This window comes from Rhinoderma darwinii, unplaced genomic scaffold (genome assembly GCF_050947455.1).
Source record: "Rhinoderma darwinii isolate aRhiDar2 unplaced genomic scaffold, aRhiDar2.hap1 Scaffold_103, whole genome shotgun sequence".
Classification (NCBI taxonomy): Eukaryota; Metazoa; Chordata; class Amphibia; order Anura; family Rhinodermatidae; genus Rhinoderma; species Rhinoderma darwinii.
Genome location: NW_027461912.1, coordinates 291,798 through 363,886, shown reverse-complemented (window position 1 = coordinate 363,886; position 72,089 = coordinate 291,798).

Sequence of the window (72,089 nt, the reverse complement as noted above, 5' to 3'; positions counted from 1 at the left end):
ATTATACAATATGTACAAGACAGGATACGAGGCACCAGGTAAATCATCCAGAAACCACTCTCACCTTCTTGTTCATCTCAAGGAGCGGAGCTGGAGGTGCTCGCTGAGGCTTGTAACCTGGCAAAAGGTAAGATGGCCGACATATACACTGACTCTAGGTACGCTTTTGGCATCACCCACAATTATGGGCCCATTGGTAGTAGGAACTTTATTGGATCATCGGGTAAGCCATATGAGAGAGCGAGAGAGGACAGAACTGACAACAAGGATATGTGCAGCCAGGTATCAGTAAATTGGCTTGTCCCTGGATACAATAATGCCACCACTAGGTTTGTAGCAGCCGGCATGATGTGCGCACGGCATGACATAGGTAAAACAGCAAAGGTACCTGTGAAAAGTGCAGCCCGGCCAGATTACCCGTCCCAGCGACTGCAGAACATACAACTACCCGAGGTAGAAGTGTATGACAATGTGCTCGTGTGTGTAGATCTGTTCTCAGGGGGGCCTGAAGCCCGGCCGGTATCTTCCCCAATGCAGACGTTGTGTGTAAGTGACAAGGGAACAGTGTTATCCCAAGTATTGACCTGATGTTTGTACAATGATAAGATGTTAGCAGTTCTCTAAACGTTGTCCCAAAGTTAGTTTGTTTAATAACTGTATTTAAGAAGTGTTGTTGGAATATTAAATTCTGAAGTTAAGTTTTATGTAAAGTTCTAGACCAGCCTTAGCATTGGACTATTAGAGTCATGCGTCAGATAAAAGGTACAGAAGCGGAATATTCCCATTAGAAAACATTTTTATTTGTTTATTTTTATTTTTGTTGTGAAAGAAAAATTTTAGAGCAGAGAATTCTGTGCAGTGTATATGTGTAAGTATAGATATGTATATAAAGAAGAAGAATCAGTTTGTAGGTATCAGTTTTAGTTACTGACCAGTGTGAACGTTTAACATAAATCTGTCATTATTAATGTTCAAGTTAATTATCTGATTAAGATCAATTACTGATTAGGCTATGAAAAGCTTGTTCTCCACAGGAAGAGTCCAACTGGGAGCGGAAGGCGTGAGAACCAGATTCTGACAGAATGTGGACGGATAAAGGAAGGTAAACCGGTAACACCCAAGGCACTCTTAATGGCACTTGCATTGATGGTGTATGACCTCACATATGCCCCAATACTGCAAGGATCGATTTGGTAAGATCTAATTGGTATGTCCCAGGTTTTACAGCTGTCGCTGCTAAATTCTGTTAGAGCTGTTTGATTTGCCTACAGAACAGTCCTGGCAGACCGGTGCCAACCTTATCATACCCGCCTCCCATGAAGAGAACCGACCTTGAGAGGCCTTCCCAGGTAGAACGAACCAGATCAGAGTAAGAAAAATTGGTTTGAGACACTTGCCAAATAAACATGTGGGATCTGTGTATGTTTCTGTGAGGTGGAGATGTTCTAGGCAATCAGCTGAGATCAAGGTACAAATCCTGCTGAAAGAGTATCACCAAGTGCAAATTAAGTACCCAATAATTACACATCTTCTAGGTGCACTGTCCACTGTAACAGAGAAGTTTTTCCTTTTATATATATATATATATATATATATATATATATATATATATATATATATATAAAGGTGTTTGATGTTATTTAAGGGCCTGACATTATTGTATGTACATAGAACAACGTTTATAGTGTATGCGGATGATGTTATCACCAGATTAGTATTTATTTTAACAATTGACAAAGAGTTGGGGGTCCCCAGCAAGTGGCAGTAAATATGAACTAAAAGACTTTTAACACGATGAACTCCATCACTGAGATGCGGCAGGCGCAGCCTGAGCCACTACAACGCGTTTATCATGAACTGACGGCAGTGTCACAATTCTAAGCGGCCGCCCAGACAAGTAACTTGCCAGAGGAAGAGTACAGATGCGGAGGGTTTGATAGTCACAATACAACTCCACTAATCCGCCTACATGGGATCTCACCCCAGGCTCACAGCATGAGGTGCTATGTACAGCCTGATGACGTAAACTAAAGGAGACGGTGTCGGACAGATGAGAAGGACCAAACCGAGTCTTGATGACATCAGCAAAGATTAAAGTAAAGACCAAAGACCTGAGTGAATCCGTCAGCAGGATCAAGTGTTTTGATAAGTAAGTGGCTAGGAGGGGGTAATAATAACTCCCCCACTGGACACCAACGTAGTCTGACTCCACAATTGTGTGGGTTACCCTGAGGGTGACAGTCAGTGAAGAGCAGAAGACAGGAGAAGAAGAAGACGATGGTGTACAGGACTGGAAATGAACTGATGGGACCCGAAACCTGAGGGTGATAGCATTATGATTATTAGTTGAGGCCCTATTGTTTATAATGTATGAGGTTTATAATTATAATGTGTGTAAATATGCCACGGTGCTGCAAATTACAATCTGAGGAGTTTTATGTGGAGGTGTGAGGTGAAGGTCACTGTGCTGCCCATGACCTGTTATATCTGCAGGGGTAAAAGTCCCATTAGGACAGTAAGTGAAAGTGCGACAGTTGTTACCATTAATAAAATATAGACCGGATTAATTATATATATATATATATTACAACCAGCAGCGGTTTGTAGATTATATCAAGACAACCATCCTGTATCCAGAGGAGAATAGGGAAAGTTAGGACAACTCCGACACCTTGGAAGTCCAGGTACAAAGGGGGGTTACACATCAGGAGTAGCTCGTCTCAAGCTGGTGAAGAAATCCAAAACCCCTACCCGCCTGGTTCGAGTGGTCAGTGGTAGGTTGCTAGGCAAGACTCAGGGATAGAGTAATAATATTTTTAGGGGGGACTGTCAGGGATCAATACTATGTATATTGTTTGAAAAATATTATCCTCACACATATGTATATACATTTCAGTTCTTTGTATAATATACTGATATATATAACAAGTTCTTTGTTCATGTCGGACACACCTATGGAAGACACCGCCCCCTGGAATGCAAGAAGAGTGAGTCTGAGAAAATGGTGGGGGCTTGGGCACTCCCACATCTCTGGGGAGGAGGCATGTGTCTCTTTCTGTGTTTCTTTGTTCTGAATAAAAAGTTTTCAGTCTTCCTCCTGACAGAGAGGGAAGCTGTACCAAACATCTGTGTGGTGTACTTCTCTCCAGGCATGCCTTCAGCTTTCAGTTTACCGAGGTGGTTATTCGGTATGAAATACGGACCTGACAGGAGGAGCAGTCCTGTGATTATAATGTGCAGGCAGATTATGGAGGGCATCAGTGGTGAGACAGGTGTAGACTCCAAAGGGAGTTTATTGCCCCCTCCTTGCTGCTGGTGGGAAAGACCGTTGTCATAGGATATGGACGAAGACTGCCTCCTATTGCATCATTGGGATCTGCAGCTGACCACGGTCAAGAGACTGGTCATCCAGCTGCTGGAACAATCTTGGAGGCACCTTGGGTGATGCCGGGATTCCTGTGAGTGGTGAGTCGCCTTCATGTTTGGCTGCATAGTCAAGCACAAATGTGTTGACGGATGAGGATTTGTTCTCTGTTTTAAAGGACAACTTGGGCTTGTTTGGGTGGCAAAGGGTGGAGTATAAGCTCTGCCAGTAAAGCCAGTAGGTTAATACCCCACCTGACTAGATGGTTTTGTACAGATTAACCTTTTGTGGCTTATTATTCTGTGGTGTGGCTCCTCTGGGAATTTACCTGTCCACCAATATAGGGGACAAGATCCACAGACGAGAATTTGTGATATTTGGTTTCAGTGTATCACGTAATGGTGGACAAAGAGCGTATTGTGGACAAGAAGCTTAGTTTTGAGAGAGGGTCTGAGAAAAATTTCAAAGTGGTAAAGACCTGTACGATGTAACCTGTCATTTAAACGAGATTACGCTTGCCTTGCTGTAAATATTACAGAGACGCTACATAAGTGTCAGGATTGTGAATAGACATGACGTCCTGGCTGGAGGTAATGTATATTCACTGTCAGGACACTTGAGTAACGTTATAGTGTGTTTATGTGGCTGCACATAGCGATATAGCTATATCGCTATGTGCTGTGTAAATGAATGGGGAGAAGTGTATGACGCTGATTGGTCACTGATTGGTCAGCGTCATACACTTCTCTCCACAACGCCCACTTGGTCAAAAAGTAAAACACGCCCAGTTGTCCATTAAGAAACTCATTAGCATGAAGCTAAAATAGGTCATAACTCCGTCAAAAATGATCGTTTTTCTAAACAAAAAAACACTGCTGTAATCTACATTACAGCGCCGATCATATTATGTAGAAGATAGGCCACTTATAATGTGGTGACAGAGCCTCTTTAAAGGTTCACGGTTTTGGCTCATTTTTTTTGTAAGCGCTTCCCTGAAAAGGCCGCTGTACTCTTTGCATGCTCAGATAATGTAGAATATTTAGTGCACACAAGCTGCATGGAGGTGCAGCTTGGTGGTGCTATGATGAGAAATGTAGGCGTCGTTTGTCATTATGTCCGGAGATTGGCTGGGCATCCAAGGCAATCAGTGTTTGGAATCAGCTCATCCTGTATCAGCGACATCCTTAATCCTCTCTAGAAGTAGTCGTTTCTTCTGGATCGTATCCTGGGGCAGCGGCTAGAGCGCCCAAACAGGAGTCTCCACGCAGATGATTGCTGTGATAGAGACAGCATTGAATATAACAGGTGGAAGTTGACTGAGGCCTCCATACGATTGAGTTTCTGAGGCAGTGGGTGGAAGTTGCCTGGGCCTCCCCATTAAAGCGATAAGGGATGTTGAAGGGTAAGAAAGAGGAAAAGCCCTGATTTGAAGTGGATGTTAGTACTGTATCAGTGAGGAGCCCAAGCTCCGTCCAAAGATAGGCAAGCTGGTTGTAATGACGGAATAGGAAGACGTACAAGTGAGCCCTAATCTACCCGCAACCCAGTCCCTGCCTACTTGCATGGCCCCTCCCAGGCCACGGCGTACAACTGGGCGATGGTCCCGACACTCAATATGTGCATGACAGACAACACAAGACAGGGTACACAGAATAGAGGGAAGTGGGACAGTTGCCAACGGCAACACTGTGAGCAACAGAGTAGTGAACGAGCCGAGTAAAACCAGGAGAGTATGTGGTAACAAAAGCAGAGCAGAAGAATAGTCAGTCAATCAAGCCAGGGTCGATATGAAGCAGGTCAATTGCAAGTAGCAGGAACAGCAGAGCCAGGAACCAGAGAGAATCACAGGCACAGGACAAGCAGCAAATGCAGGTATACAAAGACCAAGGGCGGGAGCTAGCTCCATCTGGCCAGGCTGTGATAGGTTCTCCCACTCCTCAGCCTCCCAGCCTGAGTGGTAGCAGAACGAGTCATTCTAGCAGAGCTAGGCACAGATGCAGACTAATTAACCACGGGCGTCGACACAGAAGCTGTGTCAGGCAAATCCTTTAGGGTATGTTCACACGGCCAAATTTCAGACGTATACGAGGCGTATTATGCCTCGTTTTACGTCTGAAAATAGGGCTGCAATACGTCGGCAAACATCTGCCCATTCATTTGAATGGGTTTGCCGACGTACTGTGCAGACGACCTGTTATTTACGAGTCGTCGTTTGACAGCTGTCAAACGACGACCCGTAAATTTACTGCCTCGGCAAAGAAGTGCAGGGCACTTCTTTGCCACGTAATTTGAGCCGTTCTTCATTGAAATCAATGAAGCACGGCTCAAGGTTTACGAGCGTCTCAGACGCCTCGTAAATTACGAGGAGGAGCTTTTACGTGTGAAACGAGGCAGCTGTTAACAGTCTGTCTTTTCACACGTAACTGCCTCTCAGCGTGTGAACATACCCTTACACTGGTGAGCCACCAATGCCTGCATTGCCTGAAATTGTCACCATTTTGAATAACATTTTTAAATTGACTGTGCCTCTCTGCTGAGATTAGTTTATTGTTTTCCCTGTTGGAAGTTTTGCCAAGATTCTAGCCTACTAAAAGGATTTGCATCAAACCTGATATTCTTGTCATCATTTCATGACTAACCCTGCGAGCACTTAACTGATACCCGGTCCTAAACTTTTTGGCATAGTTGGGAGGATAGTCGCAGCCCAGGAAAGATGGCATGTCGTATGGAGTGCCCAAGGAGTGAGCAAAGGGCACGGCAGGAAGGTTTACATGATGTATTTCACAGAGAGTATAGTCGGAGCTCTATTGGAGGGTAAGCTAGTGCCGGAGTTGCAGTCATGAGTACGCTCTTGCCAAGTGCACCTTTCCCTCAAGAAAGATGACTAGATCCAGTAAGAGGTTGTGGAGCCAGGAAAGGCTGCATTTCAGTAGCTTTAATGCGCCACAAGGAAGCGTTCAAGAGGCGGGTAGAGAGGAGTCTCCCAGCAAGAGAAAGACAAGAGGCTGTGCATGAGACTGAGACAAAGAAGGGAGTCCTGGGACCTTGAGTATGAGACTGCAATTGTTAAGTATGTGCCTCACCTGTGAGAGACTGTAACCACTAAGCTTTGAGCCTGAGGCCCAAGTAATTTTGAAGAGGGCCTGAACTGAGTCTAACAGGGCCTTCAGAGACTGTCGGAAGAAGGCCCAATTTGTGTGAAAGGAATCTGTGTTTTTGTTTCAGTTATTTTAGTTGCTTATTTTTCCTGGTGCCTGGAATGGCACCAAATAAGGCAAGGGGGCAATGAACGGTATGGAAGGGAGTCTCCCCTATTCACGAGAGGAGCCGTATGGAGTAATGTAGAGATAGATTTTGCTGTCTCTTTCAATGCTTTTGTGTTATGCATGTTTAACACTTTATTTCCTTTAAAGGTCCAGGACTAGAGGAGATGAGCGGTCACTATATGCATATATACTTCCATTGCGATGCTGCCACCTAGTGGCCAGGAAGCATTTTTATGTGTTGTTTTAGTCACAGAACCCGTGCTTACATGTTCTGAGCTGTGCAGATGCTCACGTCAGCAAAGCTCACTGCTATGTAACACTGTTCAGACAATGGTGGCTGACCCTGTTTATTGCAGGCATCGGGAAAACAGGCTCGGGCACTGTCTTTAATATTTACTTTAGTGTGCAAAAACAGTATAGTATGGGCAAGTAATCAGTGTCGGGACATTGAATAACTCACAAAGGGGCTCTTTTTAAATTTGATAAAAGGCGACTGTTCCCACCTAATGGGTTCAGGTGCAAGGGCTGCGACCCATAAATCAGCAACTATTGTGCCTGCAGGGCTGAGTAGGCCCTGAAGCCAGAGAGGGCCCATTGCTGTGGCGGTGGAGTGCAGGAACCTCCCCACAGATGATTGCTGTGAAAGAGGCAGCATTGGATGTAACAAGTGGAAGTTGCGTGAAGCCTCCCTGTTATTTAATTGCTGAGACGATGGGTTACCCCTGTATCAGGGAAGAGTCCGAGCTCTGTCCCAAGGAAACCAAGCTGGAAAAACCCGCTTACTGCATTGCCTGAAATTGCCGCCATTTTGTGTACTATTTTAAGTGACTGTGCCTCTCTGCTAAGAACAGTTTTTTGTATTTCCTTTTGGTCGATTTGCAAACATTACCGGCCTACTAAAAGAAACCTGCATCAAAGCTGGGTTTCTTGTCATCATACTGACAGTAACAATACAAGGTCAAATACATTACTCGCCCTCACTAGCCTCCCCTCATGCCAAATTCTATGGCCAAAAGGACCATAACAATTATATTCTATTGGAAATAAAAGGTGGATTTCTGACTTTAGAGAACAGAGGGTAAAATAATAGTCATGTTCCTCACCTCTGTACCTGAGATTGGTACCATTTGTAATGTAAAAATTAAGCCCTCATATGGCTGTGTCAATGAAAAAATAAAAGAGTTATGACTTTTGGAAGGTGTGGAAGAAAAAAACAAAAACATAAAAATGAAACTTAGCCTTGTCCTGAAAGGGTTAATCGAAGACTGAATAGCTATTAAAAATTATATTAAAAATAAAAGGGGAGTTCTGACTACAAAACAGCGGGTAAAGTACAGAGATGTTCCTCACCTCTGTACCTGATATATGGTTGTGTTATACTAGATATTGTCTATAGAAGATATACATGTTAAAAACACATATATTCTGATGTATCAGGAAGATACTATCACACCTCTGCGGGTCTAGAACTCATATCTAGCCTGAGTGTTATCAGTAATTAATATAAATATTAATTACCTGTCTTGTGATTCCTTTCTTGCTGCTGACAGGATTATATGTTACGTTCCTTCTTCTCACTGGGATCCGTCATCTGTAAAGAATCAAAGGTGTGATAATATGTTCCTGATACATGTTATAGACACTTATATGTATAACACACTAGGGCCATAATTATTTATCTGAGGTATAATGTACAAATAGAAAATAAAGAAAAAGACGACACTAAGGACCTGTTCACATCACCGCTGCCGTTCCGTTGAGGGATTCCGTCTGAGGTTTCCGTCGGGTTAACCCTTCAAAAATGAAACAAAATAACATGCCCCCCCTTTCCTGTGCTGTATGGCTAAACCCCGTTGTCATAGGATACGGACAAAGACTGCCTCCTATTGCATCATTGGGATCTGCAGCTGACCACGGTCAAGAGACTGGTCGTCCAGCTGCTGAAACAATCTTGGAGGCACCCTTGGGTGATGCCAGGATTCCTGTGAGTGGTGAGTCACATTCATGTTTGGTTGCGTAGTCAAGCACAAATGTGTTGACGGATGTGGATTTGTTCTCTGTTATAAAGGACAACTTGGGCTTGTTTGGGTGGCAAAGGGTGGAGTATAAGCTCTGCCAGTAAAGCCAGTAGGTAAATACCCCGCCTGACTAGATGGTTTGTACAGATTAACCTTTTGTGGCTTATTATTCTGTGGTGTGGCTCCTCTGGGAATTTACCTGTCCACCAATATAGGGTAAATAAAGTGGTAAAGTGGTAAAGACCTGTACGATGTAACCTGTCATTTAAAACGAGATAGCCTTGCTGTAAATATCACAGAGACGCTACATAAGTGTCAGGATTGTGAATAGACATGATGTCCTGGCTGGAGGTAATGTATATTCACTTTCAGGACACTTGAGTAACGTTATAATGTGTTTATGTGGCTGCACATAGCGATATAGCTATATCACTATGTGCTGTGTAAATGAATGGGGAGAAGTGTATGACGCTGATTGGTCAATGATTGGTCAGCGCCATACACTTCTCTCCACAACGCCCACTTGGTCAAAAAGTAAAACACGCCCAGTTGTCCATTAAGAAACTCATTAGCATGAAGCTAAAATAGGTCATAACTCCGTCAAAAATGATCGTTTTTCTAAATAAAAAACACTGCTGTAATCTACATTACAGCGCCGATCATATTATGTAGACGATAGGCCACTTATAATGTGAGCCCAGAGCTAAGCAGAGCTGGGCAGAGGGCGGTCATGACGGGTCTGGACCTGCAAGGGGTCATTTAGAGGGGTATTTTGGTTATAGGTTGGTGGGTGGGTTTGAGTCAGGAATTGTGCTAGGGGGTTGTGAGCATTGGGGGTGGAGTTAATGGGATGTATATATAGTGGCATTAGCAGGGAAGCCATGTTATGTCTTGAAATTTTTTGTCAAGAATAGAGGTGTGCAGCCAGTGTCAGGGTAGCTGTTTTCTGGTCAGTTTTAGGGCCTAGAGTTATGGAGGGTTTAGAGCAGTTAATTGCTAGGGTTAGGTAGGCAGGCAGGCAGCTGATAAGGGGCTGGAGTGGGTCCAGGAGCAGCTAGGGGCTTTAGCAGGCTCCCCGGCGGGGCGTCCCCCCAGAGCCCGGCGTTCACGGCCTCTTGAACGCTTGAGCCCCCTGGCGCAGACGGAGGAGTGTGAGTCCCCCCTTACCTGGTCCCCGGTGGCTGGCGACGGTGGCGTTGTTCCGGTGTCGGGGACTGGAGCCATGGAGGTGTCGGGAGCGGCGGCAGCAGTGGAGAGGCCTGGAGTGAGAGGCCAAGGTGCGGTTCGCCTCGCCGGGTGTCCAGTCGGGGTCAGCGCAGCACAGTCCATGTGCCTGAGGAGCGACGTGGAGATGGACGTTGAGGGAAGCGGTGGTGCAGAGGCGGGAGCAGACCCCCTCCTTTCCAGTGCGGTGGGCTCGTTCAGGGAGCCTGTCACGAGTTCTTCTGTGGGGCCGGAGGCAAGCCAGGACTCTGCGGCTGTCACGGTAAGTGCCTTCAGCGCTGCTAGAGCGCCATCTGCTGGGTCAGGGGCAAGTGTGCATAGTACACCCGTTAGCATGGGTGATTTGGCGCCATCTAGTCGCCGTTCGGAACATTGCAGTGTCGGTGGTAGGCCGGCGCCACCTGCTGTTCAGGAAAATTATTACATCGTGGTGGCAGGCCTGCGCCACCTCCTGGCCATTTTCTTTATAGCAGCAGTAGTGGTAGGTCTGCACTGACTGCTGAATATGTACAAAATTTGCATCATCCAGTGCCTCCTGAGGGAGACGTTGGCCAGGTGGTAGGTGTTTCGTCTGTTTATTTGCCGTTCCAGGTGTCGTCAGGACGGGAGTCCGGTGTAGAAGCAGCCGATGCATTGCGGCGGGCACTCGGGGTGCCTAGGATGCTCGGACAGGAGACGGCTTCGGTGGACTCAGGACCGGCGGCCCCGTTAGTGTCTGGCGACGGGCAGCCTTCTGGTGAGTCACAGCGTTTACACACCATACACGTGGACAGTAATTTTAGTAATGAGAGTAGTCTAGTGGGGCAAGTACCTGTAGGTTGCGGTTCTACGGGGGATTTGTCAGTCACGAGTGGAGTTTGGGGAAATTTGTTAGAAGGGTTACGTCACTTGTTAGCTTCAGTTGATACTTCTCGTGGGTCACAGCTAGCAGGTCCCGTTGGAGCTTGGTCAGCGCAGGGACAGTTAGAGGGGGGTTCTTGTAGGGAGAGTACTGCGAGTGCTGAGGCAGGCTCTTCGTCATTTAACGCCTTAGATGCCGGGGTCCAGAAGGAGAATGTAGATGGGGCTAATAAGCCCTTGCCAGTTTCGGATACTGCAAAGGGGAGCATGTACATTTGCTTTGAAGGACCATTAGGGGCCCACTTAAAGCCAGAGCTCCGTGAAAAGATTTGTAAAAGGGAGAATTTGGATATTTTTACTTTATTGCCGTTGGAGCGATTTAGTGTGGAACGGTGGGAAAAGGGCAAGGAACATCGTAAGGAGGAGGATGATGAGAGAAGACGGTATAGGCTGATTCCGCGCACATTTGGGAATTGGCTACAAGCTTTTTCCATCATGGCTAGCGTTATAGGGGAGAAATGGCCAGAACATTGTTCCGGTTTATTTTGTTACTTGGATTCCATTTGGGAGGCTTATAGAATGTATGAGGGTACTGCTTGGCTTAAATATGACGAGCAGTTTCGTCAGCATATGGCGGTTCAGTCATCCCTGTGGTGGGATAATAAGGACATAAGCTTTTGGATGCACCTTATGACTATACCAAAGGGGGCTGGTCAGGGGGTCATGTTGAAGTTGCGAGTTTGCATAACCCCTTTCAGTCCTCACCCGGCGGGTCTAGATCAGCGGGTTCATCGGGGAGTTTTAAGAAAGGGGTCTGCTGACTCTACAACGAGAGCACCTGTAAATGGGGAACTAATTGTGTCTATAGACACGAATGTGCCGGGTGTGGGGGTGGTAACCACCCCGTCTTCAAGTGTTTTAAGCGGGCACGAGGAGGCACGACGAAGCCAGGGGATGGTTCTGCTAAAGGAGGTGAGTCCAGTAAACCTCAACGCTATGACGCCTTGGCTAAAGAGGTACCCCAACAATGAGAGGGCGCAGCTGTTATTGAAAGGTTTTGGGGACGGATTTAGGATTCCGTTCTCCGCGGGGGTGGGTGTTTTGATGGCTAATAATCTGCGTTCGGTGCGGGATCATCCATAAGTGGTACGAGACAAGTTGCGGAAGGAAGTTTTGTTGGGTAGAATGTTAGGCCCCTTTTCTGATGTTCCTATTTCCAATTTGCGTGTCTCCCCGCTGGGGGTTGTCCCCAAGAAGGAGGCGGGCAAATTTCGGCTTATACATCATTTATCTTATCCGAAGGGTTCTTCGGTAAATGATGATATTGATGAGTCTTTGTCCTATACGTCATTTGATGAGGCGGTTCGTTTGGTTAGGACGGCGGGGCAAGGGGCGCTTATGGCTAAGGTGGATGTGGAGTCTGCATTTCGCCTTTTGCCGGTGCACCCAGAATCCATGCACTTGCTGTGGTGCTCGTTTGATGGCCTTTTTTATATTGATAGGTGCCTTCCTATGGGGTGCTCTATTTCTTGTGCCTATTTCGAAGCCTTCAGCACATTTTTGGAGTGGGTGGTCCATGAACGAGCCGGCTCTAAATCAGTTATTCATTATTTGGATGATTTCTTTTGTGTGGGACCTGCGGCTCGGCCATCGTGTGCAATATTGTTATGGGCAGTGATGGATGTTTTTGTTGACTTTGGGGTTCCGTTGGCGTTTGAAAAAACCGAAGGACCAACCACTACGATCTGTTTTTTGGGAATTGAAATTGATTCCCAGGCAATGGAATGTAGGTTGCCAAGGCAAAACTTATTCATCTGCGAGCAACGGTGCAGGAAGCTCTGGTGAGAACAAAAATCACCCTGCGGCTCCTGCAATCTTTATTGGGGAAACTCAATTTTGGCTGTAGAATTATGCCCATGGCCCGTGTTTTTTGTAGGCGCTTAGCACAAGCAACTGCTGGTGTTAGATGTCCCCACCATTTTATTCGCCTTGGCAAGGAGCATAAGGCGGATTTGAGGGTTTGGGATTCCTTTTTGGTAGAATATAACGGCAGATCATTACGGATTGCAGAGGAAATTCGAATGTGGAGATGCAATTGTGTACTGATGCTTCCGCTTCTATCGGTTTCGGGGCGTATTTTCAGGGAAAATGGTTTGTTGGTACTTGCCCACTAGAGTGGAGGGAGTGTGGTTTGACGGGTAATCTTTGTTTTCTGGAGTTTTTTCCCATTCTTGTTGCGGTGGAAATTTGGGGACAGCTTTTGTCCAATCGGTCAGTGGTTTTTCACTGTGATAACATGGTGGTCGTGTGCGCTATTAATAGTTTGTCCGCCAATTCCCCCCCCCGGTGATCACAGTGCTACGCCAGTTGGTCCTGCTGTGTTTGAGATGGAACATTCTATTTAGGGCTCATCATGTTCCTGGAGTTTCCAATGACATTGCAGATGCTTTATCTCGATTGCAGTGGGATAGTTTCCGTTGGCTAGCTCCAGAGGCGGAGAGGGATCCGATTTATTGCCCCAAGCACCTTTGGAGGGTGGTGTCGCTCGTCTGATATGGTGGGCGAAGCGTTCGCTGGCCCCTGCTACGTGGGATGATTATACCACGATCTGGGTGAGATGGTTCCAGCTGGAGGATTTGTGGTGTAGTAAAGGGAGTCCTTTTAGTGCCTTAGAGGGGATGTTTTGTTTTTTGTTATCTCTTATGGAGAGTGGATCTTCAGCTTCCTCTGTTGTTAAGTCGGTAGCGGCAGTTTCCTTTTTCTTTAAGTTAATTGGTTGTACGGATGTTACTAAGCATTTTTTGATACAGCGGGCTCTGCAGGGTTTTCAAAAAGGGCATGTCGGGCAGGATAAGCGTGGGCCCGTGTATTTTGCAATGTTGGAGGGACATTTTCTCAGTTGCACAGGATATCCCATTCAGATTATGAGAGGTTGTTGTTTCAATTGGCTTTCTCTTGGGCTTTCTATGGGGCTTTTAGGGTTGGCAAATTGGTTAGTCCCTCAAAACGGGTGCAGGGCGGTATTCAAGTAACCAATGTGTTTTTTTCAGGATAGTGTGTTGAGAATAATGTTGTATCATTCAAAAACTGACAGGAATGGAAAAGGTTTTGAGATTTGTTTGACTAAAATTCATGAGGGGGAATCGTGCCCAGTGGGGTGTTTTCTGCGTTTCATGGCTGTGTGTCCTCAGGGATTTTCCTCTTTGCTGGTGCATGCGGATGGTTCAGCGTTGTCCAGATATCAATTTATTACTGTCTTTAAGAAGTGCGTACAAGGGTTGGGCCTTTCACATCTGGATTACAGCTCTCGTTCTTTTAGGATTGGAGCTGCTACAGAGGCTTCTCGTTTTGGGCTCGACACTGCTTCAGTTAAGAGGATTGGCCGCTGGGAGTCCAGCCGCTTTCATTCCTATGTTAGGCTGCATTTGCTGGAATGTTGATTTCTTTATCTTGGGTTTATTTTGTGTGGGGGGGATGTCATTCTTTTTCTGTGTGACTAATTTTCTGTTGCTTTCAGGTTCTGCCAAATGTGTGGTTTGGCTTCTTGGCCATTCCTATATTTACTGGGCTGAAAGGAGTGCCCGTGTGCGTCCGAATGGTAGGTATTTGGGTTTAGATCCGGATGAGGTGGAGGTACACTGGTTCGAAGTTTGTAGCCTGACCAGGGATCAGGTAAGGCCTTTGTTTCAGGATGCGGTTAGGTCCTGGGGTCTACCTGACATCTTGATAATTCATGTAGGGGGTAATTACATCGGGAGTTATCCCATGCGGAACCTCATTAAGAACATTAAGAGGGACTTCTTATGTTTTGTAGACACCCATCCTGGGCTTTTGATTATCTGGTCCGAAATTGTACAGCAGGTAAAATGGCGCAATGCGCAGTCAGTCTCAGCGCTGAATAGGACCAGAGTTAAGATTAATAAGACAGTGGCCAAGTTTATTCGCCTAAATGGTGGTTCATCACCGACTGTTGGAGGATCGGGGCGCGTACATTGGAAAGGATGGGGTTCACTTAACGGATGTGGGCCTGAATGTTTTTAATTTTGGCCTCCAAGAAGGCCTGGAGTTGGGTTTTCAAGTGTGGCGGCGCATGAAAATTTAAGGAGTCAAGTTTTCATGCTGTGGCGGGTCCATGGCAACGCTATTTATGTTTTTATATATTGCTGTCTTTGACACAATATATTGGTTTTATTTTAAAGCTATGGATTTGGGCTTCTCTAAGGGGCGGACCCGGGGAAGCGTGGTGCTTTAGCATACTCGTGGTGACGCCACTGTAGCTTATATGGTCACGGCTAGTGGTTTAAGGGTATTGCTTAATTTATGTTTTGGAGGTTGTCAAGGACTTAGCCACATAATGTTAATATGTTAATTATGTTTATGATATGTTTATACTTTTTTTTAATATATTCTCAGGTTCTGTGAAAGAAATCATCTAATAAAACTGTGACAAGCACCTTCCAATTTTAATTGTTTCGTTGTATATTTATTAGATAGGAGGGTGTTTGTGTGGCCCCTTGTCGCCCTTGTACCGTCATGTGAGCCCAGAGCTAAGCAGAGCTGGGCAGAGGGCGGTCATGACGGGTCTGGGCATGCAAGGGGTCATTTAGAGGGGTATTTTGGTTATAGGTTGGTGGGTGGGTTGGAGTCAGGAATTGTGCTAGGGGGTTGTGAGCATTGGGGGTGGAGTTAAGGGGATGTTTATATAGTGGGATAAGCAGGGAAGCAATTTTATGGCTTGAAAAATTTTGTCCCGCCTGCCCTCCCGTTAATTTTTCTTTTGAGCGGAGATGAGCGGTCACTATAAGCATATACACTTCTGTTGCGATGCTGCCACCTAGTGGCCAGGAAGCATTTTTATGTGTTGTTTTAGTCACAGAACCCGTGCTTACATGTTCTGAGCTGTGCAGATGCTCACGTCAGTAAAGCTCACTGCTATGTAACACTGTTCAGACAATGGTGGCTGACCCTGTTTATTGCAGGCACCGGGAAAACCGGCTCGGGCACTGTCTTTAACATTTACTTTAGTGTGCAAGAACAGTGTAGTATGGGCAAGTAATCAGTGTCGGAACATTGAATAACTCACAAAGGGGCTGTTTTTAAATTTGATAAAAGGTGACTGTTCCCACCTAATGGGTTCAGGTGCAAGGGCTGCGACCCATAAATCAGCAACTATTGTGCCAGTAGGGCTGAGTAGGCCCTGAAGCCAGAGAGGGCCCATTGCTGTGGCGGTGCAGTGCAGGAACCTCCCCACAGATGATTGCTGTGAAAGAGGCAGCAATGGATGTAACAAGTGGAAGTTGCGTGAAGCCTCCCTTTTATTTAGTTGCTGAGACGATGGGTTACCCCTGTATCAGGGAAGAGTCCGAGCTCTGTCCCAAGGAAACCAAGCTGGTAAAACCCCATTTCCTGCATTGCCTGAAATTGCCGCCATTTTGTGTAATATTTTAAGTGACTGTGCCTCTCTGCTAAGAACAGTTTTTTGTATTTCCTTTTGGTAGTTTTGCAAAAATTACCGGCCTACTAAAAGAAACCTGCATCAAACCTGGGTTTCTTCTCATCATACTGCCAGTAACAATGCAAGGTCAAATACATTACTCGTCCTTACTAGCCTCCCCTCATGCCAAATTTTATGGGCAAAAGGACCATAACAATTATATTCTATTGGAAATAAAAGGTTGATTTCTGACTTTAGGGAACAGAGGGTAAAATAATAGACATGTTCCTCACCTCTGTACCTGAGATATGGTTGTGTTATACTAGATATTGTCTATAGAAGATATACATGTTAAAAACACATATATTCTGATGTATCAGGAAGATACTATCACACCTCTGCGGGTCTAGAACTCATATCTAGCCTGAGTGTTATCAGTAATTAATATAAATATTAATTACCTGTCTTGTGATTCCTTTCTTGCTGCTGACAGGGTTATATGTCACGTTCCTTCTTCTCACTGGGATCAGTCATCTGTAAAGAATCAAAGGTGTGATAATATGTTCCTGATACATGTTATAGACACTTATATGTATAACACACTAGGGCCATAATTATTTATCTCAGGTATAATGTACAAATAGAAAATAAAGAAAAAGACGACACTAAGGACCTGTTTACATTACCGCTGCCCTTCCGTTGAGGGATTCCGTCGGAGGTTTCCGTCGGGTTAACCCCTCAAAAATGAAACAAAATAACATGTCCCCCCTTTCCTGTGCTGTATGGCTAAACCCCGTTTTATGGTCAAAAGTAGCATAAGAAGTGTACTGTATTGTAAGGCCCCTTGGGTGCCTGGAATTATGGAGCTTATGGGTATATTGTTTATATAGTTTAAATTAATTGTTATTATAAATGTAATCTTAAATGGTTAACACAATTATTTTGTCTGAGTCGTTATAAAGGGTTACCAACGGCATGGAAATCCACTTTTTAAGGGATGGCTGGAGTCTGGCAGCTGGTGTCCATTTTCCCAAAGCAAAGGAGCTGAAGAGCCCTTTCCAAAAGCTTATGGACTGTTATTGTTGTCCCATGCTTTTTAGAGGGATGAGTTATCCTCTAAAAATAGTTCCTCCACCCCCCCTTCCCTGCATGTGGCATGGCCAGAAGTTCCCAGCTTGCAGTAAAGTGGTCCGGGGATGTGGGACAGCGCTGGTGTAGAGGAAGGAGGAGTCAGTCCTTACATTGCACCCTCATCTAACAGGTCCATGAGGCAGGGTTCTGCTCTGCCCATGAGGAAGCAGTAGGGGCATGGATGGCTCGAGGTGTGATGGGAGGAGCAGTCCTGTGATTATAATGTACAGGCAGACTATGGAGGGCAGTCGGTAGCATCAGTGGTGAGACAGGTGTAGACTCCAAAGGGAATTTATTACCCCCTCCTTGCTGCTGGTGGGAGAGACCGTTGTCATAGGATACGGAGGAAGACTGCCTCCTATTGCATCATTGGGATCTGCAGCTGACCACGGTCAAGAGACTGGTCGTCCAGCTGCTGGAACAATCTTGGAGGCACCCTTGGGTGATGCCAGGATTCCTGTGAGTGGTGAGTCACCTTCATGTTTGGCTGCGTAGTCAAGCACAAATGTGTTGACGGATGAGGATTTTTTCTCTGTTTTAAAGGACAACTTGGGCTTGTTTGGGTGACAAAGGGTGGAGTATAAGCTCTGCCAGTAAAGCCAGTAGGTAAATACCCCGCCTGACTAGATGGTTTGTACAGATTAACCTTTTGTAGCTTATTACTCTGTGGAGTGGCTCCTCTGGGAATTTACCTGTCCACCAATATAGGGGACAAGATCCACAGACGAGAATTTGTGATATTTGGTTTCAGTGGATCACGTAATGGTGGACAAAGAGTGTATGGTGGACAAGAAGCTTAGTTTTGACATAGGGTCTGAGAAAAATTCCAAAGTGGTAAAGACCTGTACGATGTAACCTGTCATTTAAAATGAGATTACGCTTGCCTTGCTGTAAATATAACAGAGACGCTACATAAGTGTCAGGATTGTAAATAGACATGACATCGTGGCTGGAGGTAATGTATATTTACTGTCAGGACACTTGAGTAATGTCATAGTGTGTTTATGTGGCTGCACATAGCGATATAGCTATATCGCTATGTGCTGTGTAAATGAATGGGGAGAAGTGTATGACGCTGAATGGTCACTGATTGGTCAGCATCATACACTTCTCTCCACAATGCCCACTTGGTCAAAAAGTAAAACATGCCCAGTTGTCCATTAAGAAACTCATTAGCATGAAGCTAAAATAGGTCATAACTCTGTCAAAAATGATCGTTTTTCTAAATAAAAAAACACTGCTGTAATCTACATTACAGCACCGATCATATTATGTAGAATATAGGCCACTTATAATGTGAGCCCAGAGCTAAGCAGAGCTGGGCAGAGGGCGGTCATGATGGGTCTGGGACTGCAAGGGGTCATTTAGAGGGGTATTTTGGTTATAGGTTTGTGGGTGGGTTTGAGTCAGGAATTGTGCTAGGGGGTTGTGAGCATTGGGGGTGGAGTTAATGGGATGTATATATAGTGGGATAAGTAGGGAAGCCATGTTATGGCTTGAAATTTTTTGTCAAGAATAGAGGTGTGCAGCCAGTGTCAGGGTAGCTGTTTTCTGGTCAGTTTTAGGGCCTAGAGTTATGGAGGGTTTAGAGCAGTTAATTGTTAGGGTTAGGGAGGAGGCAGCTGATAAGGGGCTGGAGTGGGTCCAGGAGCAGATAGGGGCTTTAGCAGATAGGGCCCGGCGTTCACAGCCTCCTGAACGCTTGAGCCCCTCTGCTTCCCCAGCCCCCCGGCGCAGACGGAGGAGTGTGACTCCCCCCTTACCTGTTTCCGCGGTAGTGGTCCCTGGTTTGACAGATCCGGTGGCTGGCGACGATGGCGTTGTTCCGGTGTCGGGGACTGGAGCCATGGTGGTGTCGGGAGCGGTGGCAGCAGTGGAGACGCCTGGAGTGAGAGGTCGAGGTACGGTTCGCCGGGTGTCCAGTCGGGGTCAGCGCAGCACAGTCCGTGTGCCTGAGGAGCGACGTGGAGATGGATGTCGAGGGTAGCGGTGGGGCAGCGGCGGGGAGCAGTCCCCCTCCTTTCCTGTGCGGTGGGCTCGTTCAGCGAGCCTGTCAGGAGTTCTTCTGTGGGGCCGGAGGCAAGCCAGGACTCTGCGGCTGTCACGGTGAGTGTCTTCAGCGCTGCTAGAGCGCCATCTGCTGGGTCAGGGGCCAGTGTGCATAGTACACCCGTTAGCATGGGTGATTTGGCGCCATCTAGTGGCCGTTCGGAACATTGCAGTGTCGGTGGTAGGCCGGCGCCACCTGCTGTTCGGGAAAATTACTACATCGGTGGTGGCAGGCCTGCGCCACCTCCTGGCCATTTTCGTTATAGCAGCAGTAGTGGTAGGTCTGCACTGACTGCTGAATATGTACAAAATTTGCATCATCCAGCGCCTCCTGAGGGTGACGTTGGCCAGGTGGCAGGTGTTTCGTCTGTTTATTTGCCGTTCCAGGTGTTGTCGGGACGGGAGTCCGGTGTAGAAGCGGCCGATGCTTTGCGGCGGGCACTCGGGGTGCCTAGGATGCTCGGTCAGGAGACGGCTTCAGTGGATTTAGGACGGACGGCCCCGTTAGTGTCTGGCGACGGGCAGCCTTCTGATGAGTCACAGCGTTTACACACCATACACGTGGGCAGTAATTTTAGTAATGAGAGTAGTCTAGTGGGGCAAGTACCTGTAGGTTGCGGTTCTACGGGGGATTTGTCAGTCACGAGTGGAGTTTGGGGAAATTTGTTAGATGGGTTACGTCAGTTGTTAGCTTCAGTTGATACTTCTCGTGGGTCACAGCTAGCAGGTCCCATTGGAGCTTGGTCAGCGCAGAGACAGTTAGAGGGGGGTTCTTGTAGGGAGAGTACTGCGAGTGCTGAGGCAGGCTCTTCGTCATTTAACGCCTTAGATGCTGGGGTCCAGACGGAGAAGGTAGATGGGGCTAATAAGCCCTTGCCAGTTTTGGATACTGCAAAGGGGAGCATGTACATTTGCTTTGAAGGTCCATTAGGGGCCCACTTAAAGCCAGCGATCCGTGAAAAGATTTGGAAAAGGGAGAATTTGGATATTTTTACTTTATTGCCATTGGAGCGATTTAGTGTGGAACGGTGGTAAAAGGGCAAGGAACATCGTAAGGAGGAGGATGAGGAGAGAAGACGATATAAGCTGATTCTGCGCACATTTGGGAATTGGCTACATGCTTTTTCCATCATGGCTAGTGTTATAGGGGAGAAATGCCCAGAACATTGTTCCAGTTTATTTTGTTACTTGGATTCTATTTGGGAGGCTTATAGAACGTATGGGGGTACTGCTTGGCTTAAATATGACGAGCAGGTACGTCAGCGTATGGCGTTTCAGTCATCCCTGCGGTGGGATCATAAGGACATAAGCCTTTGGATGCGCCTTATGACTACACCAAAGGGGGCTGGTCAGGGGGGTCATGTTGAAGTCGCGGGTTTGCATAACCCCTTTCAGTCCTCACCCGGCGGGTCTAGATCAGCGGGTTCATCGGGGAGTTTTAAAAAAGGGGTCTGCTGACTCTACAACGAGAGCACCTGTAAATGGGGAACTAATTGTGTCTATAGACACGAATGTGCCGGGTGTAGGGGTGGTAACTACCCCGTCTTCAAGTGTTTTAAGCGGGCACGACGAAGCCAGGGGATTGTTCTGCTAAAGGGGGTGAGTCCAGTGAACCTCGACGCTATGACGCCTTGGCTAAAGAGGTACCCCGACAATGAGAGGGCGCAGCTGTTATTGAAAGGTTTTGGGGACGGATTTAGGATTCCGTTCTCCCCGGGGATGGGTGTTTTGATGGCTAATAATCTGTGTTCGGTGCGGGATCATCCAGAAGTGGTACGAGACAAGTTGCTGAAGGAAGTTTTGTTGGGTAGAATGTTAGGCCCCTTTTCTGATGTTCCTATTTCCAATTTGCGTGTCTTCCCGCAGGGGGTTGTCCCCAAGAAGGAGGCGGGCAAATTTTGGCTTATACATCATTTATCTTATCCGAAGGGTTCTTCGGTAAATGATGATATTGATGAGTCTTTGACGCGGGTTTCCTATACGTCATTTGATGAGGCGGTTCATTTGGTTAGGACGGCGGGGCAAGGGGCGCTTATGGCTAAGGTGGATGTGGAGTCTGCATTTTGCCCTTTGCCGGTGCACCCAGAATCCATGCACTTGCTGGGGTGCTCGTTTGATGGCCTTTTTTATATTGATAGGTGCCTTCCTATGGGGTGCTCTATTTCTTGTGCCTATTTCGAAGCCTTCAGCAAGTTTTTGGAGTGGGTGGTCCGTGAACGAGCCGGCTCTAAAGAAGTTATTCTTTATTTGGATGACTTCTTTTGTGTGTGCCCTGCGGCTCGGCCGTCGTGTGCAATATTGTTATGGGCAGTGATGGATGTTTTTGTTGACTTTGGGGTTCCGTTGTCATTTGAAATAACAGAAGGACCAACCACAACAATCTGTTTTTAGGGAATTTAAATTGATTCCCAGGCAATGGAATGTAGGTTGCCAGAGGCAAAACTTATTGATCTGCGGGCAACGGTGCAGGAGGCTCTGGTGAGAACAAAAATCACCCTGCGGCTCCTTCAATCTTTATTGGGGAAACTCAATTTTGCCTGTAGAATTATGCCCATGGGCCGTGTTTTTTGTAGGCGCTTAGCACAAGAAACTGCTGGTGTTAGATGTCCCCACCATTTTATTCTCCTTGGCAAGGAGTATAAGGCGGATTTGAGGGTTTGGGATTCCTTTTTGGTAGAATATAACGGCAGATCATTATGGATTGCAGAGGGAGTTTCGAATGTGGAGATACAATTGTGTACTGATGCTTAAGGTTCTATCGGTTTCGGGGCGTATTGTCAGGGAAAATGGTGTGTTGGTACTTGGCCACTAGAGTGGAGGGAGAGTGGTTTGACGGGTAATCTTTGTTTTCTGGAGTTGTTTCCCATTCTTGTTGCGGTGGAAATTTGGGGACCGCTTTTGTCCAATCGGTCAGTGGTTTTTCACTGTAGTAACAAGGCTATTTAGGGCTCATCATGTTCCTGGAGTTTCCAATGACATTGCGGATGCTTTATCTCGATTGCAGTGGGATCGTTTCCGTTGGCTACCTCCAGAGGCGGAGAGGGATCCGGTTTCTTGCCCCGAGCACCTTTGGAGAGGGTGGTGTCGCTCGTCTGATATGGTGGGCGAAGCGTTCGCTGGCCCCTGCTACGTGGGATGCTTATACCAAGATCTGGGTGAGATGGTTCCAGCTGGAGGATTCGTGGTGTAGTCAAGGGAGTCCTTTTAGTGCCTTAGAGGGGATGTTTTGTTTTTTGTTATCTCTTATGCAGAGTGGATCTTCAGCTTCCTCTGTTGTTAAGTCGATAGCGGCACTTTCCTTTTTCTTTAAGTTAATTGGTTGTACGGATGTTACTAAGCATTTTTTGATACGGCGGGCTCTGCAGGGTTTTCAAAAAGGGCATGTCGGGCAGGATAAACGTGGGCCGGTGTCTTTTGCAATGTTGGAGGGACATTTTCTCAGTTGCACAGGATATCCCATTCAGATTATGAGAGGTTGTTGTTTCAATTGGCTTTCTCTTGGGCTTTCTATGGGGCTTTTAGGGTTGGCGAATTGATTAGTCCCTCAAAACAGGTGCAGGCCGGTATTCAAGTAACCAATGTGTTTTTTTCAGGATAGTGTGTTGAGAATAATGTTGTATCATTCAAAAACTGACAGGAATGGAAAAGGTTTTGAGATTTGTTTGACTAAAATTCATGAGGGGGAATCGTGCCCAGTGGGGTGTTTTCTGCGTTTCATGGCTGTGTGTCCTCAGGGATTTTCTTCTTTGCTGGTACATGCGGATGGTTCAGCGTTGTCCAGATATCAATTTATTGCTGTCTTTAAGAAATGCGTACAAGGGTTGGGCCTTTCACATCTGGATTACAGCTCTCATTCTTTTAGGATTGGAGCTGCTACTGAGGTTTCTCGTTTTGGGCTCGACACTGCTTCAGTTAAGAGGATTGGCCGCTGGGAGTCCAGCCGCTTTCGTTCCTATGTTAGGCTGCATTTGCTGGAATGTTGATTTCTTTATCTTGGGTTTATTTTGGGGGGGGATGTCATTCTTGTTCTGTGTGACTAATTTTCTGTTGCTTTCAGGGTCTGCAAAATGTGTGGTATGGCTTCTTGGCCATTGCTATATTTACTGGGCTGAAAGGCGTGCCCGTGTGCGTCCAAATGGTAGATATTTGTGTATAGATCCCGTTGAGGTGGAGGTACACTGGTTCGGAGTTCGTGGCCTGACCTGGGATCAGGTAAGGCCTTTGTTTCAGGATGCTGTTAGGTCCTGGGGTCTACCTGATATCTTGATAATTCATGCAGGGGGTAATGACATCGGGAGTTATCCCATGCGGAACAACATTAAGAGGGACTTCTTATGTTTTGTAGACACCCATCCTGGGCTTTTGATTATCTGGTCCGAAATTGTACAGCGGTTAAAATGGCGCAATGCGCAGTCAGTGTCGGCTCTGAATGGGACCAGAGTTAAGATTTATAAGACAGTGGGCAAGTTTGTTCGCCTAAATGGTGGGTTGGTAGTTCATCACCGACTATTGGAGGATCAGGGTGCGTACATTGGAAAGGATGGGGTTCACTTAACGGATGTGGGCCTGGATGTTTTTAATTTTGGCCTCCAAGAAGGCCTGGAGTTGGGTTTCCAAGTGTGGCGGCGCATGAAAATTTAAGGAGTCAAGTTTTCATGCTGTGGCGGGTCCTTGGCAACGCTATTTATGTTTTTATATATTGCTGTCTTTGACACAATATATTGGTTTTATTTTAAAGTTATGGATTTGGGCTTCTCTAAGGGGCGGACCCTGGGAAGCGTGGTGCTTTAGCATACCCGTGGTGACGCCACTGTAGCTTATATGGTCACGGCTAGTGGTTTAAGGGTATTGCTTTATTTATGTTTTGGAGGTTGTCAAGGACTTAGCCACATAATGTTAATATGTTAATTATGTTTATGATATGTTTATACTTGTTTTTTATATATTCTCAGGTTCTGTAAAATAAATCATCTAATAAAGCTGTGACAAGCACCTTCCAATTTTAATTGTGTCGTTGTATATTTATTAGATAGGAGGGTGTTTGTGTGGCCCCTTGTCGCCCTTGTACCGTCATGTGGTGACAGAGCCTCTTTAAGGGTTCACGGTTATGGCTCATTTTTTTTGTCAGCGCTTCCCTGAAAAGGGCGCTGTACTCTTTGCATGCTTAGATAATGTAGCATATTTAGTGCACACAAGCTGCATGGAGGTGCAGCTTGGTGGTGCTATGATGAGAAATTCAGGCGTCGTTTGTCATTATGTCCGGAGATTGGCTGGGCATCCAAGGCAATCAGTGTTTGGAATCAGCTCATCCTGTATCAGCGACATCCTCAATCCTCTCTAGAAGGAGTAATTTCCTCTAGATCGTATCCTTGGGCATTGGCTAGAGTGCCCAAACAGGAGTCTCCATGCACATGATTGATGTGATAGAGACAGTGTTGAATATAACAGGTGGAAGTTGCCTGGGGCCTCCCTACGATTGAGTTGCTGAGGCGGTGGGTGGAAGTTGCCTGGACCTCCCCATAAAAGTGATAAGGGATGTTGAAGGGTAAGAAAGAGGAAAAGCCCCGATTTGAAGTGGATGTTAGTACTGTATCAGTGAGGAGCCCAAGCTCCGTCCAAAGGTAGGCAAGCTGGTGAGCCACCATTACCTGCATTGCCTGAAATTGTGGCCATTTTGTACAGATTTTAGCCTACTAAAAGGATTTGCATAAAATCTGGTATTCTTTTCATCATTTCATGACTAACAATGGGCGCACTTAACTGATACCCGCTCCTAAACTTTTTGGCATAGTTGGCAGGATAGTCACAGCCCAGGAAAGATGGCATGCCGTATGGAGTGCCCAAGGAGTGAGCAGAGGGCACGGCAGGAAGGTTTACATGATGAATTTCACAGAGAGTATAGTCGGAGTTCCATTGGAGGGTAAGCTAGTGCCGGAGTTGCAGTCATGAGTACGCTCTTGCCAAGTGCACCTTTGGCTGCATTTCAGTAACTGTAATGAGCCACAAGGAAGCTTTCAAGAGGCGGGTAGAGAGGAGTCTCCCAGCAAGAGAAAGACAAGAGGCTGTGCATGAGACTGAGACAAAGAAGGGAGTCCTGGGACCTTGAGTATGAGACTGCAATTGTTAAGTATGTGCCTCGCCTGTGAGAGACTGTAACCACTAAGCTTTGAACCTGAGGCCCAAGTAATTTTGAAGAGGGCCTGAACTGAGTCTAACAGGGCCTTCAGAGACTGTCGGAAGAAGGCCCAATTTGTGTGAAAGGAATCTGTGTTTTTGTTTCAGTTATTTTAGTTGCTTATTTTTCCTGGTGCCGGGAATGGCACCGAATAAGGCAAGGGGGCAATGAAAGGTATGGAAGGGAGTCTCCCCTATTCACGAGAAGAGTCGTATGGAGTAATGTAGAGATAGATTTTGCTGTCTCTTTCAATTCTTTTGTGTTATGCATGTTTAACACTGTATTTCCTTTATAGGTCCAGGACTAGAGGAGATGAGCGGTCACTATATGCATATATACTTCCATTGCGATGCTGCCACCTAGTGGTCAGGAAGCATTTTTATGTGTTGTTTTAGTCACAGGACTACATGTTCTGAGCTGTGCAGATGCTCACGTCAGCAAAGCTCGCTGCTATGTAACACTGTTCAGACAATGGTGGCTGACCCTGTTTATTGCAGGCACCGGGAATACCGGCTCGGGCACTGTCTTTAACATTTACTTTAGTGTGCAAAAACAGTGTAGTATGGGCAAGTAATCAGTGTCGGAACATTGAATAACTCACAAAAGGCTGTTTTTAAATTTGATAAAAGGCGACTGTTCCCACCTAATGGGTTCAGGTGCAAGGGCTGCGACCCATAAATCAGCAACTATTGTGCCAACAGGGCTGAGTAGGCCCTGAAGCCAGAGAAGGGCCCATTGCTGTGGCGGTGGAGTGCAGGAACCTCCCCACAGATGATTGCTGTGAAAGAGGCAGCATTGGATGAAACAAGTGGAAGTTGCGTGAAGCCTCCCTGTTATTTAGTTGCTGAGACGATGGGTTACCCCTGTATCAGGGAAGAGTCCGAGCTCTGTCCCAAGGAAAGAACAGTTTTTTGTATTTCCTTTTGGTCGTTTTGCAAACATTACCGGCCTACTAAAAGAAACCTGCATCAAACCTGGGTTTCTTGTCATCATACTGCCAGTAACAATGCAAGGTCAAATACATTACTCGCCCTCACTAGCCTCCCCTCATGCCAAATTTTATGGCCAAAAGGACCATAACAATTTTATTCTATTTGAAATAATAGGTGGATTTCTGACTTTAGAGAACAGAGGGTAAAATAATAGACATGTTCCTCACCTCTGTACCTGAGATATGGTACAATTTGTCCCGTAAAAATTAAGCCCTCATATGGCTGTGTCAACGAAAAAATAAAAGAGTTATGACTTTTGGAAGGCGGGGAAGAAAAAAACAAAAACATAAAAATGAAACTTAGCCTGGTCCTGAAAGGGTTAATCTAAGACTGAATAGCTATTAAAAATTATATTAAAAATAAAAGGGGAGTTCTGACTACAAAACAGAGGGTAAAGAACAGAGATGTTCCTCACCTCTGTACCTGAGATATGGTTGTGTTATACTAGATATTGTCTATAGAAGATATACATGTTAAAAACACATATTCTGATGTATCAGGAAGATACTATCACACCTCTGCGGGTCTAGAACTCATATCTAGCCTGAGTGTTATCAGTAATTAATATAAATATTAATTACCTGTCTTGTGATTCCTTTCTTGCTGCTGACAGGATTATATGTCACGTTCCTTCTTCTCACTAGGATCAGTCATCTGTAAAGAATCAAAGGTGTGATAATATGTTCCTGATACATGTTATAGACACTTATATGTATAACACACTAGGGCCATAATTATTTATCTCAGGTATAATGTACAAATAGAAAATAAAGAAAAAGACGACACTAAGGACCTGTTTACATTACCGTTGCCCTTCCGTTGAGGGATTCCGTCTGAGGTTTCGGTCGGGTTAACCCCTCAAAAATGAAACAAAATAACATGCCCCCCCTTTCCTGTGCTGTATGGCTAAACCCCGTTGTCATAGGATACGGACGAAGACTGCCTCCTATTGCATCATTGGGATCTGCAGCTGACCACGGTCAAAAGACTGGTCGTCCAGCTGCTGGAACAATCTTGGAGGCACCCTTGGGTGATGCCAGGATTCCTGTGAGTGGTGAGTCACATTCATGTTTGGCTGCGTAGTCAAGCACAAATGTGTTGACGGATGTGGATTTGTTCTCTGTTTTAAAGGACAACTTGGGCTTGTTTGGGTGGCAAAGTGTGGAGTATAAGCTCTGCCAGTAAAGCCAGTAGGTTAATACCCCGCCTGACTAGATGGTTTGTACAGATTAACCTTTTGTGGCTTATTATTCTGTTGTGTGGCTCCTCTGGGAATTTACCTGTGCACCAATATAGGGGACAAGCTCCACAGACGAGAATTTGTGATATTTGTTTTCAGTGGATCACGTAATCGTGGACAAAGAGCGTATTGTGGACAAGAAGCTTAGTTTTGAGAGAGGGTCTGAGAAAAATTTCAAAGTGGTAAAGACCTGTACGATGTAACCTGTCATTTAAAACGAGATAGCCTTGCTGTAAATATCACAGAGACGCTACATAAGTGTCAGGATTGTGAATAGACATGACGTCCTGGCTGGAGGTAATGTATATTCACTTTCAGGACACTTGAATAACATTATAATGTGTTTATGTGGCTGCACATAGCGATATAGCTATATCACTATGTGCTGTGTAAATGAATGGGGAGAAGTGTATGACGCTGATTGGTCAATGATTGGTCAGCGCCATACACTTCTCTCCACAACGCCCACTTGGTCAAAAAGTAAAACACGCCCAGTTGTCCATTAAGAAACTCATTAGCATGAAGCTAAAATAGGTCATAACTCCTTCAAAAATGATTGTTTTTCTAAATAAAAAACACTGCTGTAATCTACATTACAGCGCCGATCATATTATGTAGACGATAGGCCACTTATAATGTGAGCCCAGAGCTAAGCAGAGCTGGGCAGAGGGCGGTCATGATGGGTCTGGACCTGCAAGGGGTCATTTAGAGGGGTATTTTTGGTTATAGGTTGGTGGGTGGGTTTGAGTCAGGAATTGTGCTAGGGGGTTGTGAGCATTGGGGGTGGAGTTAATGGGATGTATATATAGTGGGATAAGAAGGGAAGCCATGTCATTTCTTAAATTTTTTTGTCAAGAATAGAGGTGTGCAGCCAGTGTCAGGGTAGCTGTTTTCTGGTCAGTTTTAGGGCCTAGAGTTATGGAGGGTTTAGAGCAGTTAATTGTTAGGGTTAGGGAGGAGGCAGCTGATAAGGGGCTGGAGTGGGTCCAGGAGCAGCTAGGGGCTTTAGCAGGCTCCCCGGCGGGGCATCCCCCCAGAGCCCGGCGTTCACAGCCTCTTGAACGCTTGAGCCCCTCTGCTTCCCCAGCCCCCCGGCGCAGACGGAGGAGTGTGACTTCCCCCTTACCTGTTTCCGCGGTAGTGGTCCCTGGTGTGACAGATCCGGTGGCTGGCGACGGTGGCGTTGTTCCGGTGTCGGGGACTGGAGCCATGGCGGTGTCGGGAGCGGCAGCAGCAGTGGAGAGGCCTGGAGTGAGAGGCCGAGGTGCGGTTCGCCGGGTGTCCAGTCGGGGTCAGCGCAGCACAGTCGGTGTGCCTGAGGAGCCACGTGGAGATGGACGTTGAGGGAAGCGGTGGTGCAGCGGCGGGGAGCAGTCCCCCTCCTTTCCAGTGTGGTGGGCTCGTTCAGGGAGCCTGTCAGGAGTTCTTCTGTGGGGCCGGAAGCAAGCCAGGACTCTGCGGCTGTCACGGTGAGTGCCTTCAGCGCTGCTAGAGCGCCATCTGCTGGGTCAGGGGCCAGTATGCTTAGTACACCCGTTAGCATGGGTGATTTGGCGCCATCTAGTCGCCGTTCGGAACATTGCAGTGTCGGTGGTAGGCTAGCGCCACCTGCTGTTCAGGAAAATTATTACATCGTGGTGGCAGGCCTGCGCCACCTCCTGGCCATTTTCGTTATAGCAGCAGTAGTGGTAGGTCTGCACTGACTGCTGAATATGTACAAAATGTGCATCATCCAGCGCCTCCTGAGGGTGACGTTGGCCAGGTAGCAGGTGTTTTGTCTGTTTATTTGCCGTTCCAGGTGTTGTCGGGACGGGAGTCCGGTGTAGAAGCGGCCGATGCTTTGCGGCGGGCACTCGGGGTGCCTAGGATGATCGGTCAGGAGACGGCTTCGGTGGATTCAGGACGGATGGCCCCGTTAGTGTCTGGCGACGGGCAGCCTTCTGATGAGTCACAGCGTTTACACACCATACACGTGGGCAGTAATTTTAGTAATGAGAGTAGTCTAGTGGGTCAAGTACCTGTAGGTTGCGGTTCTACGGGGGATTTGTCAGTCACTAGTGGAGTTTGGGGAAATTTGTTAGATGGGTTACGTCAGTTGTTAGCTTCAGTTGATACTTCTCGTGGGTCACAGCTAGCAGGTCCCGTTGGAGCTTGGTCAGCGCAGTGACAGTTAGAGGGGGGTTCTCGTAGGGAGAGTACTGCGAGTGCTGAGGAAGGCTCTTCGTCATTTAACGCCTTATATGCCGGGGTCCAGACGGAGAAGGTAGATGGGGCTAATAAGCCCTTGCCAGTTTTGGATACTGCAAAGGGGAGCATGTACATTTGCTTTGAAGGACCATTAGGGGCCCACTTAAAGCCAGAGATCCGTGAAAAGATTTGGAAAAGGGAGAATTTGGATATTTTTACTTTATTGCCGTTGGAGCGATTTAGTGTGGAACGGTGGGAAAAGGGCAAGGAACATCGTAAGGAGGAGGATGAGGAGAGAAGACGGTATAGGCTGATTCCGCGCACATTTGGGAATTGGCTACATGCTTTTTCCATCATGGCTAGCATTATAGGGGAGAAATGCCCAGAACATTGTTCCGGTTTATTTTGTTACTTGGATTCTATTTGGGAGGCTTATAGAACGTATGGGGGAACTGCTTGGCTTAAATATGACGAGCAGTTTCGTCAGCGTATGGCGGTTCAGTCATCCCTGCGGTGGGATCATAAGGACATAAGCCTTTGGATGCGCCTTATGACTACACCAAAGGGGGCTGGTCAGGGGGGTCATGTTGAAGTCGCGGGTTTGCATAACCCCTTTCAGTCCTCACCCAGCGGGTCTAGATCAGCGGGTTCATCGGGGAGTTTTAAAAAAGGGGTCTGCTGACTCTACAACGAGAGCACCTGTAAATGGGGAACTAATTGTGTCTATAGACACGAATGTGCCGGGTGTAGGGGTGGTAACCACCCCGTCTTCAAGTGTTTTAAGCGGGCACGAGGAAGCACGACGAAGCCAGGGGATGGTTCTGCTAAAGGGGGTGAGTCCAGTGAACCTCGACGCTATGACGCCTTGGCTAAAGAGGTACCCCGACAATGAGAGGGCACAGCTATTATTGAACGGTTTTGTGGACAGATTTAGGATTCCGTTCTCCGCGGGGGTGGGTGTTTTGATGGCTAATTATCTGCGTTCGGTGCGGGATCATCCAGAAGTGGTACGAGACAAGTTGCGGAAGGAAGTTTTGTTGGGTAGAATGTTAGGCCCCTTTTCTGATGTTCCTATTTCCAATTTGCGTGTCTCCCCGCTGGGGATTGTCCCCAAGAAGGAGGCGGGTAAATTTCGGCTTATACATCATTTATCTTATCCGAAGGGTTCTTCGGTAAATGATGATATCGATGAGTCTTTGACGCGGGTTTCCTATACGTCATTTGATGAGGCGGTTCATTTGGTTAGGACGGCGGGGCAAGGGGCGCTTATGGCTAAGGTGGATGTGGAGTCTGCATTTTGCCTTTTGCCGGTGCACCCAGATTCCATGCACTTGCTGGGGTGCTCGTTTGATGGCCTTTTTTATATTGATAGGTGCCTTCCTATGGGGTGCTCTATTTCTTGTGCCTATTTCGAAGCCTTCAGCAAGTTTTTGGAGTGGGTGGTCCGTGAACGAGCCGGCTCTAAAGAAGTTATTCTTTATTTGGATGACTTCTTTTGTGTGTGCCCTGCGGCTCGGCCGTCGTGTGCAATATTGTTATGGGCAGTGATGGATGTTTTTGTTGACTTTGGGGTTCCGTTGTCATTTGAAATAACAGAAGGACCAACCACAACAATCTGTTTTTAGGGAATTTAAATTGATTCCCAGGCAATGGAATGTAGGTTGCCAGAGGCAAAACTTATTGATCTGCGGGCAACGGTGCAGGAGGCTCTGGTGAGAACAAAAATCACCCTGCGGCTCCTTCAATCTTTATTGGGGAAACTCAATTTTGCCTGTAGAATTATGCCCATGGGCCGTGTTTTTTGTAGGCGCTTAGCACAAGAAACTGCTGGTGTTAGATGTCCCCACCATTTTATTCTCCTTGGCAAGGAGTATAAGGCGGATTTGAGGGTTTGGGATTCCTTTTTGGTAGAATATAACGGCAGATCATTATGGATTGCAGAGGGAGTTTCGAATGTGGAGATACAATTGTGTACTGATGCTTAAGGTTCTATCGGTTTCGGGGCGTATTGTCAGGGAAAATGGTGTGTTGGTACTTGGCCACTAGAGTGGAGGGAGAGTGGTTTGACGGGTAATCTTTGTTTTCTGGAGTTGTTTCCCATTCTTGTTGCGGTGGAAATTTGGGGACCGCTTTTGTCCAATCGGTCAGTGGTTTTTCACTGTAGTAACAAGGCTATTTAGGGCTCATCATGTTCCTGGAGTTTCCAATGACATTGCGGATGCTTTATCTCGATTGCAGTGGGATCGTTTCCGTTGGCTACCTCCAGAGGCGGAGAGGGATCCGGTTTCTTGCCCCGAGCACCTTTGGAGAGGGTGGTGTCGCTCGTCTGATATGGTGGGCGAAGCGTTCGCTGGCCCCTGCTACGTGGGATGCTTATACCAAGATCTGGGTGAGATGGTTCCAGCTGGAGGATTCGTGGTGTAGTCAAGGGAGTCCTTTTAGTGCCTTAGAGGGGATGTTTTGTTTTTTGTTATCTCTTATGCAGAGTGGATCTTCAGCTTCCTCTGTTGTTAAGTCGATAGCGGCACTTTCCTTTTTCTTTAAGTTAATTGGTTGTACGGATGTTACTAAGCATTTTTTGATACGGCGGGCTCTGCAGGGTTTTCAAAAAGGGCATGTCGGGCAGGATAAACGTGGGCCGGTGTCTTTTGCAATGTTGGAGGGACATTTTCTCAGTTGCACAGGATATCCCATTCAGATTATGAGAGGTTGTTGTTTCAATTGGCTTTCTCTTGGGCTTTCTATGGGGCTTTTAGGGTTGGCGAATTGATTAGTCCCTCAAAACAGGTGCAGGCCGGTATTCAAGTAACCAATGTGTTTTTTTCAGGATAGTGTGTTGAGAATAATGTTGTATCATTCAAAAACTGACAGGAATGGAAAAGGTTTTGAGATTTGTTTGACTAAAATTCATGAGGGGGAATCGTGCCCAGTGGGGTGTTTTCTGCGTTTCATGGCTGTGTGTCCTCAGGGATTTTCTTCTTTGCTGGTACATGCGGATGGTTCAGCGTTGTCCAGATATCAATTTATTGCTGTCTTTAAGAAATGCGTACAAGGGTTGGGCCTTTCACATCTGGATTACAGCTCTCATTCTTTTAGGATTGGAGCTGCTACTGAGGTTTCTCGTTTTGGGCTCGACACTGCTTCAGTTAAGAGGATTGGCCGCTGGGAGTCCAGCCGCTTTCGTTCCTATGTTAGGCTGCATTTGCTGGAATGTTGATTTCTTTATCTTGGGTTTATTTTGGGGGGGGATGTCATTCTTGTTCTGTGTGACTAATTTTCTGTTGCTTTCAGGGTCTGCAAAATGTGTGGTATGGCTTCTTGGCCATTGCTATATTTACTGGGCTGAAAGGCGTGCCCGTGTGCGTCCAAATGGTAGATATTTGTGTATAGATCCCGTTGAGGTGGAGGTACACTGGTTCGGAGTTCGTGGCCTGACCTGGGATCAGGTAAGGCCTTTGTTTCAGGATGCTGTTAGGTCCTGGGGTCTACCTGATATCTTGATAATTCATGCAGGGGGTAATGACATCGGGAGTTATCCCATGCGGAACAACATTAAGAGGGACTTCTTATGTTTTGTAGACACCCATCCTGGGCTTTTGATTATCTGGTCCGAAATTGTACAGCGGTTAAAATGGCGCAATGCGCAGTCAGTGTCGGCTCTGAATGGGACCAGAGTTAAGATTTATAAGACAGTGGGCAAGTTTGTTCGCCTAAATGGTGGGTTGGTAGTTCATCACCGACTATTGGAGGATCAGGGTGCGTACATTGGAAAGGATGGGGTTCACTTAACGGATGTGGGCCTGGATGTTTTTAATTTTGGCCTCCAAGAAGGCCTGGAGTTGGGTTTCCAAGTGTGGCGGCGCATGAAAATTTAAGGAGTCAAGTTTTCATGCTGTGGCGGGTCCTTGGCAACGCTATTTATGTTTTTATATATTGCTGTCTTTGACACAATATATTGGTTTTATTTTAAAGTTATGGATTTGGGCTTCTCTAAGGGGCGGACCCTGGGAAGCGTGGTGCTTTAGCATACCCGTGGTGACGCCACTGTAGCTTATATGGTCACGGCTAGTGGTTTAAGGGTATTGCTTTATTTATGTTTTGGAGGTTGTCAAGGACTTAGCCACATAATGTTAATATGTTAATTGTGTTTATGATATGTTTATACTTGTTTTTTATATATTCTCAGGTTCTGTAAAATAAATCATCTAATAAAGCTGTGACAAGCACCTTCCAATTTTAATTGTGTCGTTGTATATTTATTAGATAGGAGGGTGTTTGTGTGGCCCCTTGTCGCCCTTGTACCGTCATGTGGTGACAGAGCCTCTTTAAGGGTTCACGGTTATGGCTCATTTTTTTTGTCAGCGCTTCCCTGAAAAGGGCGCTGTACTCTTTGCATGCTTAGATAATGTAGCATATTTAGTGCACACAAGCTGCATGGAGGTGCAGCTTGGTGGTGCTATGATGAGAAATTCAGGCGTCGTTTGTCATTATGTCCGGAGATTGGCTGGGCATCCAAGGCAATCAGTGTTTGGAATCAGCTCATCCTGTATCAGCGACATCCTCAATCCTCTCTAGAAGGAGTAATTTCCTCTAGATCGTATCCTTGGGCATTGGCTAGAGTGCCCAAACAGGAGTCTCCATGCACATGATTGATGTGATAGAGACAGTGTTGAATATAACAGGTGGAAGTTGCCTGGGGCCTCCCTACGATTGAGTTGCTGAGGCGGTGGGTGGAAGTTGCCTGGACCTCCCCATAAAAGTGATAAGGGATGTTGAAGGGTAAGAAAGAGGAAAAGCCCCGATTTGAAGTGGATGTTAGTACTGTATCAGTGAGGAGCCCAAGCTCCGTCCAAAGGTAGGCAAGCTGGTGAGCCACCATTACCTGCATTGCCTGAAATTGTGGCCATTTTGTACAGATTTTAGCCTACTAAAAGGATTTGCATAAAATCTGGTATTCTTTTCATCATTTCATGACTAACAATGGGCGCACTTAACTGATACCCGCTCCTAAACTTTTTGGCATAGTTGGCAGGATAGTCACAGCCCAGGAAAGATGGCATGCCGTATGGAGTGCCCAAGGAGTGAGCAGAGGGCACGGCAGGAAGGTTTACATGATGAATTTCACAGAGAGTATAGTCGGAGTTCCATTGGAGGGTAAGCTAGTGCCGGAGTTGCAGTCATGAGTACGCTCTTGCCAAGTGCACCTTTGGCTGCATTTCAGTAACTGTAATGAGCCACAAGGAAGCTTTCAAGAGGCGGGTAGAGAGGAGTCTCCCAGCAAGAGAAAGACAAGAGGCTGTGCATGAGACTGAGACAAAGAAGGGAGTCCTGGGACCTTGAGTATGAGACTGCAATTGTTAAGTATGTGCCTCGCCTGTGAGAGACTGTAACCACTAAGCTTTGAACCTGAGGCCCAAGTAATTTTGAAGAGGGCCTGAACTGAGTCTAACAGGGCCTTCAGAGACTGTCGGAAGAAGGCCCAATTTGTGTGAAAGGAATCTGTGTTTTTGTTTCAGTTATTTTAGTTGCTTATTTTTCCTGGTGCCGGGAATGGCACCGAATAAGGCAAGGGGGCAATGAAAGGTATGGAAGGGAGTCTCCCCTATTCACGAGAAGAGTCGTATGGAGTAATGTAGAGATAGATTTTGCTGTCTCTTTCAATTCTTTTGTGTTATGCATGTTTAACACTGTATTTCCTTTATAGGTCCAGGACTAGAGGAGATGAGCGGTCACTATATGCATATATACTTCCATTGCGATGCTGCCACCTAGTGGTCAGGAAGCATTTTTATGTGTTGTTTTAGTCACAGGACTACATGTTCTGAGCTGTGCAGATGCTCACGTCAGCAAAGCTCGCTGCTATGTAACACTGTTCAGACAATGGTGGCTGACCCTGTTTATTGCAGGCACCGGGAATACCGGCTCGGGCACTGTCTTTAACATTTACTTTAGTGTGCAAAAACAGTGTAGTATGGGCAAGTAATCAGTGTCGGAACATTGAATAACTCACAAAAGGCTGTTTTTAAATTTGATAAAAGGCGACTGTTCCCACCTAATGGGTTCAGGTGCAAGGGCTGCGACCCATAAATCAGCAACTATTGTGCCAACAGGGCTGAGTAGGCCCTGAAGCCAGAGAAGGGCCCATTGCTGTGGCGGTGGAGTGCAGGAACCTCCCCACAGATGATTGCTGTGAAAGAGGCAGCATTGGATGAAACAAGTGGAAGTTGCGTGAAGCCTCCCTGTTATTTAGTTGCTGAGACGATGGGTTACCCCTGTATCAGGGAAGAGTCCGAGCTCTGTCCCAAGGAAAGAACAGTTTTTTGTATTTCCTTTTGGTCGTTTTGCAAACATTACCGGCCTACTAAAAGAAACCTGCATCAAACCTGGGTTTCTTGTCATCATACTGCCAGTAACAATGCAAGGTCAAATACATTACTCGCCCTCACTAGCCTCCCCTCATGCCAAATTTTATGGCCAAAAGGACCATAACAATTTTATTCTATTTGAAATAATAGGTGGATTTCTGACTTTAGAGAACAGAGGGTAAAATAATAGACATGTTCCTCACCTCTGTACCTGAGATATGGTACAATTTGTCCCGTAAAAATTAAGCCCTCATATGGCTGTGTCAACGAAAAAATAAAAGAGTTATGACTTTTGGAAGGCGGGGAAGAAAAAAACAAAAACATAAAAATGAAACTTAGCCTGGTCCTGAAAGGGTTAATCTAAGACTGAATAGCTATTAAAAATTATATTAAAAATAAAAGGGGAGTTCTGACTACAAAACAGAGGGTAAAGAACAGAGATGTTCCTCACCTCTGTACCTGAGATATGGTTGTGTTATACTAGATATTGTCTATAGAAGATATACATGTTAAAAACACATATATTCTGATGTATCAGGAAGATACTATCACACCTCTGCGGGTCTAGAACTCATATCTAGCCTGAGTGTTATCAGTAATTAATATAAATATTAATTACCTGTCTTGTGATTCCTTTCTTGCTGCTGACAGGATTATATGTCACGTTCCTTCTTCTCACTAGGATCAGTCATCTGTAAAGAATCAAAGGTGTGATAATATGTTCCTGATACATGTTATAGACACTTATATGTATAACACACTAGGGCCATAATTATTTATCTCAGGTATAATGTACAAATAGAAAATAAAGAAAAAGACGACACTAAGGACCTGTTTACATTACCGTTGCCCTTCCGTTGAGGGATTCCGTCTGAGGTTTCGGTCGGGTTAACCCCTCAAAAATGAAACAAAATAACATGCCCCCCCTTTCCTGTGCTGTATGGCTAAACCCCGTTGTCATAGGATACGGACGAAGACTGCCTCCTATTGCATCATTGGGATCTGCAGCTGACCACGGTCAAAAGACTGGTCGTCCAGCTGCTGGAACAATCTTGGAGGCACCCTTGGGTGATGCCAGGATTCCTGTGAGTGGTGAGTCACATTCATGTTTGGCTGCGTAGTCAAGCACAAATGTGTTGACGGATGTGGATTTGTTCTCTGTTTTAAAGGACAACTTGGGCTTGTTTGGGTGGCAAAGTGTGGAGTATAAGCTCTGCCAGTAAAGCCAGTAGGTTAATACCCCGCCTGACTAGATGGTTTGTACAGATTAACCTTTTGTGGCTTATTATTCTGTTGTGTGGCTCCTCTGGGAATTTACCTGTCCACCAATATAGGGGACAAGCTCCACAGACGAGAATTTGTGATATTTGTTTTCAGTGGATCACGTAATCGTGGACAAAGAGCGTATTGTGGACAAGAAGCTTAGTTTTGAGAGAGGGTCTGAGAAAAATTTCAAAGTGGTAAAGACCTGTACGATGTAACCTGTCATTTAAAACGAGATAGCCTTGCTGTAAATATCACAGAGACGCTACATAAGTGTCAGGATTGTGAATAGACATGACGTCCTGGCTGGAGGTAATGTATATTCACTTTCAGGACACTTGAATAACATTATAATGTGTTTATGTGGCTGCACATAGCGATATAGCTATATCACTATGTGCTGTGTAAATGAATGGGGAGAAGTGTATGACGCTGATTGGTCAATGATTGGTCAGCGCCATACACTTCTCTCCACAACGCCCACTTGGTCAAAAAGTAAAACACGCCCAGTTGTCCATTAAGAAACTCATTAGCATGAAGCTAAAATAGGTCATAACTCCTTCAAAAATGATTGTTTTTCTAAATAAAAAACACTGCTGTAATCTACATTACAGCGCCGATCATATTATGTAGACGATAGGCCACTTATAATGTGAGCCCAGAGCTAAGCAGAGCTGGGCAGAGGGCGGTCATGATGGGTCTGGACCTGCAAGGGGTCATTTAGAGGGGTATTTTTGGTTATAGGTTGGTGGGTGGGTTTGAGTCAGGAATTGTGCTAGGGGGTTGTGAGCATTGGGGGTGGAGTTAATGGGATGTATATATAGTGGGATAAGAAGGGAAGCCATGTCATTTCTTAAATTTTTTTGTCAAGAATAGAGGTGTGCAGCCAGTGTCAGGGTAGCTGTTTTCTGGTCAGTTTTAGGGCCTAGAGTTATGGAGGGTTTAGAGCAGTTAATTGTTAGGGTTAGGGAGGAGGCAGCTGATAAGGGGCTGGAGTGGGTCCAGGAGCAGCTAGGGGCTTTAGCAGGCTCCCCGGCGGGGCATCCCCCCAGAGCCCGGCGTTCACAGCCTCTTGAACGCTTGAGCCCCTCTGCTTCCCCAGCCCCCCGGCGCAGACGGAGGAGTGTGACTTCCCCCTTACCTGTTTCCGCGGTAGTGGTCCCTGGTGTGACAGATCCGGTGGCTGGCGACGGTGGCGTTGTTCCGGTGTCGGGGACTGGAGCCATGGCGGTGTCGGGAGCGGCAGCAGCAGTGGAGAGGCCTGGAGTGAGAGGCCGAGGTGCGGTTCGCCGGGTGTCCAGTCGGGGTCAGCGCAGCACAGTCGGTGTGCCTGAGGAGCCACGTGGAGATGGACGTTGAGGGAAGCGGTGGTGCAGCGGCGGGGAGCAGTCCCCCTCCTTTCCAGTGTGGTGGGCTCGTTCAGGGAGCCTGTCAGGAGTTCTTCTGTGGGGCCGGAAGCAAGCCAGGACTCTGCGGCTGTCACGATGAGTGCCTTCAGCGCTGCTAGAGCGCCATCTGCTGGGTCAGGGGCCAGTATGCTTAGTACACCCGTTAGCATGGGTGATTTGGCGCCATCTAGTCGCCGTTCGGAACATTGCAGTGTCGGTGGTAGGCTAGCGCCACCTGCTGTTCAGGAAAATTATTACATCGTGGTGGCAGGCCTGCGCCACCTCCTGGCCATTTTCGTTATAGCAGCAGTAGTGGTAGGTCTGCACTGACTGCTGAATATGTACAAAATGTGCATCATCCAGCGCCTCCTGAGGGTGACGTTGGCCAGGTAGCAGGTGTTTTGTCTGTTTATTTGCCGTTCCAGGTGTTGTCGGGACGGGAGTCCGGTGTAGAAGCGGCCGATGCTTTGCGGCGGGCACTCGGGGTGCCTAGGATGATCGGTCAGGAGACGGCTTCGGTGGATTCAGGACGGATGGCCCCGTTAGTGTCTGGCGACGGGCAGCCTTCTGATGAGTCACAGCGTTTACACACCATACACGTGGGCAGTAATTTTAGTAATGAGAGTAGTCTAGTGGGTCAAGTACCTGTAGGTTGCGGTTCTACGGGGGATTTGTCAGTCACTAGTGGAGTTTGGGGAAATTTGTTAGATGGGTTACGTCAGTTGTTAGCTTCAGTTGATACTTCTCGTGGGTCACAGCTAGCAGGTCCCGTTGGAGCTTGGTCAGCGCAGTGACAGTTAGAGGGGGGTTCTCGTAGGGAGAGTACTGCGAGTGCTGAGGAAGGCTCTTCGTCATTTAACGCCTTATATGCCGGGGTCCAGACGGAGAAGGTAGATGGGGCTAATAAGCCCTTGCCAGTTTTGGATACTGCAAAGGGGAGCATGTACATTTGCTTTGAAGGACCATTAGGGGCCCACTTAAAGCCAGAGATCCGTGAAAAGATTTGGAAAAGGGAGAATTTGGATATTTTTACTTTATTGCCGTTGGAGCGATTTAGTGTGGAACGGTGGGAAAAGGGCAAGGAACATCGTAAGGAGGAGGATGAGGAGAGAAGACGGTATAGGCTGATTCCGCGCACATTTGGGAATTGGCTACATGCTTTTTCCATCATGGCTAGCATTATAGGGGAGAAATGCCCAGAACATTGTTCCGGTTTATTTTGTTACTTGGATTCTATTTGGGAGGCTTATAGAACGTATGGGGGAACTGCTTGGCTTAAATATGACGAGCAGTTTCGTCAGCGTATGGCGGTTCAGTCATCCCTGCGGTGGGATCATAAGGACATAAGCCTTTGGATGCGCCTTATGACTACACCAAAGGGGGCTGGTCAGGGGGGTCATGTTGAAGTCGCGGGTTTGCATAACCCCTTTCAGTCCTCACCCAGCGGGTCTAGATCAGCGGGTTCATCGGGGAGTTTTAAAAAAGGGGTCTGCTGACTCTACAACGAGAGCACCTGTAAATGGGGAACTAATTGTGTCTATAGACACGAATGTGCCGGGTGTAGGGGTGGTAACCACCCCGTCTTCAAGTGTTTTAAGCGGGCACGAGGAAGCACGACGAAGCCAGGGGATGGTTCTGCTAAAGGGGGTGAGTCCAGTGAACCTCGACGCTATGACGCCTTGGCTAAAGAGGTACCCCGACAATGAGAGGGCACAGCTATTATTGAACGGTTTTGTGGACAGATTTAGGATTCCGTTCTCCGCGGGGGTGGGTGTTTTGATGGCTAATAATCTGCGTTCGGTGCGGGATCATCCAGAAGTGGTACGAGACAAGTTGCGGAAGGAAGTTTTGTTGGGTAGAATGTTAGGCCCCTTTTCTGATGTTCCTATTTCCAATTTGCGTGTCTCCCCGCTGGGGATTGTCCCCAAGAAGGAGGCGGGTAAATTTCGGCTTATACATCATTTATCTTATCCGAAGGGTTCTTCGGTAAATGATGATATCGATGAGTCTTTGACGCGGGTTTCCTATACGTCATTTGATGAGGCGGTTCATTTGGTTAGGACGGCGGGGCAAGGGGCGCTTATGGCTAAGGTGGATGTGGAGTCTGCATTTTGCCTTTTGCCGGTGCACCCAGATTCCATGCACTTGCTGGGGTGCTCGTTTGATGGCCTTTTTTATATTGATAGGTGCCTTCCTATGGGGTGCTCTATTTCTTGTGCCTATTTCGAAGCCTTCAGCATGTTTTTGGAGTGGGTGGTCCGTGAACGAGCCGGCTCTAAAGCAGTTATTCATTATTTGGATGACTTCTTTTGTGTGGGCCCTGCGGCTCGGCCGTTGTGTGCAATATTGTTATGGGCAGTGATGGATGTTTTTGTTGACTTTGGGGTTCCGTTGGCATTTGAAACAACAGAAGGACCAACCACAACGACCTGTTTTTTGGGAATTGAAATTGATTCCCAGGCAATGGAATGTAGGTTGCCAGAGGCAAAACTTATTGATCTGCGGGCAACGGTGCAGGAAGCTCTGGTGAGAACAAAAATCACCCTGCGGCTCCTTCAATCTTTATTGGGGAAACTCAATTTAGCCTGAAAGAATTATGCCCATGGGCCGTGTTTTTTGTAGGCACTTAGCACAAGCAACTGCTGGTGTTAGATGTCCCCACCATTTTATTCGCCTTGGCAAGGAGCATAAGGCGGATTTGAGGGTTTGGGATTCCTTTTTGGTAGAATATAACGGCAGATCATTATGGATTGCAGAGGGAGTTTCGAATGTGGAGATACAATTGTGTACTGATGCTTAAGTTTCTATCGGTTTCGGGGCGTATTGTCAGGGAAAATGGTGTGTTGGTACTTGGCCACTAGAGTGGAGGGAGTGTGGTTTGACGGGTAATCTTTGTTTTCTGGAGTTGTTTCCCATTCTTGTTGCGGCGGAAATTTGGGGACCGCTTTTGTCCATTCGGTCAGTGGTTTTTCACTGTGATAACAAGGCGGTCGTGTGCGCTATTAATAGTTTGTCCGCCAATTTCCCCCCGGTGATCACAGTGCTACGCCAGTTGGTCCTGCTGTGTTTGAGATGGAACATTCTATTTAGGGCTCATCATGTTCCTGGAGTTTTCAATGACATTGCGTATGCTTTATCTCGATTGCAGTGGGATTGTTTCCGTTGGCTACCTCCAGAAGCGGAGAGGGATCCGGTTTCTTGCCCCGAGCACCTTTGGAGCGTGGTGTCGCTCGTCTGATATGTTGGGCGAAGCGTTCGCTGGCCCCTGCTACGTGGGATGCTTATACCAAGATCTGGGTGAGATGGTTCCAGCTGGAGGATTCGTGGTGTAGTCAAGGGAGTCCTTTTAGTGCCTTAGAGGGGATGTTTTGTTTTTTGTTATCTCTTATGGAGAGTGGATCTTCAGCTTCCTCTGTTGTTAAGTCGGTAGCGGCAGTTTCCTTTTTCTTTAAGTTAATTGGTTGTACGGATGTTACTAAGCATTTTTTGATACAGCGGGCTCTGCAGGGTTTTCAAAAAGGGCATGTCGGGCAGGATAAGCGTGGGCCCGTGTATTTTGCAATGTTGGAGGGACATTTTCTCAGTTGCACAGGATATCCCATTCAGATTATGAGAGGTTGTTGTTTCAATTGGCTTTCTCTTGGGCCTACTATGGGGCTTTTAGGGTTGGCAAATTGGTTAGTCCCTCAAAACGGGTGCAGGGCGGTATTCAAGTAACCGATGTGTTTTTTTCAGGATAGTGTGTTGAGAATAATGTTGTATCATTCAAAAACTGACAGGAATGGAAAAGGTTTTGAGATTTGTTTGACTAAAATTCATGAGGGGGAATCGTGCCCAGTGGGGTGTTTTCTGCGTTTCATGGCTGTGTGTCCTCGGGGATTTTCCTCTTTGCTGGTGCATGCGGATGGTTCAGCGTTGTCCAGATATCAATTTATTGCTGTCTTTAAGAAATGCGTACAAGGGTTGGGCCTTTCACATCTGGATTACAGCTCTCATTCTTTTAGGATTGGAGCTGCTACTGAGGATTCTCGTTTTGGGCTCGACACTGCTTCAGTTAAGAGGATTGGCCGCTGGGAGTCCAGCCGCTTTCGTTCCTATGTTAGGCTGCATTTGCTGGAATGTTGATTTCTTTATCTTGGGTTTATTTTGTGTGGGGGGGATGTCATTCTTTTTCTGTGTGACTAATTTTCTGTTGCTTTCAGGTTCTGCCAAATGTGTGGTTTGGCTTCTTGGCCATTCCTATATTTACTGGGCTGAAAGGAGTGCCCGTGTGCGTCCGAATGGTAGGTATTTGGGTTTAGATCCGGATGAGGTGGAGGTACACTGGTTCGGAGTTTGTAGCCTGACCTGGGATCAGGTAAGGCCTTTGTTTCAGGATGCGGTTAGGTCCTGGGGTCTACCCGACATCTTGATAATTCATGCAGGGGGTAATTACATCGGGAGTTATCCCATGCGGAACCTCATTAAGAACATTAAGAGGGACTTCTTATGTTTTGTAGACACCCATCCTCGGCTTTTGATTATCTGGTCCGAAATTGTACAGCGGGTAAAATGGCGCAATGCGCAGTCAGTGTCGGCGCTGAATAGGACCAGAGTTAAGATTAATAAGACAGTGGCTAAGTTTGTTCGCCTAAATGGTGGGTTGGTAGTTCATCACCGACTATTGGAGGATCGGGGCGCGTACATTGGAAAGGATGGGGTTCACCTAACGGATGTGGGCCTGGATGTTTTTAATTTTGGCCTCCAAGAAGGCCTGGAGTTGGGTTTTCAAGTGTGGCGGCGCATGAAAATTTAAGGAGTCAAGTTTTCATGCTGTGGCGGGTTCTTGGCAACGCTATTTATGTTTTTATATATTGCTGTCTTTGACACAATATATTGGTTTTATTTTAAAGCTATGGATTTGGGCTTCTCTAAGGGGCGGACCCTGGGAAGCGTGGTGCTTTAGCATACCCGTGGTGACGCCACTGTAGCTTATATGGTCACGGCTAGTGGTTTAAGGGTATTGCTTTATTTATGTTTTGGAGGTTGTCAAGGCCTTAGCCACATAATGTTAATATGTTAATTATGTTTATGATATGTTTATACTTGTTTTTTATATATTCTCAGGTTCTGTAAAAGAAATCATCTAATAAAGCTGTGACAAGCACCTTCCAATTTTAATTGTGTCGTTGTATATTTATTAGATAGGAGGGTGTTTGTGTGGCCCCTTGTCGCCCTTGTACCGTCATGTGGTGACAGAGCCTCTTTAAGGGTTCACGGTTATGGCTCATTTTTTTTGTCAGCGCTTCCCTGAAAAGGGCGCTGTACTCTTTGCATGCTTAGATAATGTAGCATATTTAGTGCACACAAGCTGCATGGAGGTGCAGCTTGGTGGTGCTATGATGAGAAATTCAGGCGTCGTTTGTCATTATGTCCGGAGATTGGCTGGGCATCCAAGGCAATCAGTGTTTGGAATCAGCTCATCCTGTATCAGCGACATCCTCAATCCTCTCTAGAAGGAGTCATTTCCTCTGGATCGTATCCTTGGGCATTGGCTAGAGTGCCCAAACAAGTGTCTCCATGCAGATGATTGCTGTGATAGAGACAGCGTTGAATATAACAGGTAAAAGTTGCCTGGGGCCTCCCTACGATTGAGTTGCTGAGGCGGTGGGTGGAAGTTGCCTGGACCTCCCCATAAAAGCGATAAGTTGAAGGGTAAGAAAGAGGAAAAGCCCCGATTTGAAGTGGATGTTAGTACTGTATCAGTGAGGAGCCCAAGCTCCGTCCAAAGGTAGGCAAGCTGGTGAGCCTGCATTGCCTGAAATTGTGGCCATTTTGTATAGATTCTAGCCTACTAAAAGGATTTGCATCAAATCTGGTATTCTTGTCATCATTTCATGACTAACCCTGCAAGCACTTAACTGATACCCGCTCCTAAATTTTTTGGCATAGTTGGCAGGATAGTCACAGCCCAGGAAAGATGGCATGCTGTATGGAGTGCCCAAGGAGTGAGCAGAGGGCACGGCAGGAAGGTTTACATGATGAATTTCACAGAGAGTATAGTCAGAGTTCCATTGGAGGGTAAGCTAGTGCCGGAGTTGCAGTCATGAGTACGCTCTTGCCAAGTGCACCTTTGGCTGCATTTCAGTAACTGTAATGAGCCACAAGGAAGCGTTCAAGAGGCGGGTAGAGAGGAGTCTCCCAGCAAGAGAAAGACAAGAGGCTGAGACAAAGAAGGGAGTCCTGGGACCTTGAGTATGAGACTGCAATTGTTAAGTATGTGCCTCACCTGTGAGAGACTGTAACCACTAAGCTTTGAACCTTCCGCATGTTTAACACTGTATTTCATTTATAGGTCCAGGACTAGAGGAGATGAGCGGTCACTATATGCATATATACTTCCATTGCGATGCTGCCACCTAGTGGCCAGGAAGCATTTTTATGTGTTGTTTTAGTCACAGGACCTGTGCTTACATGTTCTGAGCTGTGCAGATGCTCACATCAGCAAAGCTCACTGCTATGTAACACTGTTCAGACAATGGTGGCTGACCCTGTTTATTGCAGGCACCGGGAATACCGGCTCGGGCACTGTCTTTAACATTTACTTTAGTGTGCAAAAACAGTGTAGTATGGGCATGTAATCAGTGTCGGAACATTGAATAACTCAAAAAAGGCTGTTTTTAAATTTGATAAAAGGCGACTGATCCCACCTAATGGGTTCAGGTGCAAGGGCTGCGACCCATAAATCAGCAACTATTGTACCAACAGGGCTGAGTAGGCCCTGAAGCCAGAGAAGGGCCCATTGCCGTGGCGGTGGAGTGCAGGAACCTCCCCACAGATGATTGCTGTGAAAGAGGCAGCATTGGATGTAACAAGTGGAAGTTGCGTGAAGCCTCCCTGTTATTTAGTTGCTGAGACGATGGGTTACCCCTGTATCAGGGAAGAGTCCGAGCTCTGTCCCAAGGAAACCAAGCTGGTAAAACCCAATTTCCTGCATTGCCTGAAATTGCCGCCACTTTGTGTAATATTTTAGGTGACTGTGCCTCTCTGCTAAGAACAGTTTTTTGTATTTCCTTTTGGTCGTTTTGCAAACATTACCGGCCTACTAAAAGAAACCTGCATCAAACCTGGGTTTCTTGTCATCATACTGCCAGTAACAATGCAAGGTCAAATATATTAGAAAAATGGACAAAAGTAGATGGTCCAGCGTAGTTAAGTTTAAAACAGAGTGTAGTTCCAAAGTGCCTACGCGTTTCAGACGTATACCACGTCCTTCCTAAAAGCTATCCAGCACAGTGGAGCTGTCCAGCAAAAGTGGTGCTGAAACAGAGAGTCGGTGATAGAACATCACTGCTCTAATAGTAAGTTGTGTACTTACAGCATTGTTTGTTAGATAGTTATCAATGATAGGATGAGGATAACAATGATCCAATTTTACCCTTGAGTAGTGGATAGAGTATTAATGCTTATTTTTGTTTATTAGGCTGTCGGATATGAACCTCTGCAATACTCAAATCGAGATATTAAAACATAAATAGACGCTAAAAAATACATCATTTAAACAGTTTAATACAATACATGAATACATGAACTGGAAAAAAGGGAATTATATACTGGTCTTTAAGTGTAATTGGTGTTGAAAAAAATCTTTGTATAATAAACCGCCATTTGATTAATAAGGAATGTGATGGTGGAGGGACCCGTTGGTACGGACAGTTAGGTGTCATCTGTAAAGGCCGTGAACATTGACAGGTATTATTAATTATTAGACTATATTAAATTCTGCCGATAATTTCATAGATTCTTTTACTAATAATTGAACAATAATTCTGGTCCTGAGAGGGTTAATCTAAGACTGAATAGCTATTAAAAATTATATTAAAAATAAAAGGGGAGTCCTGACTACAAAACAGAGGGTAAAGAACAGAGATGTTCCTCACCTCTGTACCTGAGATATGGTTGTGTTATACTAGATATTGTCTATAGAAGATATACATGTTAAAAACAAATATATTCTGATGTACCAGGAAGATACTATCACACCTCTGCGGGTCTAGAACTCATATCTAGCCTGAGTGTTATCAGTAATTAATATAAATATTAATTACCTGTCTTGTGATTCCTTTCTTTCTGCTGACAGGATTATATGTCACGTTCCTTCTTCTCACTGGGATCAGTCATCTGTAAAGAATCAAAGGTGTAATAATATGTTCCTGATACATGTTATAGACACTTATATGTATAACACACTAGGGCCATAATTATTTATCTCAGGTATAATGTACAAATAGAAAATAAAGAAAAAGACGACACTAAGGACCTGTTCACATCACCGCTGCCCTTCCGTTGAGGGATTCCGTCGGAGGTTTCCGTCGTGTTAACCCCTCAAAAATTAAACAAAATAACATGTCCCCCCTTGCCTGTGCTGTATGGCAAAACCCCGTTTTATGGTCAAAAGTAGCATAACAAGTGTATTCTATTGTAAGGCCCCTTGGGTGCCTGGAATTATGGAGCTTATGGGTATATTGTTTATATAGTTTAAATTAATGGTTATTAATCAATGTAATCTTAAATGGTTAACACAGTTATTTTTTCTGAGTCGTTATAAAGGGTTACCAGTGCCTAGTAGGCAACAGTTCACAAAAAAGATTCAGGATTGTTACCACACAGGGTCCTCAGTGGTGGAGTGGATGCAACGGCGTGGAAATCCACTTTTTAAGGGATGGCTGGAGTCTGGCAGCTGGTGTCCATTTTCCCAAAGCAAAGGAGCTGAAGAGCCCTTTCCAAAAGCTTATGGACTGTTATTGTTGTCCCATGCTTTTTAGAGGGATGAGTTATCCTCTAAAAATAGTTCCTCCACCCCCCCCTTCCCTGCATGTGGCATGGCCAGAAGTTCCCAGCTTGCAGTAAAGTGGTCCGGGGATGTGGGACAGCGCTGGTGTAGAGGAAGGAGGAGTCAGTCCTTACATTGCACCCTCATCTAACAGGTCGATGAGGCAGGGTTCTGCTCTGCCCATGAGGAAGCAGTAAGGGCATGGATGGCTCGAGGTGTGGTGGGAGTATCAGAGATAATATTTTCTGTTTTATTGAATAACTAACTACAATTGTTTTGTTTTTGATTTCACACATAAATTATGTCATTGTAAAGATCAAATGTATTTGTCAGGAAAAAGTCATTTTTGTTTCAGGCTGTTGTATATTACAGGGGGTTAAACTAGTGTTATATTGAGATGTAGTTTTGAACTCTGCTACATTACTTTCGCAGAGTCCACAAAGGGGGGAATGGTGAAGGTTCTGATCAGGTACAATTTTTGTTTGTTTTGAGTTAATTAATTTGGTTTCAGGAGATCTAAAAATGTGTAAGAGACCCCAATGAGTAATCCAGATTAAATGTGTATGAGAGTAACCTAAATTTTGAGGTATTTCTGAGTAGATGGTTCCAGATCTTTCCAGAACAGTAAATATGGCACTGGGTAAGCTGTGCTGTAGTCTCCACCCAATATGAGGTATTGTGTAAGAGACCATCCCCCTCCAGCAAAGTTACACAGGAGGCAGAGGTGACGTCACTCACACGAGTCTTTATGGATTTAGATGAGGGAGAAGGCAGAACAAAAATTGTCTGGACATTGTTAATTTGATGTAAAGTTTTTAGGAATGTTTTATTTTTATTTGTTTTTGTATTAATCAAGTATTTGCAGAACCTGATAAAAGTGAGATTCTCAAAGTATTCTGGATTATCAGATGAGTGTGGAGAAGTGTATAACATTTGGTTTTATTTTAGAGGATGAAGACGCCACCCCTTTGAGATGTTCTATCTATATGTGACATGGGTTTTTAATGTAAATTTGTAATAAAGAGATATTTTATTATACAATATGTACAAGACAGGATACGAGGCACCAGGTAAATCATCCAGAAACCACTCTCACCTTCTTGTTCATCTCAAGGAGCGGAGCTGGAGGTGCTCGCTGAGGCTTGTAACCTGGCAAAAGGTAAGATGGCCGACATATACACTGACTCTAGGTACGCTTTTGGCATCGCCCACAATTATGGGCCCATTGGTAGTAGGAACTTTATTGGATCATCGGGTAAGCCAATAGAGAGAGCGAGAGAGGACAGAACTGACAAAAAGGATATGTGCAGCCAGGTATCAGTAAATTGGATTGTCCCTGGATACAATAATGCCACCACTAGGTTTGTAGCAGCCGGCATGATGTGCGCACGGCATGACATAGGTAAAACAGCAAAGGTACCTGTGAAAAGTGCAGCCCGGCCAGATTACCCGTCCCAGCGACTGCAGAACATACAACTACCCGAGGTAGAAGTGTATGACAATGTGCTCGTGTGTGTAGATCTGTTCTCAGGGGGGCCTGAAGCCCGGCCGGTATCTTCCCCAATGCAGACGTTGTGTGTAAGTGACAGGGGAAGAGTGTTATCCCAAGTATTGACCTGATGTTTGTACAATGATAAGATGTTAGCAGTTCTCTAGACATTGTCCCAAAGTTAGTTTGTTTAATAACTGTATTTAAGAAGTGTTGTTGGAATATTAAATTCTGAAGTTAAGTTTTATGTAAAGTTCTAGACCAGCCTTAGCATTGGACTATTAGAGTCATGCGTCAGATAAAAGGTACAGAAGCGGAATATTCCCATTAGAAAACATTTTTATTTGTTTATTTTTATTTTTGTTGTGAAAGAAAAATTTTAGAGCAGAGAATTCTGTGCAGTGTATATGTGTAAGTATAGATATTTATATAAAGAAGAAGAATCAGTTTGTAGGTATCAGTTTTAGTTACTGACCAGTGTGAACGTTTAACATAAATCTGTCATTATTAATGTTCATGTTAATTATCTGATTAAGATCAATTACTGATTAGGCTATGAAAAGCTTGTTCTCCACAGGAAGAGTCCAACTGGGAGCGGAAGGCGTGAGAACCAGATTCTGACAGAATGTGGACGGATAAAGGAAGGTAAACCGGTAACACCCAAGGCACTCTTAATGGCACTTGCATTGATGGTGTATGACCTCATATATGCCCCAATACTGCAAGGATCGATTTGGTAAGATCTAATTGGTATGTCCCAGGTTTTACAGCTGTCGCTGCTAAATTCTGTTAGAGCTGTTTGATTTGCCTACAGAACAGTCCTGGCAGACCGGTGCCAACCTTATCATACCCGCCTCCCATGAAGAGAACCGACCTTGAGAGGCCTTCCCAGGTAGAACGAACCAGATCAGAGTAAGAAAAATTGGTTTGAGACACTTGTCAAATAAACATGTGGGATCTGTGTATGTTTCTGTGAGGTGGAGATGTTCTAGGCAATCAGCTGAGATCAAGGTACAAATCCTGCTGAAAGAGTATCACCAAGTGCAAATGAAGTACCCAATAATTACACATCTTCTAGGTGCACTGTCCATTGTAACAGAGAAGTTTTTCCTTTTATATATATATAAAGGTGTTTGATGTCATTTAAGGGCCTGACATTATTGTATGTTAGAACTTAGAACAACGTTTATAGTGTATGCGGATGATGTTATCACCAGATTAGTATTTATTTTAACAATTGACAAAGAGTTGGGGGTCCCCAGCAAGTGGTAGTAAATATGAACTAAAAGACTTTTAACACGATGAACTCCATCACTGAGATGCGGCACTACAACGCGTTTATCATGAACTGACGGCAGTGTCACAATTCTAAGCGGCCGCCCAGACAAGTAACTTGCCAGAGGAAGAGTACAGATGCGGAGGGTTTGATAGTCACAATACAACTCCACTAATCCGCCTACGTGGGATCTCACCCCAGGCTCACAGCATGAGGTGCTATGTACAGCCTGATGACGTAAACTAAAGGAGACGGTGTCGGACAGATGAGAAGGACCAAACCGAGTCTTGATGACATCAGCAAAGATTAAAGTAAAGACCAAAGACCTGAGTGAATCCGTCAGCAGGATCAAGTGTTTTGATAAGTAAGTGGCTAGGAGGGGGTAATAATAACTCCCCCACTGGACACCAACGTAGTCTGACTTCACAATTGTGTGGGTTACCCTGAGGGTGACAGTCAGTGAAGAGCAGAAGACAGGAGAAGAAGAAGACGATGGTGTACAGGACTGGCAATGAACTGATGGGACCCGAAACCTGAGGGTGATAGCATTATGATTATTAGTTGAGGCCCTATTGTTTATAATGTATGAGGTTTATAATTATAATGTGTGTAAATATGCCACGGTGCTGCAAATTACAATCTGAGGAGTTTTATGTGGAGGTGTGAGGTGAAGGTCACTGTGCTGCCCATGACCTGTTATATCTGCAGGGGTAAAAGTCCCATTAGGACAGTAAGTGACAGTGCGACAGTTGTTACCATTAAAAAATGTAGACCGGATTAATTATATATATATATATATTACAACCAGCAGCGGTTTGTAGATTATATCAAGACAACCATCCTGTATCCAGAGGAGAATAGGGAAAGTTAGGACCACTCCGACACCTTGGAAGTCCAGGTACAAAGGGGGGTTACTCATCAGGAGTAGATCGTCTCAAGCTGGTGAAGAAATCCAAAACCCCTACCCGCCTGGTTCGAGTGGTCAGTGGTAGGTTGCTAGGCAAGACTCAGGGATAGAGTAATAATATTTTTAGGGGGGACTGTCAGGGATCAATACTATGTATATTGTTTGAAAAATATTATCCTCACACATATGTATATACATTTCAGTTCTTTGTATAATATACTGATATATATAACAAGTTCTTTGTTCATGTCGGACACACCTATGGAAGACACCGCCCCCTGGAATGCAAGAAGAGTGAGTCTGAGAAAATTGTGGGGGCTTGGGCACTCCCACATCTCTGGGGAGGAGGCATGTGTCGCTTTCTGTGTTTCTTTGTTCTGAATAAAAAGTTTTCAGTCTTCCTCCTGACAGAGAGGGAAGCTGTACCAAACATCTGTGTGGTGTACTTCTCTCCAGGCATGCCTTCAGCTTTCAGTTTACCGAGGTGGTTATTCGGTATGAAATACGGACCTGACAGGAGGAGCAGTCCTGTGATTATAATGTGCAGGCAGACTATGGAGGGCAGTCGGTAGCATCAGTGGTGAGACAGGTGTAGACTCCAAAGGGAGTTTATTGCCCCCTCCTTGCTGCTGGTGGGAAAGACCGTTGTCATAGGATATGGACGAAGACTGCCTCCTATTGCATCATTGGGATCTGCAGCTGACCACGGTCAAGAGACTGGTCATCCAGCTGCTGGAACAATCTTGGAGGCACCTTGGGTGATGCCGGGATTCCTGTGAGTGGTGAGTCACCTTCATGTTTGGCTGCATAGTCAAGCACAAATGTGTTGACGGATGAGGATTTGTTCTCTGTTTTAAAGGACAACTTGGGCTTGTTTGGGTGGCAAAGGGTGGAGTATAAGCTCTGCCAGTAAAGCCAGTAGGTTAATACCCCACCTGACTAGATGGTTTGTACAGATTAACCTTTTGTGGCTTATTATTCTGTGGTGTGGCTCCTCTGGGAATTTACCTGTCCACCAATATAGGGGACAAGATCCACAGACGAGAATTTGTGATATTTGGTTTCAGTGTATCACGTAATGGTGGACAAAGAGCGTATTGTGGACAAGAAGCTTAGTTTTGAGAGAGGGTCTGAGAAAAATTTCAAAGTGGTAAAGACCTGTACGATGTAACCTGTCATTTAAACGAGATTACGCTTGCCTTGCTGTAAATATTACAGAGACGCTACATAAGTGTCAGGATTGTGAATAGACATGACGTCCTGGCTGGAGGTAATGTAAATTCACTGTCAGGACACTTGAGTAACGTTATAGTGTGTTTATGTGGCTGCACATAGCGATATAGCTATATCGCTATGTGCTGTGTAAATGAATGGGGAGAAGTGTATGACGCTGATTGGTCACTGATTGGTCAGCGTCATACACTTCTCTCCACAACGCCCACTTGGTCAAAAAGTAAAACACGCCCAGTTGTCCATTAAGAAACTCATTAGCATGAAGCTAAAATAGGTCATAACTCCGTCAAAAATGATCGTTTTTCTAAACAAAAAACACTGCTGTAATCTACATTACAGCGCCGATCATATTATGTAGAAGATAGGCCACTTATAATGTGGTGACAGAGCCTCTTTAAAGGTTCACGGTTTTGGCTCATTTTTTTTCTAAGCGCTTCCCTGAAAAGGCCGCTGTACTCTTTGCATGCTCAGATAATGTAGAATATTTAGTGCACACAAGCTGCATGGAGGTGCAGCTTGGTGGTGCTATGATGAGAAATGTAGGCGTCGTTTGTCATTATGTCCGGAGATTGGCTGGGCATCCAAGGCAATCAGTGTTTGGAATCAGCTCATCCTGTATCAGCGACATCCTTAATCCTCTCTAGAAGTAGTCGTTTCTTCTGGATCGTATCCTGGGGCAGCGGCTAGAGCGCCCAAACAGGAGTCTCCACGCAGATGATTGCTGTGATAGAGACAGCATTGAATATAACAGGTGGAAGTTGACTGAGGCCTCCATACGATTGAGTTTCTGAGGCAGTGGGTGGAAGTTGCCTGGGCCTCCCCATTAAAGCGATAAGGGATGTTGAAGGGTAAGAAAGAGGAAAAGCCCTGATTTGAAGTGGATGTTAGTACTGTATCAGTGAGGAGCCCAAGCTCCGTCCAAAGGTAGGCAAGCTGGTTGTAATGACGGAATAGGAAGACGTACAAGTGAGCCCTAATCTACCCGCAACCCAGTCCCTGCCTACTTGCATGGCCCCTCCCAGGCCACGGCGTACAACTGGGCGACGGTCCCTACACTCAATATGTGCATGACAGACAACACAAGACAGGGTACACAGAAGAGAGGGAAGTGGGACAGTTGCCAACGGCAACACCGTGAGCAACAGAGTAGTGAATGAGCCGAGTAAAACCAGGAGAGTATGTGGTAACAAAAGCAGAGCAGAAGAATAGTCAGTCAATCAAGCCAGGGTCGATATGAAGCAGGTCAATTGCAAGTAGCAGGAACAGCAGAGCCAGGAACCAGAGAGAATCACAGGCACAGGACAAGCAGCAAATGCAGGTATACAAAGACCAAGGGCGGGAGCTAGCTCCATCTGGCCAGGCTGTGATAGGTTCTCCCACTCCTCAGCCTCCCAGCCTGAGTGGTAGCAGAACGAGTCATTCTAGCAGAGCTAGGCACAGATGCAGACTGATTAACCACGGGCGTCGACACAGAAGCTGTGTCAGGCAAATCCTTTACACCGGTGAGCCACCAATGCCTGCATTGCCTGAAATTGTCACCATTTTGAATAACATTTTTAAATTGACTGTGCCTCTCTGCTGAGATTAGTTTATTGTTTTCCCTGTTGGAAGTTTTGCCAAGATTCTAGCCTACTAAAAGGATTTGCATCAAACCTGATATTCTTGTCATCATTTCATGACTAACCCTGCGAGCACTTAACTGATACCCGGTCCTAAACTTTTTGGCATAGTTGGGAGGATAGTCGCAGCCCAGGAAAGATGGCATGTCGTATGGAGTGCCCAAGGAGCGAGCAGAGGGCACGGCAGGAAGGTTTACATGATGTATTTCACAGAGAGTATAGTCGGAGCTCTATTGGAGGGTAAGCTAGTGCCGGAGTTGCAGTCATGAGTACGCTCTTGCCAAGTGCACCTTTCCCTCAAGAAAGATGACTAGATCCAGTAAGAGGTTGTGGAGCCAGGAAAGGCTGCATTTCAGTAGCTGTAATGCGCCACAAGGAAGCGTTCAAGAGGCGGGTAGAGAGGAGTCTCCCAGCAAGAGAAAGACAAGAAGCTGTGCATGAGACTGAGACAAAGAAGGGAGTCCTGGGACCTTGAGTATGAGACTGCAATTGTTAAGTATGTGCCTCACCTGTGAGAGACTGTAACCACTAAGCTTTGAGCCTGAGGCCCAAGTAATTTTGAAGAGGGCCTGAACTGAGTCTAACAGGGCCTTCAGAGACTGTCGGAAGAAGGCCCAATTTGTGTGAAAGGAATCTGTGTTTTTGTTTCAGTTATTTTAGTTGCTTATTTTTCCTGGTGCCTGGAATGGCACCGAATAAGGCAAGGGGGCAATGAAAGGTATGGAAGGGAGTCTCCCCTATTCACGAGAGGAGCCGTATGGAGTAATGTAGAGATAGATTTTGCTGTCTCTTTCAATGCTTTTGTGTTATGCATGTTTAACACTTTATTTCCTTTATAGGTCCAGGACTAGAGGAGATGAGCGGTCACTATATGCATATATACTTCCATTGCGATGCTGCCACCTAGTGGCCAGGAAGCATTTTTATGTGTCGTTTTAGTGACAGGACCCATGCTTACATGTTCTGAGCTGTGCAGATGCTCACGTCAGCAAAGCTCACTGCTATGTAACACTGTTCAGACAATGGTGGCTGACCCTGTTTATTGCAGGCATCGGGAAAACAGGCTCGGGCACTGTCTTTAATATTTACTTTAGTGTGCAAAAACAGTATAGTATGGGCAAGTAATCAGTGTCGGGACATTGAATAACTCACAAAGGGGCTCTTTTTAAATTTGATAAAAGGCGACTGTTCCCACCTAATGGGTTCAGGTGCAAGGGCTGCGACCCATAAATCAGCAACTATTGTGCCTGCAGGGCTGAGTAGGCCCTGAAGCCAGAGAGGGCCCATTGCTGTGGCGGTGGAGTGCAGGAACCTCCCCACAGATGATTGCTGTGAAAGAGGCAGCATTGGATGTAACAAGTGGAAGTTGCGTGAAGCCTCCCTGTTATTTAGTTGCTGAGACGATGGGTTACCCCTGTATCAGGGAAGAGTCCAAGCTCTGTCCCAAGGAAACCAAGCTGGAAAAACCCACTTACTGCATTGCCTGAAATTGCCGCCATTTTGTGTACTATTTTAAGTGACTGTGCCTCTCTGCTAAGAACAGTTTTTTGTATTTCCTTTTGGTCGATTTGCAAACATTACCGGCCTACTAAAAGAAACCTGCATCAAACCTGGGTTTCTTGTCATCATACTGCCATTAACAATGCAAGGTCAAATACATTACTCGCCCTCACTAGCCTCCCCTCATGCCAAATTCTATGGCCAAAAGGACCATAACAATTATATTCTATTGGAAATAAAAGGTGGATTTCTGACTTTAGAGAACAGAGGGTAAAATAATAGTCATGTTCCTCACCTCTGTACCTGAGATATGGTACAATTTGTAATGTAAAAATTAAGCCCTCATATGGCTGTGTCAATGAAAAAATAAAAGAGTTATGACTTTTGGAAGGCGTGGAAGAAAAAAACAAAAACATAAAAATGAAACTTAGCCTTGTCCTGAAAGGGTTAATCGAAGACTGAATAGCTATTAAAAATTATATTAAAAATAAAAGGGGAGTCCTGACTACAAAACAGCGGGTAAAGAACAGAGATGTTCCTCACCTCTGTACCTGAGATATGGTTGTGTTATACTAGATATTGTCTATAGAAGATATACATGTTAAAAACACATATATTCTGATGTATCAGGAAGATACTATCACACCTCTGCGGGTCTAGAACTCATATCTAGCCTGAGTGTTATCAGTAATTAATATAAATATTAATTACCTGTCTTGTGATTCCTATCTTGCTGCTGACAGGATTATATGTCACGTTCCTTCTTCTCACTGGGATCCGTCATCTGTAAAGAATCAAAGGTGTGATAATATGTTCCTGATACATGTTATAGACACTTATATGTATAACACACTAGGGCCATAATTATTTATCTGAGGTATAATGTACAAATAGAAAATAAAGAAAAAGACGACACTAAGGACCTGTTCACATCACCGCTGCCGTTCCGTTGAGGGATTCCGTCTGAGGTTTCCGTCGGGTTAACCCTTCAAAAATGAAACAAAATAACATGCCCCCCCCCCCTTTCCTGTGCTGTATGGCTAAACCCCATTGTCATAGGATACGGACAAAGACTGCCTCCTATTGCATCATTGGGATCTGCAGCTGACCACGGTCAAGAGACTGGTCGTCCAGCTGCTGAAACAATCTTGGAGGCACCCTTGGGTGATGCCAGGATTCCTGTGAGTGGTGAGTCACATTCATGTTTGGTTGCGTAGTCAAGCACAAATGTGTTGACGGATGTGGATTTGTTCTCTGTTATAAAGGACAACTTGGGCTTGTTTGGGTGGCAAAGGGTGTAGTATAAGCTCTGCCAGTAAAGCCAGTAGGTTAATACCCCGCCTGACTAGATGGTTTGTACAGATTAACCTTTTGTGGCTTATTATTCTGTGGTGTGGCTCCTCTGGGAATTTACCTGTCCACCAATATAGGGGACAAGATCCACAGACCAGAAATTGTGATATTTGGTTTCAGTGGATCACGTAATGGTGGACAAAGAGCGTATTGTAGACAAGAAGCTTAGTTTTGAGAGAGGGTCTGAGAAAAATTCCAATGTGGTAAAGACCTGTACGATGTAACCTGTCATTTAAAACGAGATAGCCTTGCTGTAAATATCACAGAGACACTACATAAGTGTCAGGATTGTGAATAGACATGATGTCCTGGCTGGAGGTAATGTATATTCACTTTCAGGACACTTGAGTAACGTTATAATGTGTTTATGTGGCTGCACATAGCGATATAGCTATATCACTATGTGCTGTGTAAATGAATGGGGAGAAGTGTATGACGCTGATTGGTCATTGATTGGTCAGGCCATACACTTCTCTCCACAACGCCCACTTGGTCAAAAAGTAAAACATGCCCAGTTGTCCATTAAGAAACTCATTAGCATGAAGCTAAAATAGGTCATAACTCCGTCAAAAATGATCGTTTTTCTAAATAAAAAACACTGCTGTAATCTACATTACAGCGCCGATCATATTATGTAGACGATAGGCCACTTATAATGTAAGCCCAGAGCTAAGCAGAGCTGGGCAGAGGGCGGTCATGACGGGTCTGGACCTGCAAGGGGTCATTTAGAGGGGTATTTTGGTTATAGGTTGGTGGGTGGGTTTGAGTCAGGAATTGTGCTAGGGGGTTGTGAGCATTGGGGGTGGAGTTAATGGGATGTATATATAGTGGCATAAGCAGGGAAGCCATGTTATGTCTTGAAAATTTTTGTCAAGAATAGAGGTGTGCAGCCAGTGTCAGGGTAGCTGTTTTCTGGTCAGTTTTAGGGCCTAGAGTTATGGAGGGTTTAGAGCAGTTAATTGCTAGGGTTAGGCAGGCAGGCAGGCAGCTGATAAGGGGCTGGAGTGGGTCCAGGAGCAGCTAGGGGCTTTAGCAGGCTCCCCGGCGGGGCGTCCCCCCAGAGCCCGGCGTTCACGGCCTCTTGAACGCTTGAGCCCCCCGGCGCAGACGGAGGAGTGTGACTCCCCCCTTACCTGGTCCCCGGTGGCTGGCGACGGTGGCGTTGTTCCGGTGTCGGGGACTGGAGCCATGGAGGTGTCGGGAGCGGCGGCAGCAGTGGAGAGGCCTGGAGTGAGAGGCCAAGGTGCGGTTCGCCGGGTGTCCAGTCGGGGTCAGCGCAGCACAGTCCATGTGCCTGAGGAGCGACGTGGAGATGGACGTTGAGGGAAGCGGTGGTGCAGAGGCGGGAGCAGACCCCCTCCTTTCCAGTGCGGTGGGCTCGTTCAGGGAGCCTGTCACGAGTTCTTCTGTGGGGCCGGAGGCAAGCCAGGACTCTGCGGCTGTCACGGTAAGTGCCTTCAGCGCTGCTAGAGCGCCATCTGCTGGGTCAGGGGCAAGTGTGCATAGTACACCCGTTAGCATGGGTGATTTGGCGCCATCTAGTCGCCGTTCGGAACATTGCAGTGTCGGTGGTAGGCCGGCGCCACCTGCTGTTCAGGAAAATTATTACATCGTGGTGGCAGGCCTGCGCCACCTCCTGGCCATTTTCTTTATAGCAGCAGTAGTGGTAGGTCTGCACTGACTGCTGAATATGTACAAAATTTGCATCATCCAGCGCCTCCTGAGGGAGACGTTGGCCAGGTGGTAGGTGTTTCGTCTGTTTATTTGCCGTTCCAGGTGTCGTCAGGACGGGAGTCCGGTGTAGAAGCAGCCAATGCTTTGCGGCGGGCACTCGGGGTGCCTAGGATGCTCGGACAGGAGACGGCTTCGGTGGACTCAGGACGGACGGCCCCGTTAGTGTCTGGCGACGGGCAGCCTTCTGGTGAGTCACAGCGTTTACACACCATACACGTGGACAGTAATTTTAGTAATGAGAGTAGTCTAGTGGGGCAAGTACCTGTAGGTTGCGGTTCTACGGGGGATTTGTCAGTCACGAGTGGAGTTTGGGGAAATTTGTTAGATGGGTTATGTCAGTTTTTAGCTTCAGTTGATACTTCTCGTGTGTCACAGCTAGCAGGTCCCGTTGGAGTTTGGTCAGCGCAGGGACAGTTAGAGGGGGGTTCTCGTAGGGAGAGTACTGCGAGTGCTGAGGCAGGCTCTTCATCATTTAACGCCTTAGATGCCGGGGTCCAGAAGGAGAATGTAGATGGGGCTAATAAGCCCTTGCCAGTTTCGGATACTGCAAAAGGGAGCATGTACATTTGCTTTGAAGGACCATTAGGGGCCCACTTAAAGCCAGAGCTCCGTGAAAAGATTTGGAAAAGGGAGAATTTGGATATTTTTACTTTATTGCCGTTGGAGCGATTTAGTGTGGAACGGTGGGAAAAGGGCAAGGAACATCGTAAGGAGGAGGATGATGAGAGAAGACGGTATAGGCTGATTCCGCGCACATTTGGGAATTGGCTACAAGCTTTTTCCATCATGGCTAGCCAGTGGCGGATTAAGTAGACCATGGGCCCTGGGCTGTTACCCAAACTTGGGCCCCCCTTCCTCACCGTAACTATTTTTAACACTACCTTTTTGGGCAAGCATTAACAGTGTTACGATTCCCCTTGTCACAGCGCGGTGTCCCTACATACTGACAGGATCACACTGTGCAGGGACACAACCTTCTGACAAGGGGAATTGTCTATCAGTCCTGGACCGCAGAAAGACTTTTTGTGAAATACAAGGATTTCCTATAATAAACATGTCAGGAGAGGTGACAGATTCTCTATAAATCTAGTGACTCACAGGTGACGACGTCTCAGATTCTAGTAGTTTTTTTCCTCTTTTCTTCTCCATCCGGTCCAGCGCTCATGACGACTTCTCCCGGCCATGACTCATTTCTGCAGAATTTGCCACTTAGACGTCTCCTCACTTTTCCAACATTTCCACACCTATAAACGAAAATAAAGTTATCATGGTGCCACATAGTGTACCCCTAAATATAATAGCACCAAACACTGCGCGCCTGAATATAATACCACACACTGTAAAACACCATACACACAGCCCCCTGTACATAGTGCCACACACAGCCCCTGTAGATATTACACACCCCCATAGATATCGCCATACACAGCCCCCTCTATATATCACACATCCCCCTCGTAGAGAGCGTTACACACAGCCCCCTATAGATAGTGCCATACAGCCCCCCTGTAGAGAGCGCCACACAGCCCTCCCCCTCTTGTAAATAGCACCAAAAAGCCCCCCCTGTAAAGAGCGCCACACACATACCACGGTGGATAGCACTACACAGCCCCCCCTTGCCTCACAGCGCTCCCCCTTGTATATAGTGCCTCACAGCGCTCCCCCTTGTATATAGTGCCTCACAGCGCTCCCCCTTGTATAAAGTGCCTCACAGCGCTCCCCCTTGTATATAGTGCCTCACAGCGCTCCCCCTTGTATATAGTGCCTCACAGCGCTCCCCCTTGTATATAGTGCCTCACAGCGCTCACCCTTGTATATAGTGCCTCACAGCGCTCCCCCTTGTATATAGTGCCTCACAGCGCTCCCCCTTGTATATAGTGTCACACAGCGCTCCCCCTTGTATATAGTGCCACACAGAGCTCCCCCTTGTATATAGTGCCACACAGCGCTCCCCCTTGTATATAGTGCCACAAGGTTATGTACACATTTAAAAACTTTATATTATAATTATATATATATATATAGTATGTCTGTGTATCAGTGTGATTGATTGATTTTATTAAAAAATATTTTTACTTTTTGAGATACGGCTGCTTTGTATCCTGTATCCGTCAGGTCAGCAGGACTGACGGGATCAGTGACACGCAGGATCCACCTCAAATCTATCACATCTAAGATTATAATTTAGCGCAGGGCCCGTTTCACTGATCCCGTCAGTCCTGCTGACCTGACGGATACAGGATACAAAGCAGCTGTATCTCAAAAAGTGAAAATATTTTTTAATAAAACGTAATTACAAAGTTGCACCAAACACACATTTTTATTAAAAAAAAATAAAACCGACGTTATTTTTGCGACGTTTTTTCCGTAGACAATGCAGGTTTCGTTTTTTATCGTTTTTATGCACACATTTTTTGCCATTTTAGAATTTTTATTCATAAAGTTTGAAAATAATAGTAAAAAAAGAAGCTTTTTTACGTTTCAGCTATTTTTTTTTGGTAATAACATTGTTTTACCCTAAAATAGACCTTTTATCTGTGATCGTCATTGTCTACCGTACATTTTAATATATTACATGTCTATATTAGGGTAATTGGGTCAGCGCTAGCGTTACAACAATGATTGGCGGGGGGGAACGTTTTTTTTGGGGTGGGTATTTTATGTGTATTTATTATTATTATTTTTTTTTGCACTTTACTATTTTTTATTACTATGTTCTGATCCTCAAAGGTCAAAAAAGACCTTTGGGGAACCTTATATCTACTTTCTCTTTGTTTTACACCATGTTTTTCCACTGTAACTGGAGCTGCACAGCAGCCCCAGTTACAGGGGAAATCAGCCCTCTCACAGTGACGATTGTCACTAATAGGGCTGTGCTGGGTCTAGTAAGACCCAGCAACAGTCTGCCACTAACGGCACCCGGCGATCATGTGACCTGTCACATGATCACCGGGAGGAATAGAGACAGCGCCGCTGCTGCTGTCTCTATTCCTGTACACAGCGTTCATTGAACGCTGTGTAAGAAGACATCGGAGAAGACAGAAGCAGCGAAAGCTGCTTCTGTCTTCTTCTCAGGGTCCCCGGCAGTCACTGACAGCCGGAGACCCGACATTCAGCTGCCCGATCGCGCGGGCAGCAAGTTAAAACCCGAGCCGTAGAAAGTCTATGGCTCGGGTTTTAAGCACCCGTCCCTGACCGCTGGCCGTAAAAATACAGCCAGCGGTCGGGAACCAGTTGGGCAGGAGGATAATCCTGTACTGACCTCAGCGCCGGTGACCGCCCGCCGGCTCTTCTCTTGCTGCTTTGGAGTAACAGAACAGCCGTCCCTCGCTGTTCTGTTACTCAATGGCGGCGGCCCGCACTGTCAGGGAGGCGTGTCCTACCCCTGGATCCCGGCGAATTCCCTGCTCCTCCCCATCTTCGGCCGTTAGCAGCGCTAGCGCGCTGAATAGATTTACGAGATAATGTGCGTTTCGGGCTGCCATGGGCCCCCTGGAAGCCTCGGGCCCCGGGCGGCCGCCCGAAACGCCCATATGATAATCCGCCACTGTGGCTAGCGTTATAGGGGAGAAATGCCCAGAACATTGTTCCGGTTTATTTTGTTACTTGGATTCCATTTGGGAGGCTTATAGAACGTATGAATGTACTGCTTGGCTTAAATATGACGAGCAGTTTCGTCAGCATATGGCGGTTCAGTCATCCCTGCGGTGGGATAATAAGGACATAAGCTTTTGGATGCACCTTATGACTACACCAAAGGGGGCTGGTCAGGGGGTCATGTTGAAGTTGCGAGTTTGCATAACCCCTTTCAGTCCTCACCCGGCGGGTCTAGATCAGCGGGTTCATCGGGGAGTTTTAAGAAAGGGGTCTGCTGACTCTACAACGAGAGCACCTGTAAATGGGGAACTAATTGTGTCTATAGACACGAATGTGCCGGGTGTGGGGGTGGTAACCACCCCGTCTTCAAGTGTTTTAAGCGGGCACGAGGAGGCACGACGAAGCCAGGGGATGGTTCTGCTAAAGGAGGTGAGTCCAGTAAACCTCAACGCTATGATGCCTTGGCTAAAGAGGTACCCCGACAATGAGAGGGCGCAGCTGTTATTGAAAGGTTTTCGGGACGGATTTAGGATTCCGTTCTCCGCGGGGGTGGGTGTTTTGATGGCTAATAATCTGCGTTCGGTGCGGGATCATCCATAAGTGGTACGAGACAAGTTGCGGAAGGAAGTTTTGTTGGGTAGAATGTTAGGCCCCTTTTCTGATGTTCCTATTTCCAATTTGCGTGTCTCCCCGCTGGGGGTTGTCCCCAAGAAGGAGGCGGGCAAATTTCGGCTTATACATCATTTATCTTATCCGAAGGGTTCTTCGGTAAATGATGATATTGATGAGTCTTTGGCGCGGGTTTCCTATACGTCATTTGATGAGGCGGTTCGTTTGGTTAGGACTGCGGGGCAAGGGGCGCTTATGGCTAAGGTGGATGTGGAGTCTGCATTTCGCCTTTTGCCGGTGCACCCAGAATCCATGCACTTGCTGGGGTGCTCGTTTGATGGCCTTTTTTATATTGATAGGTGCCTTCCTATGGGGTGCTCTATTTCTTGTGCCTATTTCGAAGCCTTCAGCACATTTTTGGAGTGGGTGGTCCATGAACGAGCCGGCTCTAAATCAGTTATTCATTATTTGGATGACTTCTTTTGCGTGGGCCCTGCGGCTCGGCCGTCGTGTGCAATATTGTTATGGGCAGTGATGGATGTTTTTGTTGACTTTGGGGTTCCGTTGGCGTTTGAAAAAACCGAAGGACCAACCACTACGATCTGTTTTTTGGGAATTGAAATTGATTCCCAGGCAATGGAATGTAGGTTGCCAAGGCAAAACTTATTCATCTGCGAGCAACGGTGCAGGAAGCTCTGGTGAAAACAAAAATCACCCTGCGGCTCCTGCAATCTTTATTGGGGAAACTCAATTTTGCCTGTAGAATTATGCCCATGGCCCGTGTTTTTTGTAGGCGCTTAGCACAAGTAACTGCTGGTGTAAGATGTCCCCACCATTTTATTCGCCTTGGCAAGGAGCATAAGGCGGATTTGAGGGTTTGGGATTCCTTTTTGGTAGAATATAACGGCAGATCATTACGGATTGCAGAGGGAATTTCGAATGTGGAGATGCAATTGTGTACTGATGCTTCCGCTTCTATCGGCTTCGGGGCGTATTTTCAGGGAAAATGGTTTGTTGGTACTTGCCCACTAGAGTGGAGGGAGTGTGGTTTGACAGGTAATCTTTGTTTTCTGGAGTTTTTTCCCATTCTTGTTGCGGTGGAAATTTGGGGACAGCTTTTGTCCAATCGGTCAGTGGTTTTTCACTGTGATAACATGGTGGTCGTGTGCGCTATTAATAGTTTGTCCGCCAATTCCCCCCCCCCGGTGATCACAGTGCTACGCCAGTTGGTCCTGCTGTGTTTGAGATGGAACATTCTATTTAGGGCTCATCATGTTCCTGGAGTTTCCAATGACATTGCAGATGCTTTATCTCGATTGCAGTGGGATAGTTTCCGTTGGCTAGCTCCAGAGGCGGAGAGGGATCCGATTTATTGCCCCAAGCACCTTTGGAGGGTGGTGTCGCTCGTCTGATATGGTGGGCGAAGCGTTCGCTGGCCCCTGCTACGTGGGATGATTATACCACGATCTGGGTGAGATGGTTCCAGCTGGAGGATTTGTGGTGTAGTAAAGGGAGTCCTTTTAGTGCCTTAGAGGGGATGTTTTGTTTTTTGTTATCTCTTATGGAGAGTGGATCTTCAGCTTCCTCTGTTGTTAAGTCGGTAGCGGCAGTTTCCTTTTTCTTTAAGTTAATTGGTTGTACGGATGTTACTAAGCATTTTTTGATACAGCGGGCTCTGCAGGGTTTTCAAAAAGGGCATGTCGGGCAGGATAAGCGTGGGCCCGTGTATTTTGCAATGTTGGAGGGACATTTTCTCAGTTGGACAGGATATCCCATTCAGATTATGAGAGGTTGTTGTTTCAATTGGCTTTCTCTTGGGCTTTCTATGGGGCTTTTAGGGTTGGCGAATTGGTTAGTCCCTCAAAACGGGTGCAGGGCGGTATTCAAGTAACCAATGTGTTTTTTTCAGGATAGTGTGTTGAGAATAATGTTGTATCATTCAAAAACTGACAGGAATGGAAAAGGTTTTGAGATTTGTTTGACTAAAATTCATGAGGGGGAATCGTGCCCAGTGGGGTGTTTTCTGCATTTCATGGCTGTGTGTCCTCAGGGATTTTCGTCTTTGCTGGTGCATGCGGATGGTTCAGCGTTGTCCAGATATCAATTTATTACTGTCTTTAAGAAGTGCGTACAAGGGTTGGGCCTTTCACATCTGGATTACAGCTCTCGTTCTTTTAGGATTGGAGCTGCTACAGAGGCTTCTCGTTTTGGGCTCGACACTGCTTCAGTTAAGAGGATTGGCCGCTGGGAGTCCAGCCGCTTTCATTCCTATGTTAGGCTGCATTTGCTGGAATGTTGATTTCTTTATCTTGGGTTTATTTTGTGTGGGGGGGATGTCATTCTTTTTCTGTGTGACTAATTTTCTGTTGCTTTCAGGTTCTGCCAAATGTGTGGTTTGGCTTCTTGGCCATTCCTATATTTACTGGGCTGAAAGGAGTGCCCGTGTGCGTCCGAATGGTAGGTATTTGGGTTTAGATCCGGATGAGGTGGAGGTACACTGGTTCGAAGTTTGTAGCCTGACCAGGGATCAGGTAAGGCCTTTGTTTCAGGATGCGGTTAGGTCCTGGGGTCTACCTGACATCTTGATAATTCATGTAGGGGGTAATTACATCGGGAGTTATCCCATGCGGAACCTCATTAAGAACATTAAGAGGGACTTCTTATGTTTTGTAGACACCCATCCTGGGCTTTTGATTATCTGGTCCGAAATTGTACAGCGGGTAAAATGGCGCAATGCGCAGTCAGTCTCGGCGCTGAATAGGACCAGAGTTAAGATTAATAAGACAGTGGCCAAGTTTATTCGCCTAAATGGTGGGTTGGTAGTTCATCACCGACTGTTGGAGGATCGGGGCGCGTACATTGGAAAGGATGGGGTTCACTTAACGGATGTGGGCCTGAATATTTTTAATTTTGGCCTCCAAGAAGGCCTGGAGTTGGGTTTTCAAGTGTGGCGGCGCATGAAAATTTAAGGAGTCAAGTTTTCATGCTGTGGCGGGTCCATGGCAACGCTATTTATGTTTTTATATATTGCTGTCTTTGACACAATATATTGGTTTTATTTTAAAGCTATGGATTTGGGCTTCTCTAAGGGGCGGACCCGGGGAAGCGTGTTGCTTTAGCATACTCGTGGTGACGCCACTGTAGCTTATATGGTCACGGCTAGTGGTTTAAGGGTATTGCTTAATTTATGTTTTGGAGGTTGTCAAGGACTTAGCCACATAATGTTAATATGTTAATTATGTTTATGATATGTTTATACTTTTTTTTAATATATTCTCAGGTTCTGTGAAAGAAATCATCTAATAAAACTGTGACAAGCACCTTCCAATTTTAATTGTTTCGTTGTATATTTATTAGATAGGAGGGTGTTTGTGTGGCCCCTTGTCGCCCTTGTACCGTCATGTGAGCCCAGAGCTAAGCAGAGCTGGGCAGAGGGCGGTCATGACGGGTCTGGGCATGCAAGGGGTCATTTAGAGGGGTATTTTGGTTATAGGTTGGTGGGTGGGTTGGAGTCAGGAATTGTGCTAGGGGGTTGTGAGCATTGGGGGTGGAGTTAAGGGGATGTTTATATAGTGGGATAAGCAGGGAAGCCATTTTATGGCTTGAAAAATTTTGTCCCGCCTGCCCTCCCGTTAATTTTTCTTTTGAGCGGAGATGAGCGGTCACTATAAGCATATACACTTCTGTTGCGATGCTGCCACCTAGTGGCCAGGAAGCATTTTTATGTGTTGTTTTAGTCACAGAACCCGTGCTTACATGTTCTGAGCTGTGCAGATGCTCACGTCAGTAAAGCTCACTGCTATGTAACACTGTTCAGACAATGGTGGCTGACCCTGTTTATTGCAGGCACCGGGAAAACCGGCTCGGGCACTGTCTTTAACATTTACTTTAGTGTGCAAGAACAGTGTAGTATGGGCAAGTAATCAGTGTCGGAACATTGAATAACTCACAAAGGGGCTGTTTTTAAATTTGATAAAAGGTGACTGTTCCCACCTAATGGGTTCAGGTGCAAGGGCTGCGACCCATAAATCAGCAACTATTGTGCCAGTAGGGCTGAGTAGGCCCTGAAGCCAGAGAGGACCCATTGCTGTGGCGGTGCAGTGCAGGAACCTCCCCACAGATGATTGCTGTGAAAGAGGCAGCAATGGATGTAACAAGTGGAAGTTGCGTGAAGCCTCCCTTTTATTTAGTTGCTGAGACGATGGGTTACCCCTGTATCAGGGAAGAGTCCGAGCTCTGTCCCAAGGAAACCAAGCTGGTAAAACCCCATTTCCTGCATTGCCTGAAATTGCCGCCATTTTGTGTAATATTTTAAGTGACTGTGCCTCTCTGCTAAGAACAGTTTTTTGTATTTCCTTTTGGTCGTTTTGCAAACATTACCGGCCTACTAAAAGAAACCTGCATCAAACCTGGCTTTCTTCTCATCATACTGCCAGTAACAATGCAAGGTCAAATACATTACTCGTCCTCACTAGCCTCCCCTCATGCCAAATTTTATGGGCAAAAGGACCATAACAATTATATTCTATTGGAAATAAAAGGTTGATTTCTGACTTTAGGGAACAGAGGGTAAAATAATAGACATGTTCCTCACCTCTGTACCTGAGATATGGTTGTGTTATACTAGATATTGTCTATAGAAGATATACATGTTAAAAACACATATATTCTGATGTATCAGGAAGATACTATCACACCTCTGCGGGTCTAGAACTCATATCTAGCCTGAGTGTTATCAGTAATTAATATAAATATTAATTACCTGTCTTGTGATTCCTTTCTTGCTGCTGACAGGGTTATATGTCACGTTCCTTCTTCTCACTGGGATCAGTCATCTGTAAAGAATCAAAGGTGTGATAATATGTTCCTGATACATGTTATAGACACTTATATGTATAACACACTAGGGCCATAATTATTTATCTCAGGTATAATGTACAAATAGAAAATAAAGAAAAAGACGACACTAAGGACCTGTTTACATCACCGCTGCCCTTCCGTTGAGGGATTCCGTCGGAGGTTTCCGTCGGGTTAACCCCTCAAAAATGAAACAAAATAACATGTCCCCCATTTCCTGTGCTGTATGGCTAAACCCCGTTTTATGGTCAAAAGTAGCATAACAAGTGTATTGTATTGTAAGGCCCCTTGGATGCCTGGAATTATGGAGCTTATGGGTATATTGTTTATATAGTTTAAATTAATGGTTATTATAAATGTAATCTTAAATGGTTAACACAATTATTTTGTCTGAGTCGTTATAAAGGGTTACCAACGGCATGGAAATCCACTTTTTAAGGGATGGCTGGAGTCTGGCAGCTGGTGTCCATTTTCCCAAAGCAAAGGAGCTGAAGAGCCCTTTCCAAAAGCTTATGGACTGTTATTGTTGTCCCATGCTTTTTAGAGGGATGAGTTATCCTCTAAAAATAGTTCCTCCACCCCCCCTTCCCTGCATGTGGCATGGCCAGAAGTTCCCAGCTTGCAGTAAAGTGGTCCGGGGATGTGGGACAGCGCTGGTGTAGAGGAAGGAGGAGTCAGTCCTTACATTGCACCCTCATCTAACAGGTCCATGAGGCAGGGTTCTGCTCTGCCCATGAGGAAGCAGTAGGGGCATGGATGGCTCGAGTTGTGGTGGGAGGAGCAGTCCTGTGATTATAATGTACAGGCAGACTATGGAGGGCAGTTGGTAGCATCAGTGGTGAGACAGGTGTAGACTCCAAAGGGAATTTATTACCCCCTCCTTGCTGCTGGTGGGAGAGACCGTTGTCATAGGATACGGAGGAAGACTGCCTCCTATTGCATCATTGGGATCTGCAGCTGACCACGGTCAAGAGACTGGTCGTCCAGCTGCTGGAACAATCTTGGAGGCACCCTTGGGTGATGCCAGGATTCCTGTGAGTGGTGAGTCACCTTCATGTTTGGCTGCGTAGTCAAGCACAAAAGTGTTGACGGATGAGGATTTTTTCTCTGTTTTAAAGGACAACTTGGGCTTGTTTGGGTGACAAAGGGTGGAGTATAAGCTCTGCCAGTAAAGCCAGTAGGTAAATACCCCGCCTGACTAGATGGTTTGTACAGATTAACCTTTTGTAGCTTATTACTCTGTGGAGTGGCTCCTCTGGGAATTTACCTGTCCACCAATATAGGGCACAAAATCCACAGACGAGAATTTGTGATATTTGGTTTCAGTGGATCACGTAATGGTGGACAAAGAGTGTATTGTGGACAAGAAGCTTAGTTTTGACAGAGGGTCTGAGAAAAATTCCAAAGTGGTAAAGACCTGTACGATGTAACCTGTCATTTAAAATGAGATTACGCTTGCCTTGCTGTAAATATCACAGAGACGCTACATAAGTGTCAGGATTGTAAATAGACATGACGTCCTGGCTGGAGGTAATGTATATTTACTGTCAGGACACTTGAGTAATGTCATAGTGTGTTTATGTGGCTGCACATAGCGATATAGCTATATCGCTATGTGCTGTGTAAATGAATGGGGAGAAGTGTATGACGCTGAATGGTCACTGATTGGTCAGAATCATACACTTCTCTCCACAATGCCCACTTGGTCAAAAAGTAAAACATGCCCAGTTGTCCATTAAGAAACTCATTAGCATGAAGCTAAAATAGGTCATAACTCTGTCAAAAATGATAGTTTTTCTAAATAAAAAAACACTGCTGTAATCTACATTACAGCACCGATCATATTATGTAGAATATAGGCCACTTATAATGTGAGCCCAGAGCTAAGCAGAGCTGGGCAGAGGACGGTCATGATGGGTCTGGGACTGCAAGGGGTCATTTAGAGGGGTATTTTGGTTATAGGTTTGTGGGTGGGTTTGAGTCAGGAATTGTGCTAGGGGGTTGTGAGCATTGGGGGTGGAGTTAATGGGATGTATATATAGTGGGATAAGTAGGGAAGCCATGTCATGGCTTGAAATTTTTTGTCAAGAATAGAGGTGTGCAGCCAGTGTCAGGGTAGCTGTTTTCTGGTCAGTTTTAGGGCCTAGAGTTATGGAGGGTTTAGAGCAGTTAATTGTTAGGGTTAGGGAGGAGGCAGCTGATAAGGGGCTGGAGTGGGTCCAGGAGCAGATAGGGGCTTTAGCAGATAGGGCCCGGCGTTCACAGCCTCCTGAACGCTTGAGCCCCTCTGCTTCCCCAGCCCCCCGGCGCAGACGGAGGAGTGTGACTCCCCCCTTACCTGTTTCCGCGGTAGTGGTCCCTGGTTTGACAGATCCGGTGGCTGGCGACGATGGCGTTGTTCCGGTGTCGGGGACTGGAGCCATGGTGGTGTCGGGAGTGGTGGCAGCAGTGGAGATGCCTGGAGTGAGAGGTCGAGGTACGGTTCGCCGGGTGTCCAGTCGGGGTCAGCGCAGCACAGTCCGTGTCCCTGAGGAGCGACGTGGAGATGGATGTCGAGGGTAGCGGTGGGGCAGCGGCGGGGAGCAGTCCCCCTCCTTTCCTGTGCGGTGGGCTCGTTCAGCGAGCCTGTCAGGAGTTCTTCTGTGGGGCCGGAGGCAAGCCAGGACTCTGCGGCTGTCACGGTGAGTGTCTTCAGCGCTGCTAGAGCGCCATCTGCTGGGTCAGGGGCCAGTGTGCATAGTACACCCGTTAGCATGGGTGATTTGGCGCCATCTAGTGGCCGTTCGGAACATTGCAGTGTCGGTGGTAGGCCGGCGCCACCTGCTGTTCGGGAAAATTACTACATCGGTGGTGGCAGGCCTGCGCCACCTCCTGGCCATTTTCGTTATAGCAGCAGTAGTGGTAGGTCTGCACTGACTGATGAATATGTACAAAATTTGCATCATCCAGCGCCTCCTGAGGGTGACGTTGGCCAGGTGGCAGGTGTTTTGTCTGTTTATTTGCCGTTCCAGGTGTTGTCGGGACGGGAGTCCGGTGTAGAAGCGGCCGATGCTTTGCGGCGGGCACTCGGGGTGCCTAGGATGCTCGGTCAGGAGACGGCTTCAGTGGATTTAGGACGGACGGCCCCGTTAGTGTCTGGCGACGGGCAGCCTTCTGATGAGTAACAGCGTTTACACACCATACACGTGGGCAGTAATTTTAGTAATGAGAGTAGTCTAGTGGGGCAAGTACCTGTAGGTTGCAGTTCTACGGGGGATTTGTCAGTCACGAGTGGAGTTTGGGGAAATTTGTTAGATGGGTTACGTCAGTTGTTAGCTTCAGTTGATACTTCTCGTGGGTCACAGCTAGCAGGTCCCATTGGAGCTTGGTCAGCGCAGAGACAGTTAGAGGGGGGTTCTTGTAGAGAGAATTACTGCGAGTGCTGAGGCAGGCTCTTCGTCATTTAACGCCTTAGATGCTGGGGTCCAGACGGAGAAGGTAGATGGGGCTAATAAGCCCTTGCCAGTTTTGGATACTGCAAAGGGGAGCATGTACATTTGCATTGAAGGTCCATTAGGGGCCCACTTAAAGCCAGCGATCCGTGAAAAGATTTGGAAAAGGGAGAATTTGGATATTTTTACTTTATTGCCATTGGAGCGATTTAGTGTGGAACGGTGGGAAAAGGGCAAGGAACATCGTAAGGAGGAGGATGAGGAGAGAAGACGATATAGGCTGATTCTGCGCACATTTGGGAATTGGCTACATGCTTTTTCCATCATGGCTAGTGTTATAGGGGAGAAATTGTTCCGGTTTATTTTGTTACTTGGATTCTATTTGGGAGGCTTATAGAACGTATGGGGGTACTGCTTGGCTTAAATATGACGAGCAGGTACGTCAGCGTATGGCGTTTCAGTCATCCCTGCGGTGGGATCATAAGGACATAAGCCTTTGGATGCGCCTTATGACTACACCAAAGGGGGCTGGTCAGGGGGGTCATGTTGAAGTCGCGGGTTTGCATAACCCCTTTCAGTCCTCACCCGGCGGGTCTAGATCAGCGGGTTCATCGGGGAGTTTTAAAAAAGGGGTCTGCTGACTCTACAACGAGAGCACCTGTAAATTGGGAACTAATTGTGTCTATAGACACGAATGTGCCGGCTGTAGGGTTGGTAACCACCCCGTCTTCAAGTG